Source organism: Gossypium hirsutum, chromosome D09, assembly GCF_007990345.1.
Source record: "Gossypium hirsutum isolate 1008001.06 chromosome D09, Gossypium_hirsutum_v2.1, whole genome shotgun sequence".
In the NCBI taxonomy this organism is placed as follows: Eukaryota; Viridiplantae; Streptophyta; class Magnoliopsida; order Malvales; family Malvaceae; genus Gossypium; species Gossypium hirsutum.
The window spans coordinates 43,246,267-43,299,953 of NC_053445.1; the positions used below are offsets into that span (position 1 = coordinate 43,246,267).

Consider the following 53,687-nt stretch of genomic DNA (forward strand, 5'->3'; position numbering starts at 1 on the left):
TGATTGGTAAAAAAAAGTGAGAAAAAGTGAAAATTCCCGGTTGAACCTTCGAAATGAAAGAGATACGAGTGAAGTTGCTAGGTCACGTGTGTAGTACTATGCGCAGGCTACTACATGTACCGGAATGATAGGTCGCATGTGTAGTACTATGTGCAGGCTACTATGCGTACCGAATAGCTTCGATCACGTGTGTAGTACTATGTGCAGGCTACTACGTGTATCGGATGAAAATGATCACATGTGTAGTACTATGTGCAGGCTACTATGTGAACCGAGTATCATTTATTATAAGGTGGTTGCTATGTGTTGATTCCACTGTGTATCTGTTATTATTCTGAAGTGTTCATCGGGAAATTGACTAAGTGTAATTGAGTGATGAATATATATGTGGAATTGAATTGAAGATTGACTTGAAATTGGAAATGAGAAATTGGATTTCTTTGAATATAGTGATAAATTGAATGAATTGTATATGAATTGAAATAAACTATTAGAATGAGATGTGAAAATTTCAATGGAATTTAGATAGTGAAAAAGTGAAAATTATGAAAGAATACATTTTACAACAAAATAGTTTAGACAACAACAGTTGTGTGACTTTGAAAATTCACCAAAAATGGTGAAAATTTAATTAGAGAGTGAATAAGATATGAAATGAAATCTTAATGAGTCTATTTTTACATAAAAGAAACAGAGAAAGCAAAAGAGTTATATATTTTGAGATATTTGAATTTTAGTGAGGCTGGGTCGGATTGATTTTGGAATCCCCTGTTTTGAATTTGGAAAATAATTAAAAATTTTCAAAAAATAATTATGAGTTAAAATTTATATGATTAGAATTCTTAATGAGTCTATTTTCAAAGGAAATAAACAAAAATATCATCTGAATTCTGTACAATGAAATAATTCATTTTTAGTGAAGAGAGGTCAGAGATGTTGACCAGTGAAACAGGGGTGACTTTAAAGAATAAACTATACTAATTGACCAAGTAAAAAATTCTGAAATTTTTATGGTAAGAATATATATGAGTCTCGTTTCAAATAAAATTAACATATCTTAATTTGGAGCTCTGTAGCTCCGGATAAAAATGATTTAGTGACTCTGACTCAAATAGACAGCTTTGAATTTAAATATAAATGAATAGTGAAATTATGTATAATGCTATTTGAGCAAGTTATATACATAAAGAATATAGGATGGAGAGGAGGGGGAGGAAAATAAAGTATATGAATGAATTGTGTATAATTGGTTATATGCCTGATTATAATCGATAAACGTTGAAATAGGAGTGATGTTTATATTGGTGCATTACTGGTCATGGTAAGCTTATGAGAGAAAATAAAGTTTCATAGCATATGTTTGTGGTATATTTGGCATGAAGTGATGTCATGGATGACTCATGAATTAACTCATGTTGGTAAGTTGATGCATAATTATAGTATTCAAATATATACATATTTGTAATATTTTGCTATGTGATTCGGAAAAAGGGTAATAAATAGCATAATGAAAATTCGGCCATGGTGCTAGTTTATGTTAAAGGAGTGTTTTATGGCATATCTTAAGTAATGGAATGTTATAAATTTTGAGGTTAATTTGCTAGTTAAATAAATGACAAATGAATTGATTGCGTATTTGTAATTTTAACATATGCTTGGTATATGAAACGTAATAATATATGCTTGAATAAACTTTAAGTATTCGGATGACATGGATTTGATGGTGATAAGAATCGAATATTGAATTCATGAAGCACAGGTGATGTATTATTGTTGTGTGATAGCTTGGTTCGAGAAATTGATTAGGTAATGGTAAGTGGAAGCATTTATGGATTTAGAAGAAAATTTGGAATGAACATGAAATTTAGCTCAATTAAATGATTTCATCAATTAAACATTGTGTATACCAGAATGTGTTAGTGAATTACATATTTGTAAATTAACATTCGAAGTTCGGTAAGTGATATATGAAATTAACATGAAAAGATTTATGATTGTTATTAATATTGATTCTGACATAAAGTGGATTCTTCAATATTGGATTGATTTAACGAATATATTGAGCATATGAATGGGTATGTATTGGACCTCGTATACCCTAATTAGCGACTCGAAGATAATAATTTGAAAGTTTTTAATTTGGATGAAATTTTATAACTCGGTTTAATATGTCTATAAGTGTATTTATTCTGGTAATGCCTCGTACCCTATTCCAGCGTTGAATACGGGTAAGAGGTGTTACAATGTGACATCACCAGATTCGGCCCTAATGTTTAGGCCGGGTTTGGGGTGTTACATAATATATATATACACCAAAAAGAACTTTGTCTTGTAGCTTAGATTAGTGATGTGATCCAAGTTGACGTAACAATCTTTATAAAGAAGTAGTCCACATACCTTCAATCTACTTTCTTTCACCTACACATTTAAACTAACATGTTAAGCTATGTAAATAGTTTAGTAAGTACTCGATTGAATTTAATCTTACCATTTATAAATGTATAATTTAATTAATTTTAATAATATTTATTCACACAATATCTTTCATTGATATACTTAAACTTTCAATTCATTTTTAAAACATAAAATTATTTAAAATAAATTTAGAATTGGTACTTTTCACTTTGACATATTAAAATTTATTCCTTAGTTCACAAACTTAACAAAATCACTTAACACTTAATTTACATATATTACTGAAACACATATATCACTGTAACATTTTCATCACTATAACACTTAAATCACTGATGCACTGATATTTCGATACATTTGCATAGATCTAGGTCAAACACGAACTCCCAACCTATAACGAAACTCTGATAACGAGCACTCTAGAAAATATACGCAAACTCTATTAAACACGTAATATATCCCAATACTTCTATCTTAATCCCCTTTAAGCCTTCGCACCACCAGCCCGGTTCCCATCTAAACCTCTAGCCCCTCTCAACCCATAATCACTTCACATATCACAAGTATCACTTTATTCACAGTTATCACTTTGCACAATCACTTTGAATAACATAAACACATACACTATATTTTCATTTCAAATATTCACTGTAACACCCCAGGTCTGGCAGGTATGAGTTATGGAGTGTATTAAGGAAAAATAATATGTTCGGTGAAATCTTATCCGCCCAATTATTTATTTTGGTATATAACATGGGCGAATAACAACCATTTTGTAAGTAAGTATAGATCCTTTGTCAGACTACTTTGACTGTTAAAGAGAGTGAATCATTAATTAAAAAGGTAATTAAATATAGAGTACGCCAAAGGGATAGTACGCCCTGTTAGTCTAAAGTATTGTGCTAGTTAAATTGTAAGGTAATTTGGTTAAGAACCAATTAAATAGGCGGGACTAATAATTAATTTACGTAGCAGCTCATGGACGAGAATAGCGGAGAAGATCGTTTGGTTGAAAGCTGGGAATAACGAACGTCCGCTAAGTCAAAAGCATAGGTACGAATTCAGTTAAGGTTTATTATTACAAATATCACAAACTAGGTCTGTTTTCAAATTTTTTTTATTTTTCTCTATGCAAGAAAATCATTTTTAAACTGGGATTTTTCTAATAGTACATACAAGACTTCTGTGTCTGTTTAACCATTTGTACCCTTACATGCCTCAACTCCTTAAACACATTTCCTTAAACACGAGTATCAGAACCAAAGGTTAAAGCCACTTACCTGGCTGTACAGTGAGAAAGGTTAAACAAAATAATGTAGATAATAGACTCAAGGTACGAAGGAACTCACTAGAAATCTTCACTCAGAGCTTTTTCTACTCTACGGGTTCCTTCCCTTTGGCATTAGGATCTTCTCCCATTTCTTTAGCTAGGCAATAAAACGACTTCTTTAAACATAAAAAGCAACCAAAACTTTATAAAAATAACTTGAATCTGTAGACATGCAAACAACTTTCTGGATAGAAGTTTCCTTTCTATCCAATATCCAAATGAAAGCCCTATTGAACTGCTCTTACAACAACTTCTTTCTATCTGGTAAAACTTAAAGAAATGTTTATGGGTTTACCAACAAAAAACTTAGGGCAGAAGCTCTTATAAGTTTAACAGACAACACATTCATTAACAACGAAGAACTCTTCTGGTTTTTCTTCAATGATAACAAAGACTAGCAGAGAAGATTAAATAGAAATCTTCTCTCCATTACCGGGTTATCCTATTCGTAGCTAACTCACATCCAAATCCCACTCAGGATTAAATTTAATCAGTAATTATAACAGCTCGATTTTTCAGTGGTGTTAGAAACAGTGGTTCGAGGCCACCAAATCTGGCAAGTAATCTCGTAAATTTTATTATTTAATATTTACGAGTCAAATATAATTTTAAAAAGATTTTTGAATGGGTAATTTATATTTTATAAAGAATTATTAGGTTCGAGTGGTAAAATCCTAGGTCAAGTGGTTTTAGAAAGTGAGGTATCGGGATCTCGTTTCTATAAACTGAACCGTAAATATTTATAAAAATATTTACGAAGTGGCATTAAGGTGGTATTAAAGTTTTGTTGAAAAATTTTAACGTTTCGATAGATAATTAATTAAAAAGAACTAAATTGTAAAAGATGTAAAACTTAATCACTAGTTGATTAAATGGGTAATTGATAAAGGAAAAGGGATTTAAATGGTAATTAAACCATATTCAAATTTTCCAAGCCGTGGTGTTATGATTGATTCCACTAGCTTTTGGATTAATTTTTCTTTTAGTCCTAATAACTTTAGAATTAAATTGTAAATAAGTTTATTTAGTTAGAATTTAATTAAATTGAAGGACCAATTGTGAAATTAAACCTTCCCCTTGATGGTAATTGTGTCATATATTTATGTAATGGACAAATATGGGCATAGATATGGTGTTTTAAATTAATTATTAACTAAGGGTAATATGGTAATTTGATGGATTAAATAAAATTAAAATAAAAACATAAGGAAAAAAAAGGTGTGGTTGTCATCTTCTTCCCCAATTACAATCGAAAGCTTCCATGAAAATAGAGCTAGGGTTTGGCCAAGCTTTAGAATCCAATCGGTAAGTGATTTTCGTCCCGTTTTTAATAATTTTTATGTTCTTGACATCATTGCAACTAGATCCAGCTAGCCTGTACCTTCAATTTTGAAACTATTAAAGATTTTGAAAGTTGCTATTGATGAACCTTGTGATTTTTATATTAAATGATGAATTTAAGATATTAATTTTTATTTAAAAGTATTTTATAAAGTGAATTTTTTTGATGAATTTTTTGGTTAGAGACTAAATTATTGAAATAGTATAAATACAAGGGTTTGTTGTGAAATTATTGCAAAAATGGGATGTATTGAATGCCATTAATATTCAACTAGCTTGGATTTGTATTAAAAGTGGTTAATTTGCATGTTTTGGGTTCAGGGACTAAATTGAATAAAAGTAAAATTTTAGGGGTAATTTCATAAAAATGTCAAAATGACCAGATTACATGAAATGAATTTTTTATTGTCTAAATTAGTATATTGAATGAAATTATTAATTTAGATCAAGATCGGGTGGAAAATCGAGAAAAATGAAAAATTACCAAAATACCACTGAATCTTGGTATTTCTGCAATTTATCCAGGTAAGTTTGTACGGTTAAAAATTAATATTTGTATTAATTTGATGAATGATATTATGCTGTTATTTTATTGTTAAAAATGAATTATTGTTGGAATTATAATATTGAATTGAATATTGAGGTTGAATGGAATTCGAGATTTGGGTATATTTGTTATTTGGCGTATAACGCTATTGAAAGAAGATATCAAAAAATTACTAAAGCAAACCGGGGTTCAGCATTTGTTGCGAACTCTCATGTTTTACTTTTTGTTTAGCTCTTTCGAGCTTCTGTTCAGCTCTTACGAGCTTATGTTCAACTCTTATGAGCTTCTGTTCAACTTTTGAGCTTCTATTGGCGTATTTGGAAGGCCTAGCTTGTATGAGATTCTGTTAATGATGTACTCTTATCCGGAATTCGTTCTTCGATTTGGGAAAGCCTTGGTAAAGTGATTTATTTAATGAATTTGAAAGTTATCCAACGATATTATAAATGGTTCAACTGGCAATATTTTGTTACGAGACGATATGAGTTTGATACGAACTAATACAGGTATATACATGAAATAAATGGAAATGATGGCACATGATATATTGATATATTGATATATTGAAATGGATGATATATGTATATGAAGAAATGGTAAGAGAATGATATGTATCATGACATGAACATATACGAATATCTTTGATATGTTGATACATGGAAATTATGTAAGTTGAGACAAGTAATAAACTCAAGTGTGACATGTTGAGATAATAAGGTTATCAATGATGAATTTATATGAAATATGTTCAAGTATGCTAACAAGTGTTGTTGTTTGATGCTTAGGCAAATGTCAAGCTGTTGGTTGAATGGTAATATGTTTAATTATAAGTTGTATTGAAATGGTAAGTGTTCAAATGAAAATATGCTTGAGCTCATAAAAGAGTGGTAAGGTTTAAAGTTATTTAAAATCCTACTATGCTAGGAATGATATGTATAAGTGATGCTGTGGATTTATTCACCTTGTGAGTTGTTGAATATAGCTTCATGAATCTTGCGGTATCGATATTGGATTATTCTTGATATGTATAAATTTCATATTTGAAATGAATTGATATGATTGAAGTTTATACGAGCTTAGTAAGCATTCATTGCTTACGTATTTGTTTTTCTTTACTTTTTAGATTATCAAAAGCTCGATTGGGTTGAAAGCTTGTCGGAGTTATATCACACTATCCATTAGTTTTATCAGTTCTTTTGGATGTTTTTATTTTGGTTATAATGGCATGTACAGGTTATTTTGGCTAAATGTTGGCCTATATGTATTTTGTGGAGATTAGCCATTTATATTTGGCTTGTGTTTTGGCACATTTTGGTTTGTGCATATTTGCCTTATGTGGTTGATGTGTAGTTTAATCTATGGTTGTATAGTGAAAGGTAAAGTGTTAGCTAAATGTGCATTTATATACATATGTTTTAATATGCGATGAGTTGATCATTAATCGATACCTTGATATGTAAGGTATATATAACTAAACACGCTAGTATTTGAAATACATTTTGGCATCAAATGGTATGTTTTGATAGGTAAGTGACTTAGTTTGAAATAATGCAAATTAGTTTGGTAAACCTTGGGTACAAATATGCATATAAGTTAGTTATACATATGAATATATTGAATACATGAGTACACATGTTATAATCTGTCATCTGAGGTGCCTAAAGGCATATTAGTTGTATGTGATGATATTATATGTGAAAAGCTTGATTTTGGTTTGTTTTACTGCCTAATTTTGGCTTGTTGATATGCATATTGTTGATTGTAGGTTAACACCAAATTGGGTGATAAATATGGCTTGTAAAATGACCTATTTTCGTCCGCACGAGCAGAGACACGGGCGTGTGTTTCAGCCGTGTGTGACACACAGCCAGGTGACACGGCTGTGCGTCTCTTGTATCTTTTTAAGAATGCAAGTCAGTATACTCACACGGCCTAGCACACGATCTTGTGGCTTGGTCATGTGACCCAAGTCAGAGATCTCACAAGTTTGGACATGGGTTAGGACACAGTCATATGCCCCTATTTCGAATACCCACATGGCCTAAGACACGGGCGTGTCTCTTGACCATGTGAGCAACACGGCCTGGCCACACGGGTGTATGTCCCTTGCACCTTTGAAAAATTTTAATATTTTCCGAAAAATTCTCTGAGTGCCCGGTTTAGTCTCGACTTGTTTCTAATGTGTATTTTGGGCCTTGAGGGCTCACATAAGGGACATTATGCTTGATTTCAATTAGTTTCTAATAGGAATGCTATATGATGTGAAATATCTATTTATTTGATTTGTAAATTCCGGTAATGCTCTGTAAACCTGTTCCGGTGATGGATGCGGGTTAGGGGCGTTACAGTAATCATTCTCACACGCTTCTACTAATTAATCATATCTTACGAGGCTATCTAAGTGTCATGTTTACTGACACGTTACCTCCACTAGAATGTTAGATGACTTAAACGTGTCCCATTAACCACTACACTTACATTTAACAATGACACAAAAACACGAGTGGCAGACTTATTAGTGGGAAAGTCCACCTAGTAAGGTTCTCGCCACAACAAGGAACTCGTTAATTTGTGAAGCGGAACTATGAAGTATCGGCGAAGTTCAACAAAGTACTTTGCCACGAAGTTACCAATCTTATTATGTCTAAGTCTTGCGACTTAAGTGATCTTTGCCAACGTAGTCTCTTAAAGTCTCTCAAACAATGCTACCTTGCCAAATGAGGGTGTGACAGATAAGTATACTTATAATCATTGACAATTAAAAACTCATAGTCCTTGACACCAATGATCTTGAAGTTACCATATAAAAGCTTATTATGAAAGATAATCTCAAAACAACAATATTTAAATAAAAAAACACAATATTATAAATAAAAACTCAAAATAACATATCAAAATAAGTTAATTACTAAAACTTTTTCAACATTTAATTTAGCGATGAGTATTTTTTTAACTTTTAAATAAATTAAAATTTTCTTTGTTTTAAATATAAGAATCTTATTGATAGCTACTTAATTGTGATTGAAAACAATAGTCCAAAGGAATAATAGTCATCAAGGTTGAAAAATGAGTTTATTATCTTCAAATTTTATAATTTATTTATATCTATAAATATTATTGAGAAAAAGATAAATATAAAGTTTTAATGAAAATGAAAGTATTATCTATACTATATATATTAAGAAATTGATTGAATTGATGTCGCTCTTTATTTTATAAGGTAATATATATATATATAATAATGAAAATGAAAGTAAGTTCAACTTAGTTAGGAAATTATCAAAAGTTAATTTTTTTTATAAGGTGACATATATTATTTTGAAGGCATTTATGTCTTTTTATATTTTAATAAATTTAGAAAAACATATACATATAACAAAAATTATGAAATTTGAACTCATGATATCATATATTCCACTATTTAACATTATCATTTCAATTAAAGCCACGTTTAATTTTCATAATAATTTTTTATAAATTTATTACTGATTGTTTCTTGAGAAAGCTCAAAGAACATTTCATAACAACCGCAACCAAACATCCCTCTCAAAAATCTTAGTCGCACTAAATAAATTCATGCATACTATAAACCATATTCAGTTCATGCATGGCATTTGCGCAATAATTAGCTGACGTGGAATAAACTATTTAAAAATGGGCCTGGACCCCACCCGCTGGTCCGTTTTCCTTCGTAACTACTTCATATTTTGTCGTCGAACTCAACGAGAGACAGAAAAACCGAAAAATACTGACACGGCAACCCTCACTCAAATCAAATCTCTCAAATTAAAAAAAGAAAATCATTTTCAAAATTAAAAGCTTACGTCTGAAATCAAATCACGCCCCACCAGGGGAAAAAAAAGAAGAAGCACTGTCGTCGGGCATCGTGAGAGGAAAATGGGGGTGCCGCAGGCAATGGCTGCATTGCGGGACAAAGCAGCTCTCGTAAGAGAGTCGTTGCAGAAGAGCCAAACCATAACGGAAAGCATGGTCTCCATTCTCGGTTCTTTCGATCACCGTCTCTCCTCTCTTGAGACCGCCATGCGCCCCACTCAGGTCTCTTCTCTATATTTCCTTCAATTACCTCAACCTGTCTTTTCTTTTTCAATTTTTTGTTTGATGGAGAAATTAAGTGATTTATTATTATTATTGAGAGAACTGTTAGGTTTTGATTCCGAATATTGATTTGCTTTCTTTGTTTTTACGTAGATACGAACGCATTCCATCAGGAGAGCGCATGAGAATATTGATAAGACACTTAAAGCAGCTGAAGCTATTTTGGGGCGATTCGATCTCACGCGCAAGGTTTTTCGTTTTTCTGGTTTTCTCTGATTTATCGCTCTTTTGTTTATATTTATTAACTAATCTGTGATTAAGGAAACGTAATTATTTTTTGTTTATTGGATCCATTTGGCGCTCAGGATAGATATAATATTTTATTCAGCAAAGGAAAATAATTGGTCAAAACTATAGTTTAGAACGCTGTGTTGAGCTAGAAGACGAAGTTCAATTTTAAAACGTGATTTATGTTTTAGTATTTTCCCGCAGCCAAACAGAACTTGTTTTGGAATTTTGTCACCATTCTCCCAATTATACCATATAGTTTGGAAATATGATGTCGTTTGTATTGTTAATGCTGATATTTGTACTTATACATACGTAATTTAGGCGGAAGCAAAGATTCTGAGAGGGCCACATGAGGATCTTGAGAGCTATCTTGAAGCAATTGATCAGCTGAGAAGCAATCTTCAGTATTTCACTACCCACAAATGTTTTAAACGTACATCTGGTATAATTACCCATGCCAATAATTTGCTGACAAAAGCTATCTCGAAATTAGAGGATGAGTTTAGAAACCTATTAACAAATTACAGGTTGGTTTTAAGATTTTCTGCATTATGCTAATATGCTTGGATGATTCTTTTAGAATGGGAAATATTAAAGTGTTCTACACGTTCTTTGAACTTCAGCAAGGTGGTGGAACCTGATCGCCTTTTTGATGGTCTACCAGATTCATTGCGACCATCAGCAACATCACCTGGAAAGCGAAATGATAGCAAGAAAGATTCTGATAACCAAAAGAACTCAGAAAATGCTGTTTACACACCTCCGACTCTTATACCGCCCAGGGTTCTACCTTTGCTGCATAATTTGGCCCAACAAATGGTTCAAGCTGGTCACCAGCAACAGTTGTTCAGGATTTATAGGTGAGACCTGTTTTTCATGATCTGATGCTAAGATGTTTATGCTTCTCCTTAGTGATTATAGCTTTTAGACTTCACCGCTAATTGGGTTCAAAATTTATGTGTTGTGAGAACTATGTGAAGAATTATATTATTAACTCTTCTCTGCTGGTCGAGTTTATTCTTGATCCAAGAAGGGAAAAGCAGAGTCTAAAGTTTAAAATCTTTTTTTTTTAATTTAATATGGTCTTGGTACTATTTGAGACTGGCAAGTAGCTTAAGTAATGATGCATCAAGATTCTAGAGCACTAGACCTTGGCATGATAAATTACTTTATGACCAAAATTTCATATTAGATTTTTGCATGTATAGAGGATCTCTTATTTTTTTGGATTGGAAAAACTTTGATCTTCGTTTGGGATTCACCTTTTGGTGCTCTGGAATCTTGAATAATTGTTGCAAATGATATGATATTTCTAAATGCTAGGGATACTCGTGCTTCGGTCTTGGAACAGAGTCTGAGGAAATTGGGGGTAGAGAGACTTAGTAAAGATGATGTCCAGAAAATGCAGTGGGAGGTTTTGGAGGCTAAGATCGGGAATTGGATACATTACATGCGTATTGCTGTAAGGATTCGTGTAAAATTCTGCTTCAGTGGTAGTGTTCTACTTCTGGTTCTTTTCTCTAACCCTTGTCATAATAATGCTTGAACAGGTCAAACTGCTCTTTGCCGGGGAAAAGAAAATCTGCGATCAGATACTTGCGGGCATTGATTCTCTCAGGGATCAATGTTATGCCGAAATCACTGCAAACAGTGTATCTGTACTCCTTAGTTTTGGAGAAGCTATTGCCAAAAGCAAGAGATCACCCGAAAAATTATTTGTTCTTCTGGATATGTACGAGATAATGAGAGAACTACAGTCAGAGGTATCATTAATTTTTTCTTGCAGCCATTACAATATGATGAATTTTCTTTTCTTGAAACAGTGTCAGTTTATTTCTTTTATTTGTGATAATCATATGAGTTTTGTTTCTCCTTAGATGCATGAGAAGCACACCATGATTACTTTATGTTCTTTTTTGTTCTTAATCCATTCAATTCATGCATAAATTGCAACTCAATTGGAAAAGGTTTAGGGTCAGATACAAATTTATCTAAAACATTATTGTGAACATGCATTTATGTAGTTAACTGTAAGATTTTTTATGCATTAAAATGACAAAATTACAGAGTGAAACAAAATATTTCCGTAGTGAGATTAACTAGCATTGCTTTATTGTCCATTTAACTATGCACTTTGATAAAAGTACAACATGCATTGTAGGGACAAATGCATATTGATTCACATGATTTTATAAGCTGACACTGATTCCTTCTCTCTCTATGGGGGCATGTGGACAGATTGATTATCTCTTTGGAACAAAATCTTGCACGGAAATGCGGGAATCTGCTCAAAGTTTGACAAAGCGGCTAGCTCAGACGGCGCAAGAGACATTTGGGGATTTTGAGGAAGCAGTTGCGAAAGATGCCACCAAAACCGCAGTTCTTGATGGAACTGTCCATCCTTTGACTAGCTATGTGATAAATTATGTGAAGTTTCTATTCGAGTAAGTTGTATTTTTTCTGCTTCCAATTGCTGCTGGATTTTAGTTGTTATTGCGGTATCACTGTATATTTGGATTGCGTGCTACAAGTAATATTTGCTTGGTCAATCACATCTGATTGTGGTTGTTGAGTGGTGCAGCTACAAAACCACACTGGAGCAACTCTTTCAAGAGTTTGAGGAGAGTGATACGGAAGCTCAGTTGAAGACTTTAACTAAAAGGATAATGGAAGCCCTACAGACTAACCTTGATGGGAAATCCAAGCAGTATAAGGACCCTGCACTGACGCAACTATTTCTGATGAATAACATGCACTACATAGTGAGATCTGTGCGAAGGTGTGTTTTATGTTTTTACTGTGTTTCGTTGGGATGATTCAAAAATAAACTCTTTAATATTTCATTGACAGGTCAGAAGCCAAGGATTTGTTGGGAGATGATTGGGTTCAAATCCACAGACGGATTGTTCAGCAGCATGCAAATCAGTATAAAAGGATTTCTTGGGCAAAGGTTCTGTTTGCCCGACTTATACTATGCATTCATATAGCTAGAATAGCATGCTAAGTGGTTCTCTTTTAGTCGTGCAGGTCCTTCAGTGTGTCACCATTCAAGGGGCTGCGCCAGCAGGTGGTGGTGGAATATTGGGAGGTGATTCCGGCAGTGGAATATCAAGAGCAATGGTGAAAGACAGGTTTAAGAATTTCAACGCCCAGTTTGAGGATCTTCATATGAGGCAGTGCCAATGGAATGTCCCAGACAGTGAATTGCGCGAGTCCTTGAGGCTTGCTGTTGCAGAAGTACTCTTGCCTGCCTATAGATCCTTCCATAAACGTTTCGGGTAAGTTCTGTTTATAATTTTTTTTTTGTGGCTTCTCTTCTTCCTTTTCATCTCTCTCAATCTCAATCATTTAACACTAACTCTGTTGTTTTGGTTTCTTGTGCTTGAATTAACAACACCACAGGCCTATGGCCGAGAGTGGGAAAAACCCTTGCAAGTATATTAAATACAAGCCCGAGGACCTTGAACGAATGCTAAGCGAGTTCTTTGAAGGTAAGACATGCGTCGAACAAAAGCGATAAAAAACAAAAAACCAAATGCTGGTGAGAATCTGTTAAGAAATTTAGATACTGATGAAATGGAGCTTTCAACTAATCATTGTAGAATGACGAGGTTGTGTGTACTTTTTTCTGCAAGGCTTGCTTTGTTCTTGTGTCTTTTTCATCTGAGTGAGTTTTGTACAGTTCTGTGAAGGAGATTCAAATTTCAATATTAAATTAATAAATTTCCAAATAAATTAAAAAGGTTGTGCATCTTAGTCACAGATATTCTGTTTTTTTTCGTTCACATTCCAAATGTTTTTGGTGTAGTGTCATTAATGAAAAATGTATCACTAATTAACTATGTACTTGGTAAAACACAATTTAGATTTTTTTATGCAAATTAAGTATTGAATTTATTTTTGTTAGGTAAAGAGTAATGAAAATTTAATATATTTAAACTTAGTTGAGTAACCCTTTGGTCGGCATGGACATGTGATGTCTAAATCACACGCTTTTTGCTCAAACCAAATCTCTTCTCCTCAAAATCATTATTTAATGAATCCTATTAAAATTATTTCCAACACTCCCAATCATTTTCAAAAATGTAAAATTTATAGATGAAATGGGATGAGTTTTTCTGTACAATATAAGTTAAAAAGCGTCAACTATAGATGTTGTAATAGAAGTTCATGAAGCGGTCACAATGAAAAGCACCACTTGTGTACGCTTCCAATATGAGCGGCTCTCGGTTTTTTGCTTCTTGTGTGGCCAGTTGGGCCATGGGGAGAGCTTTTGCCCTCTATGTATTCTTCAAGGAACAGCGGATGTGCCGAGGATTGGGATGTGACTTTGCGAGCAGGGCCTCGCCGGGGGCCAGTGGTGAATAGTTGTTGGTTACGTGGGGATCACAGGGTTCCTCTTGCTAATTTGGGGGTGAAAAATAAAGGGTTTGAGGATGTGGGGGAGGTTATCACAAATTCTACTTTTGTGCTAGATATTAGCCTTAATTTGGGGCTAAAGTTGGCGGGTAGTTCAAATGTGGGGTTGATGGGTCAAAAGTTGAATGAGCAAGGTGAGTTGAGCTGTGTTCTGTTCTCAAAGCATAATTTGGAGGACCGACCTGGGTAGGTGAATGATGGTAAGAAGCGAGCTCGTGGGGCCCTGGGAGCAACATCTGCTTCTGACACAGTGCTTTCGAGCGTTGTTGGCGTCGGTCATGTCATGTCTGTTGATCATTCTGTATGGGAAGATTGTGAGGTTGGCCAGTCGGGCCCAATGAAGTTGTTTTGCTAGAACGTCGGTGGATTGGGGAACCCGCGTGCCGTTCAACGCTTTCAGCCAATACTGAGAGAACATAATCCCACGTTGTTTTTTTTCATAGAAGCTAAATTGCTAGGTCGTAAAATGGATGGTATTCATCGTAAGCTTGGCTTTTTAAATGGTACTGATGTTGGTTCTTTCGGATTTAGAGGTGGATTTTCGATTGGTTGGAAACTCGGGTTTGATATTCGGTTGTGGTCTTACTTGCAGCAGTATATTGATAAGGATGTGTTGGACGATGATGGCGGGATGCCGTGGAGGTCTACTGAGTTTTATGGGTCCCCAGACGAGAAGTCTCGATCGGCGTCTTGGGATCTTTTGCGGCAGCTTTCTTCGCAGTCCACAGGACGGTGGTTGGTTGCAAGAGATTTTAATGAGATTGCATACTCGTTTTGGATATCCGGTGGGCAAGTCCAGGATGAGCGACAAATGGTAGCCTTCCGTATAGTGTGGGATGATTGTAATCTTGTTTATACTGGGTACTATGGATCCTGGTTTACTTAGGACCGTGGGCGTCTTGCTGCTAATAATATATGGGAAAGGCTTGATAGATGTTTGGTGTCGGCTGATTGGATTGATTTTTTTTCGCATTATGCAGTGAAACATTTACCGCACAGTGTATCGGATTATTATCCTTTGTTGTTAAGAACTGCAGTTCAATCCAATGATTTTGTGGCACATCAGTTTCGATTTGAAAATTGTTGGGTCTTAGAGGATTCTTGTGAGGAGGTCAATCGAGCTAGTTGGAGTGGTAGTGTCGGTGGTTTGCCGGCTAAATTATCTCAATTGGGAGCTTATTTTCAAAATTGGCTGAAGAATACTAGGTTGAATCGGCGGCGGTTTACTACTACTTTGCAACAACGCTTGATTAATTTGAATAGTTTGGATCCGGATGACTCTGTTTTAGGCAAGATTACTGAGGTGAAACTGGCTCTTAATCTTGAATCAGATAAGCAAGAGTTGTATTGGGAGCAGAAGGCACATGGTAATTGGATGAAAAATGGTGACCGTAATACTGGTTTTCCATTCCTTTACAAGGGCTAGAAAGTGACGAAACAAAATTGATAGTCTTGTCAATACAATGGGAGTGGTGGCTAGGAACGAAGTGGAATTGGGGAAGGTTGCGCTAGGGGTGTGCAATTAAAACTGAATTAATCCATCGAATTAAATTATTTGCAGAATCTAGTTTAATCGGGATCAATTAAGAATTTTTTAAAATTTCAGTTAACAATTAATTCGATTTGTAATTGGGTAAATAACTAAAATAACTAATTAACCAAAATTATTACTAATAAAGTATTATAAGCCCAATATATTTTATAGGTCCAATATATTATGTAAGCCCAAACTAAATAATGAGCTTAAAACTAATTGGATTTATACAAATTATCATAATTTACTTAAATTCATAATAAATTTATACATCTTTAAACTAAAAATATATATAAAAATGGAAAAAAATAAAAGAAAGACGCCTTAATTTTTTTTTCTTTCCATTGTCAAACTCAAAAACAAAGTCTCGGTGGGCGCTACTTGACACTAGAGCATCTTTTATTCTTCTTGATTTCTTCGAATATATATATTTTGCATTTTCAAACCTTTTTTCATTTCACCACTCAAGTCTTAGACATTCTTGTTTTTAATGCCGTGTTTGTTATGATGGTTTTAAATTAGTGTTGTTATTGTGTTATTTGTTGTTTTTGCTTCCCTTTTTAAATTAGAAAAAAAAAACATTGCAGTGGTATTTTTTATATTTCAAACTTATTTGAACAAAACAAAAAAAAAACATGTAAAATTTTTTATTTTGTTAATAGTTAAAACTTTTATGATTTTGGTTAATTCGATAATGATAATTCAGTTCGAATATTAACCGAATTGACTGTTTAATCACTCCTATGCATTGTTATTTTTCAAAATTGTTTGCTTCGTAAGGGGTATGTGATTTTTTGAAATTGTTTTACCTTACAACTTTTAGTTTTGGGGGTGTTAATTAATTTAAGGGTTAAATATAAAATGGGTACTCGAACTTGTCCACTTCTCCTAGATTGATACTTATGATTTTTTTTGTTCCAAATTGGTACTCGAATTTTTTTTCCATCCACTATATTGGTAAAAGAGCCTAACGTCGTTAGGTTTTTGCTGACATGTCAACACTAGCCAATCACATGTCGCCTCATGGCATCCTCTTGTACATCTTTTTCTTTTTCATTTCCCTCATTTCCCTCATTTTCTCCCTTTTTTTTTCTCCTCTCTTCTTTACTTTTTCTTTTTCCTACCCTTGTCTTCTTCTTCTTTTTCTTCACTCTTTCATCTTCCAGTTTAAGGGCCAACTACAACAAAGAATCGACGCTAGAGTTTTAGGTTTTTTTCTTGACTTTTTAAGAAAAAATATTAATTTTCGGTATTTCAAGTTCTGGGTTTTCAACATTTTACTTTAAATCAGTTTTTTTTTTAATTTGTAAAAAATCCCCTCCCAAATCTTTTCCTTTTCATGGTTTTCTTCAAACGAGTGTTAAGTTGTGCTTTAGCTAGTAATCGTGAACATAATGTTAGTAAACATCACTCCTTATAGACAGTGCAACATAGTTCGTCATCGATATGGGTTTCGTTTATTTCCACCGTCGACATTGCTTTCATAGCCGCTTTCGACGTAGGTGGTTGGTCGTTTCGTCCTCATTTCGGAAGGGAGTAGTAAGCCGAAAAGTCATCGCGTCGGTAGAACAAAGATACGACTAAGAGAATAGAGGTTGAGAGGGTTTAGTATTTTATTCTGCTTAATAATTGATTTAGTTAGAAGAGTCATATAATTTATTTAGTTTTTAAAGTTAATAATAAAATTAAGTGATAATGGCTGAGAAATTGTTAAAAAAAAAGAGAAAATGAGGGAAATGAAAAAGAAAAGAAAAAGTGTACAAGAGGATGTCACATGGCGGCAAGCCCATTTTTGTAATTTTTGAGGCTCTAGGCGAAATAATAAATTAGTGCTCTTTTAAAAAAAAGTATAGAATGTAATATAATAAAAGCTTAAAAGTTTTGGGGGTCATAAGAGATGAAGCATTTATTGTGAAAATTTGAAAACCCTAGACACTTAATTAATTAATTTTAGTCTGAACTTTTTTTCTCACATTAAAAATTGACAGCATTAGGCTCAGGTACCAATATAATGGACAGAAAAAAATTCGGATACCAATCTGAGACAAAAAAAATCATAAGTACCAATTTGGGAGAAGTGGAGAAGTTCAGTTACCAATTTTATATTTAACCCTTAATTTAATTGTAATTTTTAGGTTGTAATTTATTTTTTTAATTAGGTTATTTGGGTATTTAATTATTTGGGTAATTGGATTATGTTTGAGTTTAGTTGGGTTAGGTATATATTGGATATAGCATATTTGATATGTAATTATTTGAGCTTGAGTATAGTTATGAGCTTAAGGTTTATTAATTAAAAAATTAATCGGTTTACTCTGAAAATTAAAAATAAAAAATAAATTATCAAAATTGATTAATTATATCGAAAAACCAATTCAGTTAACTGATTTTTGACATATCTCTAATTGTCTATCATCCGTAAAAAGTAATAGATGTTTTAAGGGGATATTCCTGAGAAATTTAGTGTTGAAGTAGGAATGAATTAATGGGATGATTGTTTATATGAAAATGAAAATAAAAATATGAAGTTAAAAATAGGTCTGAATCCAAAATATAAGACACCCTCCCCACTCGTTTTTACGGTTCAGTTCTTTAACGTTTTCTCTCTCTATTTTACGTGAGAGAGAAAAACAAAGATTGCAACCCAAACAAAAAAAAAAGAATGGCATCTGATCATCCAGGAAAACCAAATGAGCAGACGACAGATAAAAATACAACCACATCACAACAACAAGGTCCTCCAATCCAATGGCCGCCACAAAGTCATCCGCCGCAGGTGTGTTATCCTCCAGCAATTGTGCCTCCCAATGCCCAATTTCATGGCTACAATGCACTTCCTCCCGGCGGCGGATACGGCCCTTACCCTTATCCTTACCCGCCACCGGGGCCATATTATGGACAAGGTTACATACAATCAGAACACCGTCATCCTTGTTCGGGAGCTTGTCGTTGCTTTTTGGCATTTTTGATTCTGGTAATTGTGATTTTGCTGCTAACAAAGCTGATCATCTGGGCAACTCTTCTGCCACGATTCCCAGTTTTCCACGTAGCGAACATGCATGTCACAAATTTCAATACCGACGCAAATCCTTTCACGGCAAGGTGGGAGACGGAGATTAGAATTGAAAACCCCAACACCAAATTGTATCTTTATGTGGATGGAATGGAGGTTTTTATGAATTACAACGACAAATACGACGTGGGGATTACTTGGATCAACCCCATGTTCATGGAAAGCAAGAACAAAACCTCGATGCGAGTTGTGATTAACACAGGGGAGTCGGCTCATCACGCCGTCCCCATTTGGATAGCCCAAGATATGGGCAAAGATCAAAAGAACGGGGGCGTCAATTTTGTGTTGAAAATTAAGGTATGGGTCACCTTGAAAAGTGGGATGTGGTTGTGGTTCAGGAGGAGCTTGATGCTCAATGTTGAATGTGATGATTTGAAGGTTAATTTCGGGAATTCCTCAAGGGAAGGAACTTTGGAATATATTAAAGACCGTGAAGATTGCTATGTTAGCGCCTGAATGAATCCTCTGTTCTTTTATTTTTAAATTTATATGCAATACATCCTTTCCTGCATCTATGAAGTGGGTTGCTTTGGGATAGTTGTGTTCATAGACTAGTATGTTGCTCATTCAATTTCACTTTTTTGTTCAACAAAACCTGGAAAAGGTCATAGGAATATTAAGAGATACTGTAACTTTCCTTTTTCTCTGCTTTGGGGTCATTTTCTATTTTATTACTCTCTTTTCCTTCATTACCTCTTCTCTTCAACTAATCACTGCAATTTTTTTCAATTGTTGTTTATTTTTGCATATTGATCAACATTTTCTCTGGGTCAATCTTTTTAATGCTACCATTTAAGGAGCTGTTGGGGTTTAATATAAAAAAGATGATAAATTTAATAAATAAAAAACTTATTCAATTTTAATGAAACTTAAGCTAACTTATTAAATTCCAATGAGATCTTCTTAGTAAAATAATAGACAAAATGAAATTTGTCCATATTGGGTATTTTTCTTATTCTATTTTTAATATTATAATTCTCTATTATACTTATTTTATTAAATTCCAATTTTTGAAATTTCTTTCTTATAGTATTTGTCTAAGTGATGCAATTACATTTAATATTTTTTAATATTTTAATTTTAATTCATTTATTATATCCCTTTTTGAGTAGAGGTAGATAAGATTCACATGTGATTGAACCTAAGTTCGGATAAATTTAAATAAAATTTACACATAATTTACATAGAGTGAAAATTAAATTAAACTTGAATACTCAAAATCACAAATCTTCAATCTTATCAACACAATTAAAACTTTATCGACTTCATTTATCAAATCCTATATATGACTTTCTTTCCCAAAAAATAAATCCTTTTCTTCCCTTTAAATTCTCATTTTCCATCTTTTCCTCTATTAATCAAGACCTCCTTCCTTCCTCTTGCCCTATTTCTATTTTCCTAATTTTTCAGTTTAAGCCATCAATTTTTTCTTCATACTTAACAGTCTAATAGGACGTGTATTACACGCTCTGAAATGTTGATTATATTATTAACAATCAAAATAGTAAAAATAAAAATAAATCTAAAAATTATATATGAATTTTAATTTAATGTGTAATTTGATAATGAATTTTATTTTGGTACAATCATACACAAAACTTTGATTATGAAACTTTGATCGTGGTTCAAATGTATACATGAAAATTTGATTTGATTCAATCATACACATTTAAATAAATAAATTCTTCAATTTATTTTTATATTGGATAAATATAATTATTTCTATATGCAATATATAAACATAAAACTATGTTATATCAATAATTGTGTTAATAATTTATGAGAACTGAATCAAAGCAAATTTTCATATATAAAATTACACAAAATCAAAATGTATGTATACAATTGCACATTAAATTGAAGTTTATGTATAGATTTGAGATTTATCCAAAAAAAAGAGAAGATATTAAAAAAAAGGCTTAATTCACACATTGGTACCTAAACTATACTCTTTTCACCATCTTGGTACCCAAACTTTTTTTTTGTCACAACTTGTACCTAAACTATTTTTTTAAAAATCTATTTTAAAAAAGGCTTAACTCACATATCTAAATTATTCCCTTTTGTCCAAGTTTTTTTTTTTGTCACTAATGGTATTTAAACTATTCTTTTGTTACCCATTTTACACCAAAATATTATATCCATTATAAAAAAAATGTCAATAATAATCTGCTATATCATATAAACTTAAAAATTATATTTTTTAAAATTCTTTTATTCTTTTACATTATTTCTCTCTTTATTTTTTTTTCTATTTTTCCTTTTTTTTCTTAAAAATTATATTTTTTAAAATTCTATTTTTCGTTTTAAAATGTCAATAATTGCTTAAAAGCTATCCTTCCAACATCTAGATGCTGGTGATTAATTTTGATTTTGGACTTAACAACTTACATGCTCTACTTGACGAGATCAAAAAAGTTATTTCATCGATCAAAACTGTGTTTTTAGAACCGGTTGAGATATTGGTCCAGGGACAAGGACAGGGGTTGAATCAATTAACTAACGAACCAATACACATCGATTGAACCAAGCTAAAAAAACCAATGGAACCATTTTCTCTATTTTTTAAATATTCTTTATTTTATGTATTTCTAATAATTTATTTGATTGAACTATACGAGTTGACTAAACGGAGAATTGGTGGTTTGAGTGGCGCAACCATCGATATAGTTCTAAAGAAAAAAAAGAAAAAGAAAAAATATATAAAAGAAGGAAATAATATAATCTTTTTGAAAAAAAAAGTATAATTTAAGTATGAATTTTAAAGTTAAGCCAAAAAAAAATCTAAATGCAAGAAATAAATAAATAAATAAATAAGAATTGGGAAAATAATACACTAAAAAAATCAAAGGGTAGAACTAAAAGTGTTGAGGTTGAAAGAATATGTGTGTGGTGGGCACTTGGTACAATCAAACAATGTGTAGGGAGGGAATCAACTTAAATTTCTGTGCCCAAAAAGGTGACTTTTGGGGATCCTAATATCCCCTACCCACGAACCCACAACTCGCTCCAAAGGGTATATATCCTTGCCTTCTACTACTCATTTTTCTATTTCAGTATGCTTATCTTGTCCTTCCTTTTTCACTTTGATAAAATCAATTTTTATATTTCTATTTGGAAATGTTTTTATCTTGAACAAGAGAGTTTTAAATTTAATCCAGTAAATTATTTTAATGTAATTTTGATTTAATGGTAAGTTTAAAATTTTGAGAATTTAGAATTCTAAATTTTCATTTTATATAAATTAAGTGTAAATTTTGGTTCAGATTTTATTTTAATTTAAATCTTACATGTGTAAGTCATATTTAAATTTATTTTGATCTAAAACAGAAAATATTTTAATTGTCAATCTTACCGAATTTTGTAATTTTAAATATGTATTATTTATATCTACAATTGTAATTATACTTGTATTTGTAACCTAAAAGAAAATAATTTTGGGTTTAATTTAAATGATTTGTGAAAATTACTTTTAAGAAATTAATTATTAAAATTCCAACATCTGATCCCTTTCTTCTATTTCTCCTATGCACAAAAATGCATACTTGTGTCATTCAAACATTTGTTTTTATATGTACACATTTCTATGATAGATATTTGATAATCTATTACTTACCATAGAAGCTCATCGTAGGCGAAGCTTCTCCAGTTCTGCCTATCGAATCACAAGAATTATAAAGAAATGTCAAACTTGGAGAGGATGGAGTATTAATTTGGTATTGTTATTACCGCAACAATTTAAAGACTAACATCTTAGGTCTTTTAGTACTCAGGTTTAAATTTTACCCTGTGTAACTGTCATGTGTGGTTCTCAAATTCTACCCTACACAATTGCGATATGTAAATTTTATTTGGTTCATCGTCTTTTTATATTTTATATAGTTTAATTCTACTTTATAATTGCTCTAATACATTTATAATTGTTGTATTCATTTCTACTTGTAAGAATAATGTAGACAGTTGGTAATTAAAAAATTTTGTAAACATTGTTCTTTCAACCACCCTTCCAAACCTTTGATATATAAAAAAAGGAAATTCAAAAATTTAAGATGCTTTTTTGTGCCACATTCAATTGTCATACGTTTAAGACGGGAATAAATTCGTGGGAAAACAAAGTTACAAGCATATGAATTATGAAATAAGATATTGAAGGTTTTGTTAAGATATCGTTATTTCAAGCATGGAAAATTCAGGCTAGGGGGACAAAAAGAACACTCTGGTTTTGCCTTGTTTTCTTGTGTGTGTTAGAGCTTTTACATTTTCCACAGTTTCAATCCTTACATTCTTTTCTGTCTTTTGTGCTCCAAGGGAAGAGGTCTTTTTGCTTTGCTTTCTAATTATTTTATTTTTGGGGGTGGATTCATCTGGTTTTCACATTCTCAAGTCATGAGCTTCGAAGACTAATTTTCCAAGTGAACATATCAGACAAGAAGGGTTCCTTCTGAAATTTCCGAGCAACCTTCAAGTTTGTTGACTTTTACTCTTTACATGGACGAGTACCCTAAATTAATTGGAGGTGTAAATGTTAACAATGCTCAACTGCTGTTAGCTTAAATGATATATAATTTTTTTTTTCTTTAAATCAATGAAAGTACTATAAAAAGTAATTGTTAACCGGACGCAATTATTAGTAAGGCTAATAACAGTTAAGGCTATTTGTGAGCTTATTAATTAAAATAACATTGGTTGGTCAAACGTCAAGTAGCAAACAATAATTTAGCTAGAGAATACGAGACTAAAGAACTTGTTCTCGATGGATCAAAACAAAAAAGAAAATGTGTGATAGAATCTAAAATATAAAATAAGGTTAGGATTATTGTGACTGATTTGTCGTAAAGGAGGTGTTAGAGGGCGTAAATAAATGGATTCCCCCGCCTGCTGTATCATCAAGAAAAGCATAAAAATATGGTATTAAGAAAAAGAGGATATTCATATATATGAAAGGGAAACCACTTTAAACCTTTTCAATCCATAGAAATACAAAATAAAAGCAAGCCGGGAATGGAGCCAGTGATTCCTTGCCCTCCTCCCACTCTTACGCCTGGGATGGCTGAAGAGAGATGCGTGTGTATATTCTAATAGTGGGTGGCCGTGGCTTGGCTGGATATACATATGGAACCTCCAAAAAGAGGGTAGGGCCCCGCTGGTTGGCTGGCTGGCTGGCCAGGAATCCCATGGATACGTGTTACTTGGACTTTCTCTCCTTTTTAACCAATTTATGATTTTAGTAATCATGGAGATTATTAAATTAAATTTTTAGGTTAATAATTAATCTTCTCAATAATATCATTTAAAAAATACATAAATTTTTCATTAAAAATACAATATGCGTCTTATACTTTATTAAACTCATCCATCTTTTTCAATCCAATCTTAATATTTTATAATAGACTTAACTGGTTAATCTTTTCATTCCATCCACCTTTACCATTTTTAGTATTTTAAAACCAAAGGGTAAGCTTCCCCTTCTTGACTTCATTATTCATTTGAAATGGTTGTTAATATATCAAATTATATAAAATGGAGAAAAACTAAGAGATTTTCTTTTTTATAAATATCTAAATAACATTAGTTACTTCAGATAAAAATATCTCTTTAAAAAATAAAATTTTAACTATTTTTTAAAAAAAATTATTGTTACAACGTTGAGATTAAAGATTCACATATTACAATTGCGAATGGTAAAACTCGAATATAGATATTTGAAAACCCAAGATCTTTGCTTTTTATTTTGTTCAAATCAAGATGTCCACTGTCAATAACAATAATTAATCTCCTCGCTGTGAATGCTCTCCAAAGAAATAAAAAATTGGTCATGACGTTTGCTTTAACCATCAATACCAATACTTTCGTCGACTAAAATGAACTATCATTCTTTTTGAAAAATTAGTATTTTATTGAATTATTTATTTTTATATGAAATTTATCTTTTTACCCATATAGGTGTCTCATAACCTGATTCCTTCACAAAATTTGATTTCATTGATTTAGTGAAAACTATTAAAAAAATTAAATAATATATATTTAAAAGATTGTATTAGTAATTTAATTATTATTTTTAAAAAGCTGTATGTTCAGTTTTCATTTTAATTTTTTCAAGTATCCTACTTTTTTCTATTTTTTTCATTGTTATACTTTCTCTTTCTTTTTTTTTTTTATATACCGATTTGTTAATTTCATGCACGTACTAAATATTAAAAATAATACATTTTAAATTTTATATTTAATATATTAATGGTGTATAATTTTATGCACGCAATCACTAAAAAAAATTTAAAACTAGCTTTAATTAACATTATAATTTGATTCATTAATATTACATAAATTTATATCGCATTAATGAATCAAATGATAAGGTTTTCACCATTTTAATTTTTATAATTCTTTTTCATTTTATTTTTTATTTTTTGTTAATGAAAATAAAAAAAAATTGACAAAATTTTGTTGTAACATGCATGACAATCCAGCAAAAGAAAATCAAAGAAGGATAAAATAAAGGATGGAGACCAATCATTTGAGTGTTTTCTTTTTCCATGTCTTTGAAAAAGTTATAACAGGTTACGACATATTTAGGATATAAATAAAAATTTTATGTAATAAATATATTTATAAAAAAATTGATATAAAAATATTGAGGTTTTCATTAAAGGATAAAATTGAAAAAGTGAAAATTATTAAATCTTAAATTATATTTTTCTAGATTTTACATAAAAAATAAAATTACCCGTCCTTAATAAATAATGTTTATTATTTTATAAATAACTTATTTTTTTATAATTTTATACATGAATTGATTAATAAATAATATTAATTTAATCGAAGACTTAAAAACTAATATATAAATGCATGAACATAAATTCATAATATCAATACTATAAATGATATATTTTGCTCCACCATGCAATCATAATAAACTCTCATTTTATATTATGTAGATGGTACCCTATATGTAATTTATATATATAAAGAAACACAGGCAACACTTTATCTCATTACACAAACCAAAGCAGAGAGGTCCCTCGCTCTGTTTCACCCCCCCCCCCTTCATTTTCACTCACACTTTCTATCTACCATGTCGGCAAAGGAATGCGGCCACCATGGCAAAGGCCACAATAAATTCCGCCGAAGACTCCTCTTCGGCATTCTGTTCTTCATCCTGATTGTTCTAATCACAGTCCTTCTCATTTGGGCAATCCTTCGTCCCAGCAAGCCCAGATTCATTCTCCAGGACACCACCGTCTACGGTTTCAACGCCTCCGTCCCCAATTTCCTAACTTCCAGTTTCCAAGTCACCGTATCGTCTCGAAACCCCAATGACAGAATAGGAATATACTACGACAGGCTCGACCTCTACGCCACCTACAGGAACCAACAGATCACACCCCGGACCTCACTCCCTCCCACTTACCAGGGTCACAAGGATGTCAACGTTTGGTCGCCTTTCATAAACGGGAACATGATACCTATCTCCCCGGACTTTTCCACGTCTTTAAGTTCGGAACAGGCTTCCGGGTCGGTTTTTCTTACCATTAAGATTGATGGGCGGGTGAGATGGAAAGTTGGAGCTTTCGTGTCCGGGAGATACCATCTTTACGTTAGATGTCCGGCAATAATTACTTTTGGAAGCAAATTTAACGGTGTTATTGTCGCACAAAACGCTGTTAAGTTTCAGTTTGTGACTAGATGCAGCGTCAGTGTCTGAAGTTTGAACAGACTGAGGATTGAGGAAGAAGAAAGAAGTAAGGACGTCAAGTACTATTTTGATTTTTTCGATCTTAATATCTCGTCTATCCCTTCGTTTTTTGTTTTTTGTTTTTTGTTTGTAAGGGAATTGTACACTTTGCTATACAATAAATAGTAAAAAAGTAGTAGAAATTTTTATTTTCTAAAAAACCCAAGTGTGATTAATAAGAATCAAGCAGTTTGTGGAGGTTGTGCAGTCTTTTTCATTTAGAAGCGACTTGTTTTTCTTCTTTTCTAGTCCTGGATCTTCAAAGTTCTTTCTCTTTAATTAAAAAGAAGGAATCATTTCAACCTTAATTAGGGTGTCGTTTCTTAATTTGATAGGATTGGATCCATGCACATGATTATACCCCGATGTATTTTTTGAAAATAATTTCATTATTCAACAAAAAGTTAAAAAGTAGTGATGACTATGAGTTTAGGAAAAGGACATATAGAGGGCGGTGTTTAATTTCCTTTTAATTTTTAACTAAAATAATAAATATATTTTAACGTATTTAAATTCACAATCTTTTTATATTAATAATAACCCTTATTTGTTGAATGTGTGAATGCAGTGCATTTCCCTTTATACATTAACCCCAGTTGTTGAGGTAATTGTTGGTAAGTTTTCACAAAACCTAATTAAAGCTTACCATCTCCGTTTTCCATTAAGTAATTGGAAATTGTTTGAAATATTTAGAATGAACCAATATCGTAGGGTCCTAATCTCAAAGGCAATTCACTACCAAAACAAAAGTTCACTGAAAATTTGCCAAACATCACAAAAATAAACAAAAAGGCAAGAAAATAGCGATTGCATGTGGAGGTCAACATCAAACGGTTGTGCTGTCTGGCCTTAGAATTGACAAAGGTTGAATATTCCTCACATAAAAAAAAGTAAATTTTTAACTGATTATTTGGAAGCACTAATAATTAAATGGGCCTTTTCCCATGGAATTGTAGTGGCGTCGCTTTCTATGGATGAAAAAATTATATAAAATAATATTTATAAAATGTGTATATAAAAATAAAAAAATTAAATGATGTTTTCATCAAGGGGTTTGAATTGTTTAATATGCAAGGAGAGGATAGTTTATTAAGGAATTTTAAGGTGAATCACATGCGCCATCTTTGCAGAGCTGGAACAACACTTACTTTCACCAACACCTAACTACCGAATATTAGGATTATTATTTAAGTGTTTTTGTGTTGTGAGTTAGGTTACTTTATTTTTGGATTTAAGTTTGATCGGCTGAAATTGAATTTTTCTTAAATTAAAAACAATATTATAGGTGTAAAATAGAAGATTTCACCGCACCCCTATTCTTTTTAACTAAGGGTGAGTTTGGATGGGCGGTACGTTTAGCTGCGGTTAGTGTAAAAACAGCGGTGGCGGTGAGATTAGATACTGTAGCGATACTGTAGCGTGAGACAAAACGTAAGTTAAACGCACCGCACCGCAGTCAATCGCCCATCCAAACAAAGCCTAAGTTGCGTGTTTTTGTATTATAACAAGTATGATTCTTCCGCTTTAGCTTGGGATTTTTTCATTAGAAATTATATATTAAATAATATTATAAACCATAATAATACTAATAAAAATATATTCGCAATGTTTTTTTTTTTATTTTTATTTCACAGCTATCTTTAAAATATTGTCATGTGTCTCTTTTTTTAAATATTTATTTTTTTCTAATATTTTACTATACTCTTATATAACAATTGTCAACCCCTAACTCTTTATGGAGTCAAAAAATTTCACTAATAGTGTACCTCTAAAAATATTAATTAATAACTAAATCAATATATTTTTATTTTAAAAATTATAATTTTACTTTTATTAAAAGAAATTTTAAATCATTATAGGTTTCAAATGATTTAATAAATTTCATTCATTTTTTTTATTACTGCTATTCAATATATAGCTAGCCGTTCCATCTGAATATTCAAATTTAATTTTTATTGTTATGGATAGCTTAAACTTCACTAATGAATTTAAGTAAATTATATATTCATTTTTTAGTGTTCAGGTGTATTTTAAATCAATACCAAATAATAAATTTAATATTCAACTATGTAATATATATATTTAAAAATTAATAGATTGGATAGTGCCGAATATTTAAAATTTTATTATACATCCAATTACTATCGATATTTATAGGGAAAAATATTAAAATTATACATGAACTTTGATTTAATGTACAATTTGATACATAAAACTTTGATTCAATGGACTTTGATTCTGTGTAATTATATACAGGTAACTTTTAATATTGTAGTTCAATTGCATACATAAAACTTTAATTTTAATCCAATCACACACATTTAAAAAAATAATTTATTTATTTTTATATTTGATAAATATAACTATATGTGTATGTAATATATAGACATAAAATGACGGTATATCAATAAATGTGCTAATAATTTGTGAGAATTTGATTAAATCAAAATTCCGTGTATAAAATTGCACAAAATCAAAATTCATGTATAAAGTTCTTGGAATTTGGATAATTTTCGTCTATGGTTACCAAAGTAAATAGACGTATTTTGGGTATTCCCCCACCTTACCTATCTACAAATTATGATACGATTATTTGGGCTCGAACTTCAAATGATATCTTCTCTCTCAAAAGTGCTTATTGGCATATTCGGGAAAGGTCATGGAAACCAAGGGATGCGCAGTGGAATATACCATGGAAAGTTGCAAAACGTTGCTAAATCAGTTGTCGGTGAGGTAAATTGGTTGTGTTTATTTGGTTTACTAGGCGAATTTGGAAAAACCATAATTTTTTTCTTTTTCAAGGCGCCTCCTGGAATATAGGTGAGATAGTTAAGATATCATATATATATATATATGGGCAAAACAATTTGCTTCTTTTCATAGGGACGTTTCTAGACAAAAGGATCTAATTTCAATAGCCCAAGTACCAAAAAATTGGATCAGTCTCTGCACTAATGGGGCTGCTCAAGTTGTTTCTGGAAATGTTGCTGTGGGGGGAGTCATAAAAAATGGAAATGGAGAGTGGATTATGGGATATAACAAATATTTGGGCGAATGATCAGTCTTAGATGTTGAATTGTGGGGTATTGTTGATGGATTGGCTCTCTTCCAATATAGATGATATGATGGTGTGATGATTCAAACAGATAACTTGAAGGTGGTCAAGCTCATTCAAGATTCCTTTGTGATGAGTTTGAACTTTGCCCTCATTAAACATATTCATCACCTTCCAGTGAACGTAGGATTTTAGGTCATTCAAGATTCTCCTAGGGACCTCAATAAAAATGCTAATTGCTTAGCCAAAATGACATTTGATACAAACCAAGGGCTAAAAATATTTGAGGAGATTGCAAGGGAGGTGCTAATACTTTCTCCTACCATTCAAGCAAGTGACACTCTTGCTCAAAGAATTATTGTGTAGTTATTTTACCAAAAAAATTACTATACACATGAAGATTAAATTATATTTAATTATTTAAATTATTCAAGTTATTCAAATAATCGAAATTGTACATTTATTATCTAACTTGAACTATTTATTTTTTACTCAAACTTAAAATTTTAATTTAAATTTTAAAATCAACTTTGACTCAATTAATTCATAAAAGTAATTTTAAAATGCAACTTTTAATAACTTTTAAGTATCTTAATGGATATAATTTTTTTAACTCAATTCTATGATTGTTTAGTAGAAAAATACTTTAATTAAACGAAGCTTTCAATCACCAGTGATACCATTAATTATGGTTTGTTTGGACGACATAGAGTAATTGAAAGAAAGTGTAATTATTAAGGTAGTAATTACACTCTTTTATAATTACAAAAATTGTAATTTCTTAGACGTGTTTGGTTGACAAAGCATAATTATATCGTAATTATTTGTCTTGTTTGGTATTACAAATTGTAATTACACAGTAAAATAATTTATATTTTTTTAAATATTAATTACTATAAAAAATATTAGTATGACAAAAATAATTTCTAAACAAGTAACAAAAGTTAAAATTAAATCACTATATTTATCATGTTAGTCTAAAAAAGTAATTGATAATACGATTACTAATAAAAATAATAAGAACAATAAACATATGCAATTTTATCTAATTGTTCTAATTTTTTCGGGTTATTTCCTCTTTAATATTTAACATATGCTCATTATCATCATTTGTTGATCCTTGACCGAGTTTATTATCATGTAAATTTGAGCCTGCATCTTTAAAATTATTAAGATCTCATTTTTCCATATATTCTTCGAAGTATGGATATATTAATTCCATATATGATTGGAGTTATGAGATATGCAACACGCTAGTACGATCCGACCTTGTTTTTTATGCTATACTAATGTGATGTTAATATGAGAAATATTTTTTAGAATAACAAATATCTTCTCAATCATATTTCAAAGTCTCAAATGTCTCAAATTAAAGAGTTCACAAGGTATCTATGATGCTTATGTCTGACACCATTCTTTTAAATGATATCATACCCTACGTTATAGTGCAAGAAAACATTTTCTAATTGCATAATTAGTATCGACCTTAAGATATTTGAGTTCACAATCCAAATAATATATAACTTTAATTGTAAAAATTTATATAAACTTAATTTGGAGAAAAACTAATGTTTGGTTATATATTTTTTTATTATTTGTAAATTAAGTAAAACATAATATATATAATTTATAATATATAACCTTTATAAATACAATTTTATAAGTTGTCCACTTACTTTCAAAAAGCTTCTTATAAATAATAGAATTTTTTGTCATAACTATAGAAAGTTGTTTTTTTATATATATAAATAAGTTAGGATAAAAAAATATCGATTTTTATTAATAAGTATATTATTTTTATAAAAAAATAGCATGGGCACATAAATAAGTTATGTCCATACTTCTTGGCCATAAATTTTAATAAATAAATATATTATAACACTTTTATAACATGTAAATTACTTTTTAGAATAAACTTTATTGTCATAAACTTTAAAAAAAATTAGGATTTAAACAATATTTTTTTTATAATTTTATAAAATACACAAATTATTTTTATAATATGATCTTTTAGGATTTATAATATAAGAATTTTTTTACCATAAATATCCAAAACACTCATACGTGTTCATGCTTATAATATAATTTTTATAACTTGTATAAAAAAACTATATATTTTAAAATTAAATTTGAATGTAATTACATGTATAATTGCTCTAATTCTGATATTCCCCTTAAAAATTAAAAAATATAATTAGAGTGCTTTAATTACACCCAATTAATAAAACTCATCAAATACAATTACAACCCAAATATAGCATTCTTATATAAATATAAATAATTAGGAAGTTACAGTTTGATTTGATTCCGTTTGGAACAAGTCTCGTTGGGCTACGCCACCTCCATACTCTATGCTTAAAACCGAGTTTTATGTTGACAAACTGCAACTAAAATCCTACGGTACAGAACCCAAAAAGGGCTAGAACGACCCTTATTACGTGCCAACTGCACGAATTACGAAGGGCATTAAAGGTTGATGGTCTTGCAAGTGCGCAACTGGCAACAGTAGCTGCTATCCAACATGCCCACAACAACGGCTACCGCAATAAGTCAAGGAAAGTGATTGGGCCACAATCATCACCAAGCTTTCGATCAATCCTAAAATATGGTCAAAAAAGTATTTTTCACTCAAATATAAAAGTAAAGATTTAAATTTTTTAGCTTTTGGTTTTTGCGTATAAAAGTAGGATACACTACACCCATGATCATTTTTATTTACCTCAAATTATATTTTAGTTATTTATTTTTAAAATGTTATATTTTAGTCACATGCGTTATTATGTTGTAACATTTTAGTTACTAAGTCATTATTGTCGTTAACGGTGTAACAGTAAGCTGATGTGATGTTAAATTATCATTTTAAGCAAAAATTTTAGGTTTAATTATACAATCAATTTTCATATTTTTTTTTGTTTTGAGCAATTTAATTTTTTTATTTTATGTTCTTTAAACTTTTTTTTTCCATTCTTTTCTGTTTCTCCATTTATTTTTCTACCTTCTCCATTTCTTTAAACATATCAAGAAGTCAAATTGACAATGAAAAAAGAAGTAGGAAGTTGAAAGCCATCATTGCCTATAACCAAAACTCATAAACCCATATTATGCTTCTTTCTTCACTACCAATTCGACTTTTTGCTATGTTAAAAGAAATAGAGAAGGTAAAAAAATAGAGAGAGAAGAAAAAGAGAATTGAAAATAAAGAAAAAAAGAAGAAGTTAAAAGAACATAAAAGATAAAAATTAAACTGCTCAAAACAAAAAGATATGGGGACCAATTATATAATTTAATCTAAATTTTTTGTTTGAAATAATTATTTAACGTGTTACGTTAGCTCACCATTACACCGTTAACGATAATTAACGGCTCAATGACTAAAATGTTACAATACAATAACGTAAGTGTAACAGCCCAATTTTGACCCTAATCGAAACAGTAGTTTCGGGACCACAAATTCGAATTAGAAAAAATATTTTAATATTATTTTCTGTGTTTATGATGTGTGAATTTAATTGTGTGAAATTTTCGTGTTTTAATTTTGTCGTTTGAGAGATTGATTAAAGAAAATGGCTTAATCGCGTAAAATAAAAATTTAAGGGTTAAATCTAAAGGTGCCAAATTGTTGTTGTCTTTATTAAATGGAGGATTTATGATGTAATAAGGCCAAAATATAGTTAGTGGGTGGCAAAGTACAAGTATAGCCTTATATATATATGTATATATATATTTATATAAAGGATAAAAAAGTAAACTAATTATTAATGTTAGTGTATGTTTAATATATTAAAATTAAAGCATTATTTCTCCATCTTTTGGCCGAAACTAAGAACAAAGAAGATTGTTTAAAAGCTTTAATATATTCGGCACTTGCAAGCTTGATTGAGGTATGAATTTTGTTTGTTTTTTTGATAATTTTTACGTTTTTGAGATCATTGCTTTGAATACTTCAAAATTCATGTCTTAATTTTGTGAATTGTTGATGATTTTGAAATGTGCCATTGATGAATGTTTGAGTTTCATGATGTTAGTTGATGAAATATGAAATATAATTGTTAGATTAACATGTTTTGTCTTTGAATTTTTGGTGAATTTGAGTAATTAGGGCTAAATTGAGAAAATAAATTTTTGAAGGACTATAATGTGAAATAAATGAAATGCTTGAGCTTGTATAGACACTAGGAATATTCGGCCCTTAAGGAGTGTAGTCAAAATTTGTGTATTTTGTGTTGTGAGCAAAAATGATTAAATTGTAAAAAGTGTGAAATTTTAGGGCAAAATTGTAATTTGTCCATTCATGTGTTTTTAGGGTAAATCGAATAGAATGGTGTTTGAATAAGCTTAATTTGAATATTTTTAGATCAAGAATTAAAGAAATTGAATTTGGATCGGGGAAAGACAAAAGTGGTCGAGTAGCCAATTTAGCAGTCGACGACATCCGAGGTAAGTCGATAAGCATTTAAATGTTGTTAAATTCAAGAATATATAAATGACAAGTGATAAATTAAATTATTTATTTGTTATATGTTTTGGCCGAAAATGATTATTAAGATAGGAATTTTCTTTTGAGTTCGATTCGATCTTATGGCATGTATAGCGTAGCTGAAATGCTTGAATTTAGATTATGTAATATTAAGCCATGCGAAAATGGCTTAATTTTCTTGTTTGTGTTCGGTTTTGGGCTGAATTATGGTTTAAGCATACTTTAATCATGGATTAGTATTTTATGGTTAGTATTTATATGGTAATGTATATATATATATGTGCATGGTGATTTCATTCAAGTGTTTCGGTAATTATGTGGTTGAAGTAATTAAGTTGTTATATTCATTAAGATAAATAATGTTAAGTTAAGTGTCTAGGTTATGTATTATATATGAAATATATATGATTTGGTTGGATTTAGCAGTTAAGTGAATATAGGGGATGATTTATAAATTGAAGTATGCTTGTAAATGTTGGTGATTAATTACGTTTGGCTTATTGATAGAGTAAATGAATGTATATGCTGTCAAATTTTGATGTAAAAATGCAGTCCAATTATTTATGTATATGCTGTCAAATTTTGATGTATATGCTGTCAAATTTTGATGTATAAATGCAGTCCAATTATATATGTATATGCTGTCAAATTTTGATGTATAAATGCAGTCCAAATTTTGTATATATGCTGTCTAAATTTTGGTGTGAAAATGCTATCTAGTTTGGTATATAAATGCTGTTCAAATTGATGTATAATAATTGCCTATGTTGTAAGATGTAGTATAGTTAGTAACTTGAAATGAAATATGTGTACAAATAAATGTTTGGATATATGCTTGGATTTTGATATATAATCATATATGTTTGGAAATGTTTTAAGAATTTGAATGATAATAAATTTTTATTAGGTAAATGATAATGATATGGTTGAAATTTTGAGACATGGTTAGTTTATGTAATTTGATTTATGATGCATGTTTGATTTTAATTGGTTATGTGTTTATATATATATGTATATATATATGAAATGAAATTTCGTGGTTGAGTTAGTATAATTTATTAAAAAAAAAATTTGAGTTGGGTTTTGATCTGTAATGCCTCGTAACTCTAATCCGGTGACGGATTCGAGTTGGGGGTGTTACAGTAAGTGACTAAAATGTAATGTTTCAAACATAAGTGATTGAAATGTAACCTGAGGTAAACAAAAGTGACCATGAATTTAGTTTACCCATAAAAATAAAATTATCAAAAAAAAATTATTTATATTAACTATTTAATAAGTGTATAAAAAAATAGATTAATTTTATATTTTATGTATCTTTATATTAAATTATTTAAATATTTCATATCTCTTTATATTAAATTATTTAAATCTTATTTATTATATTTAAAACTTTAAAATATTTTATACACCATTAATTTTACAAATAATTTATATTAATTACTATTTTAAATTTATATTACATGCATCATTATAAGAAATTATTTAAATATCATCTAACTTAACTAATTTTTTATTATCTACTACCATGTTTAAAAAAAATATTTTTACTTTCAACCCTAATGTTGAATAATAATGGAGATCACTAAAAATTAACAAACCAGTAATAGAGAACAAGCCTTTAGACTATTTTGGATTAGGTAAAAAAAAATTTAAAAGTAAGATGCATGTGCAAAGGCGAATCTAGGGGGCTAGCAAGGGCCTCGGTCCCCCTTAAAATGGAAAATTGTTATTTAGGCTCTTAAATTTTTTTAAAAAAATTTAAATTAGTAAATGTAAAATTGAACTTTACCTCTTCTTAAAATTACAAAAATTTGATTTAATCTTTTAAAAATTATAAAAATTATAAAGATAAAAGAAATAGAGTTGCACGTGGTCTTGCTAGCATGGCTTAGAAAGAGATGTTTTCTTAATGTTTGGGATAAAAAATCTGAAAGGATATTCATAATCTTATAATGTTTGATGCTAGGTATAAATTATAAATTTTAACACAAACGCATGCATGTGAAAATTACATATTTAGAATATATATGTGTTTAAATTAAAATAAAGTAATATTAAAATTTTAAAGTATTGAGTAATTATAAATATCAATATTGAAACAAATAAGCTATCTGAAATTAAACTAGAATGTTGGATTAAGTATTATATAAATCTGAGATGGTAATTTTCACAAGTAGAGTTGATAAATTAGTACCCAAATCATGTAAGAAATTTCTTCACCTAATGTGGGGTTTGAATTCAGGAAGATGGGTTTTATTCAATCTCAGCCCTCAACTTTCCCATCTTTGGACTACGTAACCTACCCTCCCAAACCCAACACCTATGAATTTAATCCGTACACGTCAATCTCAGATACCCTTATTATTCAACACCACAATTACCTGACCCTCTCAACAGGAGCATTAAAGTCAAAGACAAGGAAGTTGGAAGTTTCCAAGCATCCCCAACCCAAAGCTTATATATTACACACAAGATTGAAAAGGAAGTTGCGGGGCATTGTATTTTATTACATAAATCCCGTAAAACCTAGGGTGTGAGACTTTGCCCTTCAAAGTCTTAATGCGCCTACACTGACAAAGCAACCGCGTCTAATCGATTGACCACTCTTTTGCCTCTCTATAAATACCTTCCCCTATCTTTCATATTCTTCCATTCATTTCTTCTCTCAGCTCAGCTTCCAAAACAAGCAGATTTTCTCGGGGTTTTGTAGTTTACATGGCGGAGAAACAAGCTCATCTCAATGGAGCCTACTATGGCCCCTCAGTTCCACCAGCTCCCGCGAATTACCGCAGCCATCGTCGTAGCTCGGGTTGCGGATGCGGCTGCTGTCTCCTGAAGCTACTGTTGAAAATCATAATCACCCTTGTCATCATTATTGGCCTTGCAGTTCTCATCTTCTGGCTCATCTTCCGCCCCAACGAGGTCAAGTTCCATGTGACTGACGTCTCGCTCAACGAGTTCAACCTGGACGGCAACAACACCTTGCATTACGACCTTGCTGTCAATATCACAGTGCGCAACCCCAACAGGAGAATCGGCGTACACTATGATCGGATCGAGGCTAGGGCTTACTACGAGGACCAACGTTTCGATACCCAAACTTTGCCCTCGTTTTATCAAGGACACAAGAACACTAGTTTCTTGAACCCTGTATTCAAGGGCAAGCATCTGGTTTTCCTTGGTGCGGATGAAACTGCGGAGTTCAATGAAGAGAGGGCTAGTACTATTTACAGCATTGATGTGAAGCTGTATTTGAGGATAAGGTTCAAGGTTGGAAGCGTGAGGACTGGCAGGTTTAGGCCTAAGGTTTCTTGTGACTTGAAGGTTCCATTGAGCGCAGCCAATGCTACCTTTTCCACCACCAAGTGCGATTGGGATTTCTGATTCATGGTCTATATCGAGTCTTTCGATTGGACATTTCCATTTAGGGATTCACACACTTTATTCTTTTGTACCTTGATATATAAACCAGTGGTGTTCCATTAGGAGATGCATACACTGATGAATATATATGTTTTGATTTGATTATATTCTTCATTTTTGTTTTCATTTCATGGCCTTACAGTTTGTGTGAATAAATAATGAGTTTTGGTGACTCTTTTTTTATGTTTGTCTTTTCTAGCTTGATGATGATGAGTTGATCTTAATCCAAAGTGACATTTGGAATTAGAAGATGTAAGAAGCTGATAATTTCAACCTTTGGAAAAGTCAAAGGCACCATGGGGCACGTAATTTGGTAATTTAAAGCGAACGGTATATTGAGATTCCCATTGAAAAATAGTTGTTCCTATTTCAATCTGCTACCTTATAAACTAAAAATATTGATTATTAAAGGTTCCCGGGTACTCAAAACATATGGAATATAATATACTTCTGGGAATTGGTACAAACCCCCGTCAATTTTGTTCCATTTTTTACACCCAATTTCCAGCAACGCATCTTTTACCTTCATGTTTTAGAGCTTGTTTCTTAAGATTGAATTCCAGAATGGCGGTTTACTGATTTTTATTTTTTATTTATTTTCTCATTTTGGTATTAACTTTTTTTCCTTAATTTAATACTCAAGGTATACTCACTTCCCAATTTGGTTCCTAAAATATGTCTCTATTATATTTTTCTAGTCTAAATTTCAATAGACAATATTAAAAAAATTGATCTCCAATCACATGGCACCATGTGTCATCTTTTTGTAAACAACAAGTATTTTTCTTTTATCATATGTATATAAATATTAAAAATATAAAATAGAAATAAATATATAAAGAAAATTTAAATAATGGTATATTTGGTATCTAAGCTTTGACAAATCTTCTAATGTAAGGAAATAAATAGCTAATTTACCAAAAAAAGCCCATTTTTTAAAAAAATTACCGAAATGGGCCGGTTTTTTAATTATTTACCGGAATGAGCCATTTTTCGCGAAATTGCGTCCACGTCAGCGCGATGTCAGGGTACGTGACAGGACATCGCGTCCACGTCAGCGCGACCTGCTGACGTGGAAGGAAATCGCGTCCCTGAGGAAGCGATTTCCTTCCACGTCAGCAGGTCGCGCTGATGTGGCCGCGCGCGTGAACAGTGCCCAACGATCAAAAAACGATCAAATAATTTTAAAATTTTTAATATTTTCAACAATGGCCGGATCATTGATTCGTCTTGATAGGAATCACATATCGGTAGAGCAAATGAACATGGTAAGTATTAATTTTAAATTTTAAATTTTATTTAAGATATTTTTATTTATGTATTTTTAGATATTTATTAATTTATTTTTTGTTATAAAAGGCTAAAGATCGGGTATTGGAATGCAATATTCGGAATATGCATGCTCCTCCATCACCGTTAGTAAAGAACTACCTGCGGGAAGCAGGATTTTGGCACGTGGCGACGGTAGGTCGGGGATGCAAGTTGGAGTCGAAATTGATCAGTGCGTTGATCGAGAGGTGGAGACCTAAGACGCACACATTTCATCTTCCATGTGGAGAGTGCACTATCACTCTAGAAGATGTCCATCTGCATTTGGGATTGCCGGTGGACGAGCACCCAGTGACCGAGTTTGCCCAATCTAGCAATTAGGAGGCGGTGTGCTACGAGCTTTTGGGTGCCGTTCCGGATAAAATGGATGGAGGTAAGGTGGACATGGGCTGGTTACGTGCCACCTTCCCAAATCTGAATGAAAATTCAACCGAAATTAAAAGAATCCGATATGCTCGATCATACATTCTTCAAATAATTGGAGGCTATCTCATGGCCGACACGTCACGGAGCCGTGTACATCTAAGGTGGCTGCTAAAACTCGTTGATTTTAGAGCAGCTGGTGAATTTAGTTGGGGGTCTGCCGTCTTGGCAACATTATATCGGGAGATGTGCGAGGCGACCAAACCGAGGAGAGCAAAAATCGGAGGATGCCTGTCACTACTGCAATCATGGGCACGGTTTCGCTTTCCATTTCTACGTCCTCGAGTGAACCACCCATATACATTCCCACTCGTAACGAGGTAAATTTTATATTAAATTTTGAAATTGTTATGTAGATTTTGTAAGAATAAAAGTATGCTAAAAATTTATTTAATTAAGTGGAACCATCCGGCGAGTTATCGTGGATTACCGTCTGAACTTGAAGATATACGGCTTCTATTGGACCAACGGTCGGAAACAGAAGTAAGTATTATTGCAAATAGATATTTCTATACATTCGCTAGTGGATTGATATTTAGTATTTACTATTTAGTATTATGTATATAAGTAATATTTCTATCATGTTCATGTAGTTTCAATGGACACCATACGAGGATCCGGCAATCTGGGCAGTAATCCCGAAAGAGTTTTTACAAAATCCGGACGCTTGGCACGTGAAAGTGGTGTTGATCAACTATGCAACTGTGGAGCCCCACCAGACAGATAGAGTCCTACGACAGTTTAGATGTAGACAACCGATCCCTGCGGACCCTGAGGTGTTTGACGAGCACCACAAAATCGACCTTCGGCTATTAGGTACGGATTGGCCTAGATACTGGTCAGAGTACACGGAAATGTGGGAAATCGGCATGAATATCTACCTACTCGGGAACAAATCATTGTTCCCGAGTTAGCGTGCGTTTCAAAATACATGCCATGGTTTAGGATCCATGCGAAGCCGTATTTACTTACGCCAGAGGAGAGGCAGCGGCAAATACGTGTCGGAAGGGAAATGCGCGGGCCTCTAAATCCAAGGGGACAAGACTACGAGGGCAGCCCATCAACGAGGCCCAGACATTCACCCGGCTCATCATCAGCGGCCATGCAATCACAGTCCCAACGAGAGCACCGACGCAGTCACCTGACGCAGCAATTCAACAGATGATACCCATGCAATCGCCTTTCCCTATGATGCCAGGTATGTTTCCTAGCCCTTATATGTACCCTAACCCGTACATGTATCCTTTTCCGAATCCTATGGCAGGTTGGAGCCAAATGCCCGGATCAGCTCCATTTCCTGTAATGCCGAGCGGACCACCGATAACTAGGCCATCGGCGCAGGAGGGGTCACAAGGGGGGCCGTCGGGGAGCTCTCCTTTTTATCAATCGCCAGCAACGCATGGCTTTCAAACTCAGTCGCCGTTCATGATGCAAACACCTCCACATACAGTATTCTTTGAAGGTGGATCATCGTCCCAAGTCCAACAAGCAGATGCCGAACCGGAAGAACAACAATCACCAATCGAGGAAGAACAACCGCCGTCGGAAGCTAGAGGAAGGAGGAATCCAGCGCGTAATCGTCGACGGCCGCCACGTGGAACCGAATCCCCCGGTCATAGACATTGATTACTGTTAAAATTTATCATTTGATGTAATGAAATAGAAGTTTATGACGATGTAATACACATAGAAATTTTTCCGAGTTATTTTGACATTATTTGATTAAAAACCCTAACCCTAACCTAATTTAATTAAAATTCCTAACTTAACTTAATTAAAAACCCTAACCTAACTTAATTTAATTAAAAACCCTTACCCTAACCTAATTTAATTTAAAACCCGAACTTAACTTAATTAAAAACCCTAACTTAATTTAATTTAATTAAAAACCCTAACCTAATTTAATTAAAAACCCTAACCTAATTTAATTAAATTAAAAACCCTAACCTAATTTAGTTAAAAACCCTAACCCTAACCTATTTTACATGAAAACCCTAACCCTAACCTAATTTAATTAAAAACCCTAACCTAATTTAATTTAATTAAAAACCCTTACCCTATTTTAATTTAATTAAAAACCCTTACCATATTTTAATTTAATTAAAAACCCTAACCTAATTTAGTTAAAACCCTAACCCTAACCTATTTTACATGAAAACCCTAACCCTAACCTATTTTAATTAAAATCCCTAACCCTAACCTAATTTAATTAAAAACCCTAACCTAATTTAGTTAAAAACCCTAACCCTAACCTATTTTACATGAAAACCCTAACCCTAACCTATTTTAATTAAAATCCCTAACCCTTACCTAATTTAATTAAAAACTCTAACCTAATTTAATTTAATTAAAAACCCTTACCCTATTTTAATTTAATTAAAAACCCTAACCTAATTTAGTTAAAAACCCTAACCCTAACCTATTTTAATTAAAATCCCTAACCCTAACCTAATTTAATTAAAAACCCTAACCTAATTTAATTTAATTAAAAACCCTAACCCTAACCTATTTTACATGAAAACCCTAACCCTAACCTATTTTAATTAAAATCCCTAACCCTAACCTAATTTAATTAAAAACTCGAACCTAATTTAGTTAAAAACCCTAACCCTAACCTATTTTACATGAAAACCCTAACCCTAACCTATCTTAATTAAAATCCATAACCCTAACCTAATTTAATTGAAAACCCTTACCCTGATTTATCATTTTATTTGAAATCCCTAACCCTAACCTAATTTAATTACTGTAAAAACCCTAACATAACTCAGCAAATTTGATAATCTTACTAACCATTTAAGAAATTGTAGTTTTACATAATGTTGGATTTCGTAAAATGTTTTGACTGGTACTAACAATTAAGAAATTGTAGTAATTTGATAATTTTACTAACAATTAATACAATTATCAATTAATAATTGAATAAAAGGTAATTTTTTCTATAATTACATTCAACTATTGCGATTAGGGCATGATCGACTTGTATGGCCTGGGTTCCTACACCATCCGCACAACTTCTGTTGACTGGTTGTTTCTCGGATATCCATATTGTTCCGTATTCTAGTGGAGAAAGGTTGACCCTTCGGCTTGTGACGCAATTCTCTATCCGGTAACAGCTTAAAAGGAGTAAGAGATACGGGCGGCCACTTACGTTCATCTGAGACAGGTGGGAAAACGTGTCTCCATACGTTGTACATGTTTTCTAATTTGTACACTTCGTCCACATAACTCAGCGGATCCAGACGGAGTTTTTGACAGGCTGCAATAACATGAGCGCATGGATAACGAAGTGCATCGAATTTCCCACAGTCACAAGTCCTGTTTCGCAAGTGTACATGATATTGCCCGCCAACAACACCTTGGTGCGGTATGTCGAACTCCGTCACGCGAAACCATAAATTGTCTCGATCGTGACACACAGCGTGCATGATGTTTGCCCTCGCCTTCGCCTTGTTAATTTCTTGAACTATCTTACTACACCATACATGCCCACCCTGCATCTGGCCTGCATAAGTTGCTGCTCGCTTTGGAAATAACGTCGCCAAACGGAAATATGTCTCTCGCACAACCGCTGTTATCGGTAGATGGCGCGTTCCTTTAGGAACAGAATTTATGCATTCTGCCAGGTTCGACGTCATATGGCCATATCGTAGGCCTCCGTCGTATGCTTGTGCCCACTGTTCGAAACGTATGTTGCAAAGGTAGTCCGCCCCTTCTCCGTTTTGGGATCGCAAAATTGCCAACATCTCGTGAAAATGATCTTTATTCATTTCATACCCTACCAATATAAGAACATAGTGAATATTTTATACCGCTTCTACCAATAAAACTAATTCAATTTGACAAATGAAATAATACAGTTATACAGTAAATACCTATGTTGGTCACTTGTCGTCGTTCCGTCTTAGATGGATATTGCCTGTAGTAGTTCGAAGCAATTTGTCTCAGGCAATATCTATGGTGTGTACGTTGCCACAAGCTTCCCTCTCGATCAAATGCAGCTAGTATACCGGCGCCCCGATCTGAAATAACACAAATATCAGGTTGGGGGCACACATGCCTCCTTAACCTAGAGAGAAAGAAATCCCAGTCATCAGACGACTCCCCCGGTGTTATTGCATATGCAATTAGAAGAATTCTCCCATCGCCGTCCTGTGCCACTGTAACCAATAGCCGATGAGTGTACCTACCGAACATGAAGGTACCGTCAATTTGTACCAACGGCTTGCAGTAGGGAAATGCGTCTCGGCATTGCTTAAAGGTCCAAAATAGGCGTTTGAACACTTGGCATCCACATAGCAATCGGTCGTTGTAGTACGCATGTTCCGTTTCAAGGTTTGTGATGGCACCTGGGACGTATCTCTGTACCACCTGACACCATTGCCATATTTTATTATATGAGGCGTCCCACCTACTATGCATCTTCTCCAATGCATTTTGCTTAGCTATCCAAGCCTTACGGTAAGAGGGCGTGTACCCTATTTAGCTACGGATATTGACAATTATCACCGACACTGAAGTCCGAGGATCTGCTTTTATCGTGAACAGTATCAAGCTAGCCAACATAGCTGAATCCATTTTCAGATGATCTTCTGAAACACCTACAGAGGGAGGGAGTACATTAAATAATGCAACATTGGAAAATAAAAATATTATTCAGACACATTCAATACTGTACCTGCAGCACATGTATGTGGACCTTTGTACTTTTTGATCTCCCACAACCCTGTCCTCTTCCTTAACGAGGCGACGATTTTCCATGAACATGTGCCGTCTTGCACCGCACACTTCGCCTCAAACTTATCAGATTTTGATTTAACAACATGGTAATTAACGCCGTTTTTGATGCTATGCTGTTTCAAAGCACCTATAAAACTATCCTTATTGGTAAACTGATTACCAACTTCAAGTTCACCGAGATCTACCCCCGAACTTGTACGATCGCGTACCCGGTGTGGTAGATCTGGAAACTCTAACGCATCATCATTTGACAGATCGACATTATGCATGTGGGCTGGGGGTGAGTATGCTCTGAATCGTGGATTTTCTTCATCATCTGCACTACTATCACCATCTTCACCTTCTGTTGGAATAGGTTCCGGTTTAGAAAATAATCCCACCTCTGCACCATCCGGCCCAGGCTCTCGAGGTGGATCCACATCGGAGTCACCTTCTAACCCACAATCATCTGCAGTGTACGACGTCCTCTCACCGGTTGATGTCGTAGGTAGTACGTCATCCCTTCTTTTGGGCATTTGATAACGTCCCCAATTGGATGTAGATTGTCATCCAGTAAAATTTGATGCAGTTCCCCAGCTCGTATTTCCAGCGTCAAACGTCGAGCCACCGATGTACATGTCTCATCCACCGACAGAGTGTCTTGGGGGGATGTGTATTCGACACCGCTACCGAACATGGGCTGTTCCATATTTTGTAACACGCTAACCGAGTGTCGGCCAGGGGTCGTGTATACATCTCGAACACCAGACGGAAGTACATCAGTTGGCGACGTAAATTGTACATATAACTCAATATAAGTTGCTCCGCTAGCAAGATGAGTCTGCACCATTGCCTCCAAGCTACGAGCACATTTTATGTCGAACGAGTCATATGTCATCGGATCAACAGAAGAACAAAATTGATACGTCATTGACAGAACTTTTATTGGCGTCGTTCCGAAGATTTTACGCCTAATTCTTTTACGGAGTTCTGTCAAATCTATGTTTTGGCTAAATGACAGTCGCACCGTATTCTCCGACAAAAAAACAACACCATTCTCGGTGTGGCAAACCTCACCATCGTAGTAAATAACAGCACTAATACGTTCACTCATTTTGAAACTCTAAGTTTCTTAGCCTCTCTAAAATGTTTCTGCTGTGAGTTATGCATTCTAAGAACATTTTCTGCCTAATTTATAGCCTCAGCCCAAACTTGCTACTGTAGCAAAATCGCGTCCACGAGGGCGCGATTTAACACTATTTGCTCAGAAACGTCAAAAAAAAATTATTTCCTACATGACCAACTGTAGCGAAATCGCGTCCATGAGGGCACGATTTCACAATTTCTTCTCATATAGCATCCTGGTATCAGCGATTTTATACTATTTGCTCAGAAAACGTCAAAAAAAAATTATTTCTTACATGACCACTATAGCGAAATCGCGTCTACGAGGCCACGATTTCACAATTTCTTCTCAAATAACATCCTGGTAGAAGCGATTTCCCACTATTTGACCAGATACGTCAACTCGAAATTTTTTTTCCGGGACTCCTAACCCTTAAAAAGCCTGCACCCTAAACCCTAAAAAGCCAAAAAACCCAAACGTAAAATCAGCGTCAAAATCGCGTTCCCCGGTACCGAGCTACGTGGCATGACATCGCGTCCACGTCAGCAAGTCGCGCTGAGGTGGACGCGATGTCCTGTCACGTACCCTGACATCACGTTGACGTGGACGCGATTTTGCGAAAAATGGCCCATTCCGGTAAATAATTAAAAAACCGGCCCATTTTGATAATTTTTTAAAAAAATGGGCTTTTTTTGGTAAATTAGCCGAAATAAATATATAAAAATGAAAATACTTATTCTTTTACAAAAGCCACTACCTTTTTGTTTTAACCCCATGAATTTAAAAAATATAACAGGAGCATACTTAGTCTTTACTTTAGGTACCAAATTTAGAAGCAAGTGTACTTTAGGTGTCAATTTGAACTTAAAAATTTTAGACACTAATGAAAAATAGTATATTTCTAGAGTCAAGTCATAAATTAAAATTTTTTATATTTTTAAAAAATTTTAATATATATGTAAATTTTTAGTGATGGTATCTTCATTTACACGTGTCACAAACTTAGACGTTACAGTTATCATTGGAAAAAAGAAACATAAGTATCAAATTGAAAAAAGCCTACTAAAATCCAGGACCACATGAGTATTTAAGTTTTTTCTTCTTCGTCTTCTTTTTTTTGTAAATTTCTTTTTCTACTTCTTTTCTCACTCCATCCTATGGGCCAATCCAGCTTTGCCCACACAGATTTTTATAAGATGGTTGATGGTCCACTCATCTTGATAGATTCAATTTAGAATGAGTTGAAGTAAAAGATAATGTAATATCTGTGTCTGTTTGATCCAATTTATTGTTAATCTTTAACTAATTAAAAGGTTAAAACATGATATTTTATTAAATTTAATTAGAATATTTTTTTAACATTTTCTTAAATAAAAAAAAAACAAACCTTGTCTATTGAGTTTCAGTTGATATCGGTACTGTTGTCATTGTAAGATGATGCAAATTCAAGTAGCAAAATGGAGATGAAAAGGTGGCGAAAGGAGCAAAGAGAAATGAGTTGAAAACGCTTGATTCCTGGAAATTTCTCATATCTACTATTCTCCTCCTTACCCTTGAGAAAATGGATTTAAATTTGGAACCAATATTTGGTTAATTTATGATATTTCTAAATAAATGAAACGTGTTAAGTTAGGCTAGGAAAAAATAATATAAATATGATAACCATAAATAAATTTTTTTCATATAACATAGCAATTTAAACAAAACTCATAATATGAACAACACACAAATATATTATTTTTTATTTAAATTAATAGAAAAATTACGAAGAAAACCCGTAAGATGCATTGATATACAAGATGAAACATGATCTGAATCATGCAAAACACAATTCTCTCTAAATTTAATCATGATGCAATAGCATGCACAAAATTTGATCAACTTTAATTAATTTATTTTTAAATTTTTAAAATTTTGGTCATCACAATAAATTCATTAATGTCATAATTTTAATCAAAATCAATTATTAATGTATACTTTTATAGAATGTAAAATCCAAATATACAATTATAAGACTAATCAACGGTTGAAGTTTGTTTTCAACAATTGCAGGGTGACATTTGGAGAAAGTCAAATCTCTTTTGATTGCATCAAATACCACTTAAACAGCTTCATTATCACTTATAACTGTCATTTTTATTCATAAATGTAATTAATTTTCCTAAAAATAACTTTTAAGATATAACTTCATTCATTTCTTTTTAAAAAACTACTTGGAGTTGGAAACAATCATGTTTGAATTGTTAATAGTCATGCAAATGTTTGAATTTTCTTTTCCCTTTTTTATTAACAACTTCAAAGCTATGCTTCATGTTTGAATATTGTGTTTTCTTTTTCTTTTTTTCCTAGATTGAGTGTAACCATTTTTATTTTCACATCCAGATTAAGAAATAATCATATTTTCATTTTTAATTAATTTTAAAATTTTTATTATACTCTAAAAAATAAAAATAAATAAATAAACGTGTGTTTGTGAAGTCTTAAGTATTTTACTGTACAAAATGTAATAATTGCTCAGCTAATTTTATTTATATAGGATTAATCTCACAGGAATATGCATGCTGGAAAATTTGCTTTGGATGACCCAAATATATATAAAAATGGGTAGCCCAAAGAAAATATAGATTTTCCGCTTTCTTAAATTCAAATAAATTTGTGGGGTTCAATTCAAAAAAAAAATAGAAACTAAGGGGAAAAATTGATGGTTTGATGAAGAAAGGAGTATGAAAGTTGGAGGAAACTGTGATTTCATAGAATTAATTTAGAGATTCAATGAGAGACTAATAAGATCACCACGTGAGCTATATGCACGACTTTTTTTAACTTAGTTACGTATCTTAAGATAATTGACATAAAAGTCTGATTTAAATCAATTATTCTGGACTTTCATGTGGTCCTTATATAGTCTTAGCAGAAGTGCATAATTCACGAACTAATTACAATTTTATGATATCGATAAAATAATATAACAGAAACAATTAAGTAACTTGTGTTTTAAAAAAATACAGTATTTACCCAAAAACAAAAATTGAATAAATGTAATTGTATTATTATTGTGGGAGAAAAATGTTAAAAAGTGTGAAAGAGATTTTAAATATAAAATAAAGAGGGTGGTGGTTTTTAGAAACTCTGATACGTAGACGGAGGCCCACAAGCAACGGTTACCTTACCGATGTGCTCTCGCAGTGTCTTAAAATCAAAAGGTACCCACTTTTAATGTTCACCTCTCCTATTTTAGTTCCTTCACCTACTTTTGGTTTTGCCTTTAATAACGGGAAGCATTGATGGTGTGTATTAGTAAAATGATGGATTCACAAAATTTGTTCAATCTGACAACTAGAAAATTACGAGTCAATTAGAATATATTATATTTTATAACACTAAATATGGCTGACTTTACCTCACTACCCTTCAATTCTTAAACTCACAAACCCAAGTTTTCCATCTGCCAACACGTCATTTTCCGGCGAGCTTACTTCGTCAATTCCCGGTGAAAAGATCAGAACCCCAAAATCACGATCAGGAGAAGGCGAGGGTGTGAAGTAAGGAGGCGATGCGCACGGCGTCGAAAATGGAGTCTCCACGTCACCAGCTGATTCTGTCCCGCCCGAGAAACAAGCCCGCTTCTGGGTTTTCGCTTCACTCTGATCAGCGGAGTTCTCGACGCTGTCGTTTCCTTCTCTTTCCTCTTCTGTTATCGTATACAACACCCTCGACTGCCCGTACAACGACTGCCACTTCGCTAGCTCGTCGTCATCATCTGTACCGGCTGCCTCTGAATCAGGCGCCGTGGCAGCCTCCGTCGGCGATGGAGACACCACCCCAGAGGAAGGTTCCACACGAGCTGGTTGGTTTTTCCAGCAAAAGAAGTAAAGAAGTTCCTTAGAGGGAGCAGCAGAGTAAAAAGGTGAATCCGAAAACTTGGAGTCAATGGAACGTGCGCCGCCGCTGACGATGATGCGTTGACGAAACCTTCGTTTACTCCAAAGGACGTAAACCAGTTCTAGGAAAAGAGCTAAAAGACATGTAGCGAAGATAACAATAAGGGCTATTCCAAGCTTGCTCGGAGCATTCATGGCGACTCACAGTTTTAGAAGTATGTTTAATGAAAAAGAGTCAACTGAGGTGGGAGAAGGAAAAATGACAACTTTTTATTATTTTCTTAGGGATGAAAATGATGTAGGTTTTTTCTGGGAAAATGTACGGGGAAGAAGGATGGAAAAAGTAAGAGGTGAGTGATGACGTGGAAGTAGAGAAGCTAGTGACGTGGCCTTTTCCTTTTGGGATTTTAACTTTAAAAGACTTTTCGAATTGGCTAGGCCATTGGAAGTTACAGTCTTCTACTTAATGTCCAAACGCTAGTGTATCATATGTTTTAGAATTAGTTTTTTTAATCATGAAATGGGTTTGATTGTATTTAATAATTATTTTTAAATAATTTAAGTTATGCTTAAATAGTCTTAGAACATAAAATTATATAATTGCAAAAAAGAACCCTCAACGTTTGGGGGTTTTTGGGTTTGAGCCCTTAACTTTTTTTTTATTGACACCCTCAACGTTACGATTTTTTCAAAAATTAATCCAATTTTAACGGTCAATGTATGTTGACTGTTAATCAAATTGCAAGTTAACATAGTAGCCTATGTGGCATGCCACATAAGCACACGACATCATAGATGACATCATCTATTTAACAAAATTATTTTTTTTCACTTTCTTTCCATTTTGCCTCTTCTGCTTACATTTTTAATCCCAAAATCCATCGACACAGTTGCCTTTTCCTCAGCTTCATTAGCCACCGCCACCAACGATAGACGGTTCACATCTAACCCTCTTTTGAGTTACTCTGATGGATCTGTTTCTATCACCAATAACAACAATGAAAAAAAGAAGAAGGTAAATTTACTTTCTAGATGATTAACGAAATATAAAAAAAATGAATATCCTAAGATACTCAGATCTAAATACCCCCCACAAAATATCAATTCTGCTTGAAATGCTCATGGTTATCTGTGAGCCAAGGAGGTCTATAGCCTTAAGCCTTTACAAAATAGAAGGAGATCTATCAATATGGGTTGGGACTAGTTCAGGTGTGATTTCAGTTTCACTGATTTGTTGTTGAAAAGAGATGGAAATCGGCGTCAGAATCTGGGATTTCGGCAATGGTGGTGGTGGAAGTAAAGGGTTGTTGGGATCTGTAAGAGTACAAGTTGATGGATTTGAGCCTTTGTAAAACAAATGGGGATGGAAGGAGTTTAGGGTCGTTTGTGAAATTAGACTGATTTTTGAAAAAAAAATCGTAATGTTAAGAAAAAAAAAGGTTAATGACTTAAACCCAAAAGCCCCCAAACGTTGAGGGTTTTTTTTGCAATTATGCCAAAATGATACATACGTACTATTATAATTTGTGAAATAAATATTGATCCGACCAAAACCCAAAACCAAATTTAAAAACTTTTAGATTAAAATATAAATTATGTAACTAAATTAAAATCAAAGTTCATGTGTGATTTTAATATTTATTCCTGTATTAATTCTTAAATATATGAATTTCTCTATCACAAATTATGTAAAATATGAGAAGAATTGAGAACAGTAAGAGAAAATAACAGAAATGTTATAAACTAAAAGAAATATAGAATAAACAAGAGAGAATAATAGAAAAATGAAAGGATGATTCAATTGTCACTTGGATATCGAAAAGCTTTTACATGCCCTCTATTTATAGGGCATCAATCACCATAGGTTACAAACATATAATAAAGATAATTATGGTATCCTATAAATTCTTTAAGGGGGTGAGGGGTTAAGAGTTGTATGGACATTCATTTAGATTTGCAACATTCCCTCTTGGATGTCCATTAACGAAAAATGTGCATTGTTAATATCTTATTAGGGAAACCCTGTGGGATAGAAACATAATGAAGGAAAAAAAGTACACAGTCTCCTATTATAAATTACCTCATTAAAAATATTTACTAGGAAAACTTGGTAAGACAAAACCTTGGTTAAAGGAAAAGAGTACAATGTGTTTTAGACTCCCCGTAATGACAACATTACATTACATCTTTGAGAAAACGTATTCCAATCTTGTATGCTAGTCTTTATGGTTGGCAATGTCTTGGTAAAAAAATCAATCAAATTACCACTAAAACAAAATTGTTAAACTTCTATATTACTTTTTTTTTCTCAAGATCATGAGTGAAGAATAATTTTGGTGAAATATATTCTGTTTTGCCACATTTGATGTAATCATCCTTCAATTGAGCTATACATGATGCATTATCTTCATTTAAGATTGTTGGTATCTTTTCCTGTAGAGACAAATCACATATCTTCTCAATATGTTAGGTCAACAACCTTAGCCAAACACACTATCAGTTTGCCTCATGCATTGCAATTATTTGTGCATGATTTGAAGAGTGGCTTTAATTGCAAGCATATAGTGTCAGTTGTAATATTTATATTTCCGATGGAACACAAAGTGTTACAAGGGATTGAACCAAAAGGAGATGATGATTGAGTAATAAATAGCGTGCACTATAGAGTCTAAGCAGCTACTGGTATGATTTTATAGTACAACAATCATAACAAGAAAATATTGCAAAGAAATTAAATATGCTACTATACGGACTAAACTATAAAGAGTATAAAACTACAAAAGTAACCAATAAATGACTAACGGTGATCGGTTGACTTTGATGTGGTTCACCGATCTTCGAATGAGAGACTTAAATTGCTTAAATTACTAAGGTGACTCAATTTTATCTCTCAGTCTCAATTTTACCAAATTAGACAAATTAGTTCAGTTTATCTCTAGATCTCACCAGGTAACCCGAGACTAATGAATTGGTGCACAACAAGATTACCTCTCGGTCTCACTTGTCTAGATGTTCCCTTAGGGGCATCAATCCTAAGCTTTTAGGTTAATTATAATTAATCCAATTTATTATGATTTGGTCATTTATCCAAAAATCAGCTCACAACATCTCCATCAACCAGCTACACTTAAAGGTTTAGCTATTCATGCTGGAAATACAACTAACAACCATAAAAATGAAAAGCAAAGAAGCCATTAAAGTAAAGCTTAAAAACAATATAAAAGTTGAGATTATTATACAAGAAAACTTAAAAAACACGAAACAAAAAGCATTCAACAAGAAAATCTAAAGCAATAAATATAAAATGAGCAAACTTTAATAGATTTAAAGTAAAAGAAATTGAAATACATTGAACTAAAGTTAGAAATGTCATTACAACCAAAGTACAGAGACTGAAAGTGTATATAAATCTAGGCTACAGTGATAACAAATTTAACTAACTAAAGTTAGAAATGTCATTACAACCAAAGTATAGAGATTGAAAGTGTATATAAACCTAGGCTACAGTGATAACTAACTTAACTAACTATAAGAACACCAAGAACAAGAAGAAAGCGCAGTAAAATAAACTTTAAAACTAAGAAAGGAGAAGAGAAAATATAAACCTTAGAAAAAGTTGCAGAAAAACTAACAAAAAACCTAGAGAAACTAAGGCTAAAACTAAACTAATGTGTGTATCCCCTTTCTCCTCGGCTAAAATTGGTTATTTTAGGTTGATGGCTAATGAATTTTTGTTGCCAAAATTACCCTTACACGAGCCTTGAGTGATTGGTGCGTTGGTTGTGATACCCTAGTCAATTTTGAACTTGGGGGTCTTCTTGGAGGGTGGATATCGCGATACCAGTGAAGGGTGGCCTCCAATCTTTAAGTCTATTGGAGGTATCGCGATTCCAAGGTTTTTATATTGTGATATCCTCTACTTTGGTGCTGTTTTCGCTCATTTTCAACCTCCAAAGGTACCGGTAAGGGTATTGGTCTTGGGAAAGCCATTAGGCCGGTTGACTTAAAAATCAAGCAATTGAACTGGTTTTTTAAAAAAAATATTTTTAGCAAATCAAAATTTCATTATCCAACTATTAGCATATGCTAGGATGAAATATTCTAACCGAAGTTTTCAAAATCGGACTGGTGGTCGAATTGGTCAAGCCACCAGTTTGTCAATATAACTAACCTGTCTAGTTCAATTAAATAAAACATTAAAAAAATTTAGATTCGGTTCTAACCGATTGATTCGGTCTAATTCAAGTTTTTATGATTTTCTTTAATAATATTTTTTTTATAAATTTATATAAATTTTATTTAATACATTTGATAACTTTTAAAGAATTTTAATATGTTTTTATAAAATTTAAAATATGTTTTATTAATTTTATAATAATTTATTAGAATTATATATATTTTTATATTTTTTCTGATTTTTTAATCTTTTTTATGGAAAAAATATTATATTGAACCCGAAGATTCCACATGTCACCATCTGATTGGTCCATCAATTTATTTTAAAGGTCAATGT

The 53,687-nt window shown here is 32.5% G+C and overlaps 5 protein-coding genes across 5 annotated transcripts; 4 read left to right on the forward strand and 1 right to left on the reverse strand.

Moving 5' to 3' along the window:
* The first annotated feature begins 9,341 nt into the window (after nt 1-9,341).
* On the forward strand, nt 9,342-13,722 carry LOC107891182 (exocyst complex component EXO70A1). Its single transcript, XM_016815884.2, has 11 exons — nt 9,342-9,689; nt 9,843-9,938; nt 10,302-10,507; nt 10,604-10,840; nt 11,304-11,442; nt 11,531-11,743; nt 12,219-12,424; nt 12,562-12,759; nt 12,831-12,930; nt 13,008-13,258; nt 13,383-13,722. The coding sequence occupies exons 1-11, from the start codon at nt 9,531-9,533 to the stop codon at nt 13,498-13,500; spliced, it is 1,923 nt and encodes a 640-aa protein (XP_016671373.1). The 5' UTR covers nt 9,342-9,530; the 3' UTR covers nt 13,501-13,722.
* A 4,873-nt stretch (nt 13,723-18,595) lies between these two features.
* LOC107892522 (uncharacterized) lies at nt 18,596-19,462 on the forward strand. Its single transcript, XM_016817597.1, has one exon. The coding sequence runs from the start codon at nt 18,596-18,598 to the stop codon at nt 19,460-19,462; it is 867 nt and encodes a 288-aa protein (XP_016673086.1).
* Nucleotides 19,463-25,917: 6,455 nt separating this feature from the next.
* Nucleotides 25,918-26,936, forward strand: LOC107891181 (NDR1/HIN1-like protein 1). Its single transcript, XM_016815883.2, has one exon. It carries the CDS (start codon nt 26,079-26,081, stop codon nt 26,706-26,708), a length of 630 nt encoding a protein of 209 aa, XP_016671372.1. The 5' UTR covers nt 25,918-26,078; the 3' UTR covers nt 26,709-26,936.
* A 9,830-nt stretch (nt 26,937-36,766) lies between these two features.
* LOC107891180 (NDR1/HIN1-like protein 10) lies at nt 36,767-37,879 on the forward strand. Its single transcript, XM_016815882.2, has one exon. It carries the CDS (start codon nt 36,989-36,991, stop codon nt 37,655-37,657), a length of 669 nt encoding a protein of 222 aa, XP_016671371.1. The 5' UTR covers nt 36,767-36,988; the 3' UTR covers nt 37,658-37,879.
* Nucleotides 37,880-48,644: 10,765 nt separating this feature from the next.
* On the reverse strand, nt 48,645-49,757 carry LOC107892521 (uncharacterized). The gene has a single exon (XM_041100777.1). It carries the CDS (start codon nt 49,367-49,369, stop codon nt 48,698-48,700), a length of 672 nt encoding a protein of 223 aa, XP_040956711.1. The 5' UTR covers nt 49,370-49,757; the 3' UTR covers nt 48,645-48,697.
* Between the last annotated feature and the right edge of the window lie 3,930 nt (nt 49,758-53,687).

What these genes read in the sequence shown, in the direction of transcription:
- LOC107892522 (XM_016817597.1), top strand. Translation starts at nt 18,596, where the DNA reads ATGGCATCTGATCATCCAGGAAAACCAAATGAGCAGACGACAGATAAA.
- LOC107891182 (XM_016815884.2), top strand. Translation starts at nt 9,531, where the DNA reads ATGGGGGTGCCGCAGGCAATGGCTGCATTGCGGGACAAAGCAGCTCTC. An exon ending in AACCTATTAACAAATTACAG is followed by an intron (nt 10,508 to 10,603) that starts GTTGGTTTTAAG and finishes TTTGAACTTCAG; the next exon opens with CAAGGTGGTGGAACCTGATC. An exon ending in TATGTGAAGTTTCTATTCGA is followed by an intron (nt 12,425 to 12,561) that starts GTAAGTTGTATT and finishes TGAGTGGTGCAG; the next exon opens with CTACAAAACCACACTGGAGC.
- LOC107891180 (XM_016815882.2), top strand. Translation starts at nt 36,989, where the DNA reads ATGGCGGAGAAACAAGCTCATCTCAATGGAGCCTACTATGGCCCCTCA.
- LOC107891181 (XM_016815883.2), top strand. Translation starts at nt 26,079, where the DNA reads ATGTCGGCAAAGGAATGCGGCCACCATGGCAAAGGCCACAATAAATTC.
- LOC107892521 (XM_041100777.1), bottom strand. Translation starts at nt 49,369, where the DNA reads ATGAATGCTCCGAGCAAGCTTGGAATAGCCCTTATTGTTATCTTCGCT.